The 70,908-nt window shown below is 40.2% G+C and overlaps 5 protein-coding genes across 14 annotated transcripts; 1 reads left to right on the top strand and 4 right to left on the bottom strand.

Moving 5' to 3' along the window:
- Positions 1–509: 509 nt before the first annotated feature.
- Positions 510–19,320, bottom strand: eftud2 (elongation factor Tu GTP binding domain containing 2). The gene is made up of 28 exons (XM_084743835.1): positions 19,167–19,320; positions 18,068–18,183; positions 17,812–17,974; positions 17,574–17,652; positions 16,720–16,795; positions 16,438–16,503; positions 16,309–16,344; positions 16,123–16,213; positions 15,303–15,385; positions 15,018–15,184; positions 13,902–14,026; positions 13,478–13,541; positions 13,281–13,371; positions 11,775–11,910; positions 11,466–11,593; positions 10,895–11,088; positions 10,221–10,332; positions 9,992–10,132; positions 9,700–9,801; positions 9,047–9,129; positions 8,680–8,766; positions 5,849–5,975; positions 5,407–5,494; positions 5,087–5,205; positions 4,682–4,776; positions 4,433–4,586; positions 1,623–1,730; positions 510–702 (listed from the first exon to the last, which is right to left on the bottom strand). The coding sequence occupies exons 2-28, from the start codon at positions 18,170–18,172 to the stop codon at positions 607–609; spliced, it is 2,916 nt and encodes a 971-aa protein (XP_084599961.1). The 5' UTR covers positions 18,173–18,183; positions 19,167–19,320; the 3' UTR covers positions 510–606.
- Positions 19,321–21,213: 1,893 nt separating this feature from the next.
- Positions 21,214–25,868, bottom strand: phospho1 (phosphoethanolamine/phosphocholine phosphatase 1). 7 transcript variants are annotated; one of them, XM_084744769.1, is made up of 4 exons: positions 25,693–25,868; positions 25,173–25,274; positions 24,137–24,309; positions 21,214–23,255 (listed from the first exon to the last, which is right to left on the bottom strand). In XM_084744769.1, exon 4 carries the CDS (start codon positions 23,155–23,157, stop codon positions 22,303–22,305), a length of 855 nt encoding a protein of 284 aa, XP_084600895.1. In that variant the 5' UTR covers positions 23,158–23,255; positions 24,137–24,309; positions 25,173–25,274; positions 25,693–25,868; the 3' UTR covers positions 21,214–22,302. The 7 variants fall into 7 exon arrangements, with proteins under 7 accessions (XP_084600895.1, XP_084600898.1, XP_084600896.1 ...); XM_084744772.1 differs by lacking the exon at positions 25,693–25,868 and adding an exon at positions 25,538–25,680; XM_084744770.1 differs by lacking the exon at positions 24,137–24,309 and having other exon boundaries at positions 21,214–23,251.
- A 6,304-nt stretch (positions 25,869–32,172) lies between these two features.
- znf652 (zinc finger protein 652) lies at positions 32,173–53,625 on the bottom strand. 2 transcript variants are annotated; one of them, XM_084745164.1, is made up of 6 exons: positions 53,294–53,625; positions 44,881–46,443; positions 41,586–41,733; positions 41,146–41,261; positions 36,533–36,677; positions 32,173–32,974 (listed from the first exon to the last, which is right to left on the bottom strand). In XM_084745164.1, exons 2-6 carry the CDS (start codon positions 45,925–45,927, stop codon positions 32,352–32,354), a joined length of 2,079 nt encoding a protein of 692 aa, XP_084601290.1. In that variant the 5' UTR covers positions 45,928–46,443; positions 53,294–53,625; the 3' UTR covers positions 32,173–32,351. The 2 variants fall into 2 exon arrangements, with proteins under 2 accessions (XP_084601290.1, XP_084601291.1); XM_084745165.1 differs by having other exon boundaries at positions 53,487–53,618.
- Positions 53,626–54,900: 1,275 nt separating this feature from the next.
- phb1 (prohibitin 1) lies at positions 54,901–60,237 on the bottom strand. Of its 2 annotated transcripts, none has more exons than XM_084744577.1 (7): positions 60,168–60,237; positions 59,531–59,624; positions 58,194–58,355; positions 57,736–57,878; positions 56,734–56,850; positions 56,546–56,641; positions 54,901–55,903 (listed from the first exon to the last, which is right to left on the bottom strand). In XM_084744577.1, exons 2-7 carry the CDS (start codon positions 59,613–59,615, stop codon positions 55,691–55,693), a joined length of 816 nt encoding a protein of 271 aa, XP_084600703.1. In that variant the 5' UTR covers positions 59,616–59,624; positions 60,168–60,237; the 3' UTR covers positions 54,901–55,690. The 2 variants fall into 2 exon arrangements, with proteins under 2 accessions (XP_084600703.1, XP_084600702.1); XM_084744576.1 differs by having other exon boundaries at positions 59,531–59,627; positions 60,168–60,233.
- A 1,295-nt stretch (positions 60,238–61,532) lies between these two features.
- Positions 61,533–69,918, top strand: LOC146309229 (uncharacterized). Of its 2 annotated transcripts, none has more exons than XM_084745049.1 (6): positions 61,533–61,650; positions 63,126–63,309; positions 63,656–63,759; positions 65,490–68,240; positions 69,251–69,459; positions 69,551–69,918. In XM_084745049.1, the coding sequence occupies exons 2-6, from the start codon at positions 63,126–63,128 to the stop codon at positions 69,642–69,644; spliced, it is 3,342 nt and encodes a 1,113-aa protein (XP_084601175.1). In that variant the 5' UTR covers positions 61,533–61,650; the 3' UTR covers positions 69,645–69,918. The 2 variants fall into 2 exon arrangements, with proteins under 2 accessions (XP_084601175.1, XP_084601176.1); XM_084745050.1 differs by lacking the exon at positions 61,533–61,650 and adding an exon at positions 61,712–62,057.
- The last annotated feature ends 990 nt before the right edge of the window (positions 69,919–70,908 follow it).

Below are 70,908 nucleotides of genomic sequence, written 5' to 3'. Positions count from 1 at the left end.
GACAGTGACACAGTAACTTCATTTACAGTTTATATCGAGTAAACAAACCCTCAACAGCAGCGTCGCTGTGAGGATGTGGTTTCTCTCACAGTCTGATAAAGTCCAGACAATCAAACATCTTTCTTTAAATCACAAAGACTTCTTTTATTCAGACTTACACCAGATCAAATTTCTTCTTTTAAAAAAAGACTTCCAAGTTTTCTTATTCTACAAAACAATGATAATTTGTACAAATAAAAAATAAAAATACATGAAGAAAGATGAGACACAACAAACTTCTGCAATCTTTGACAAATACAGTTGCTTTCCAAAAGGGAAGGGCAACAACTCTCTGGTGACAGCAAGAGCCAAGTATTTTCAGTTTCCATCAATCCTAATATATTCACCCTGGTCATCTCCCTTTAAAAACACTGTTGGTTGGAGGATCTCCATTAGGAAAGGGGAGACAAGCTAATAAAACAGCATTGGAGATTAACCAGTTTGTAACCTGAGGCTATGAACGTGTTGGATTATTGTGGTCAGATTGTGCCCCGAATATCCTTTAAAAAGCAGGATTTGTTGTTGAGTGACAGGTGGAGGTTTAGGCTGCAGTTAAAGTTCACAGTCTCACATCGGGTAGTTCAGCACCACGTCCTGTTTGGCCAACTCCAACAACATAGGATCGTCGAAGAACTTGCTGATACTCACATCCTCGCTCAGACCCTGCAGAACAACAAACACGGGACGTCAGTCACACACAAGAGGAAAATTAAGTCGACTTGGTGTTTGGCCAGGGAATGAAGACCAGGAATTACATTTTAAAAAAAGTGTTTTGGGAAACGTCCGACCTGTGATTAACACTCCTCTATGCTATGGTTTATCCATAATATATTACCTGACCTGGAATTTCATCATTTTAGGTTAAAGGCCACTTGGCTTTTGGTGTTGACAATTTTTTGAGGACACCAAGGCCAAATGCCAGGGCAGCAACGCCATCAAATAAAAAAATGAATTTAACTTCAGGGTTATAGATTATTTTATTTGAAATGGGTGGATGAAAGTCATTTTATTTTAAATAAACAACCTAAACAAGTTTTTACATATGTTTATGCCACCAAATAATTTATCATTATTTACAAATGACCAATATTTATACAAACTCCTGAGTCAAGTTCATACACACTGAGCCTGGACTGATAAGTCAAGATGTGATCAGTATTTACTGAGGTTTTCAATGGGCGGTAATCAAACAGTTATCACAGTAATTAATATTTAACACGGTAACACTAATCGTCAGGGATTTTATCAGTTCATTGTGAAACCGATTATCATTTCAGTCTAAGTACTAGTATATATGGATGTCTGCTGGTGTGTGTAATCTCATCTGTCGTCTTTTTCCCTTTTTATTTATTTTCAATCCTTTTATTATTTTTTCCTCCTTTCCAGTAGATTAAACTATACACCGACGAGTGCCTTTATCAAGCTGCAAAGGTTTTTTATTTTACACCTCTTCATTACATTTTGTGATGTTTATGTTTACATTAATTTGTATCTTTTGTATGTGTGTAACTAAACTTTACAACTGAATCAAAATGAAATCTACCAACAACTGTGAAAAACAAACGGCTACACATGAGGCTCACCTTGCGTCTTCGGGTCTTGATCATGAACTCTCTGGCCAGGTGGGGGGCAGGTTGAGGCTCCAGAGGTCTGATCACGATACTCTTGTCCAGAGGGTCACCGGGGACGATCTGAACAGAAACACAAAATCTAGTTAACCCAGAGAGAAAGAGCGAACAGCAGCTACGACTGGTCAACAGAAGCAATTTCCCCATTTGTATCCAGCCAAGCGCAATTTGAGAAACCGTGTGACAACATGAAACACACACATCACATTTTGAGCTTTTACAAACTGAGTGGACACTTCTAATTGTGGCTGCGACCTTTCACCAGATATCTGATTCAGTTGCAAATCTGTCTCATTGTTACTGAGTCAGGACTTCATCCATCATCGTGATGGAAACGCAGCGTGTCTGAGCCGTCACTCCTTCGGTTTGTGACCGACGCAGCATCAATGCAGCGTTAGCAGGTCGAGACGGAAGAAGCAAGTGTTCACAGGCTTTTAAAATGATTCACTAAACCCATTTTCTTAAGGAGCTTAAACAGCAGGACGACCTTCACAAAGTGATCCCATTGTCATGGATATATGACACATTCAGCCTAAATGCAAAGAGAGAAGGAAGATGTTGAATCTGAAATAATTTGGGCAGAGTGGAGGAAGCAAGACGTTCCCAGCCTCGGGGAAAGATTAAATAGGCAGGAAAGGGGAAAAAATAATCAATGGAGTGGCTGAAGCCCAATCAACAGATGGATGAGAGCTGCTAACAACAGTAACTCAACACTGTGCTGTTAGCATGCCAATACTGGCAGTACATAATCACACTAATGAGGGAAGCACAATATGTCCTCCTGAGTTTAATGGGGCTAACAGCACAGTTCAAGGACTTCTATGTTCTTCTTATTTTACAGGGCAGTTAGACAAGAATCATTTCGATTCAGTGTGTTGATTGTAAAAACTCTGTAGACAGACATTTTCCATTTCAAAACTCTCCACACTCAAATTTCTAGGCTTCTCTGTAGATTTTTCAGACCATATTTAACATCTGAGTATAAACTGCGGTGTGTTTGTTACATAAAAAGACTAAAATGGTTTTAAAATCTTACTGTTTTCTTATGTTACATTCTGAACAGACAGAATGACAGTAAACTGAATATCTTTGGGTTGTTGGGAAAACAGGACATTTGTTGTTTTTTTTTGCAATTTTCTGACATTTTATAGACCAATCACGATGGTCCACTGTCCAACATCTTTGCCCACATGCCATGAAAAACACTTAAGATCCATTTATTTTCAGAAATTCCTAATTTTTAAAAATATTTTCTCTACTTCTTTACACAGGCCTACTTCTATCTTTCCATACATATCCAGACTATAAATTATTCAAATCAAACTCAATGTGTTTCCATACTGAGTAGGAAATCAGTGGTCCAGGTGATTGGTATTGGACCCCAGGGGGTGTCCTGTGGGGAAAAGATACATTTTCTCTTTCAGGACTGGGCGATATGGACATAAATCATCACATGACTGGAGAGCATGATGATGACAGAAGTCCAAATAGAGCGGTCTATTTCAGCTGAATAATCCCCGGGGAAATCTAGTTTAGTAACTACATTGCTCACTATTCAGTGCTTGATATCTGGTTTACAAAGCAAATCGTGTGTCACGGTTTGAACTTTAAAAAAAAATCTCATGACACAATCACAGACAAAAAAATACATGAACCACACTACAGTAAAATATGTGGTAACAGCAGCTTGACAAATCTGTGGCTCTGCAAAATCAAAAGATGTCAACAACGGTTTTCATTTATTCTGTACGTTCCCAGAGGATCACTTTATAGCTACATCTTTTTCCAGTGTTTGGACAAGTGTGCAATAAATAATTCATGTTGGTTTCTTCTCTAACGCTTTAATTTCACCTCAAGTGGAATAACACATAAGTTAGGATGATAAAACATTAAATATTTACACTGAGGAAAACCTTTTTTTTTCTTCCAGACGAATGACTTTGTTGTAAACTATTAATTCTCCCTAAGTGGAGTTAATTTTCACTGACACAGCGCTGCAGAGTGCAGACACAAACACACGTCAGACATGGCAGGCAGGGACACGGACAGCCACATTATACTTAAAACTTAATGACTCAACACTCCACTCGACTCCACATCAAAAGCGATTTAGCCAAAGTGGCAGACATGTGCACGAGGCTGGTCACTCTGCTGCACAAGCTGCTGCATTTTTGTGTGCGTGAGAGTTGGTGCATGTGAGCAGATACACATGTGACAGTATTTGTGCACGTGAGTATGAGCGTGGTTGACTGACGGATAACAAAGACACAGATCAGATTTGCACTCTGAACAGAGAAAACAAGTGTGTAATATTTACTGTGGCATCTGTAAATAACTAATTTGACTAAACTAATTTGTTTGGGTGCCATAATAAACTATGTAATAAATATGTTGATCCCCAAAGCCCAAGATGATGTCCTCATATGTCTTGTATTGCCTACAACCCAAAAGACATTCAGTTTACCGTCATAAGGAGTACGAGAAGACGAAACCATAAGATTTTATATTTAAGAGGCTGGAATCAGTGAATTTCAACTCCTTTTTCTTAAAGAAGTACTCAAACCAATTAATCAGCTACTGAAATAGAGTAATTGTTGCAGCTCTAGAGGATAAAAATTGGGGGAAAAAACTTCAAAAAAGTTCACTCAAATTCTAATACATGATAGCTAATGAAAACACACATTTTCCCACTTTTTAAGACCTGAAAGTTGAGGTACATTAGGATGAAATCTGGCGAATATAAGACATAAAGCTGGTTCGTGTACCTGCCAGTGGTGGAACACAGACAGAGCGAAGGCCTGTCCCTGTGTGTGTGTGCGAAGGTCAGTCTCAAAGCCGAAGGAGTCGATGGCCGGGATGAAAGCCTTAATGGTGTACAGAGGTGAACCTGGGATAGGTGCGTCCTGGGTGACGTGACCTCTGTTAGACGACAAACACAGGACCACATTTTTTTTAAAACCTCAAGGGTGACGACTTCTCGTCAGTGCGTTAAATGTAAAGTAGAGTACACCAACCTTCTTCGAGCCAGCACTGTGTACACAGCGGATACACAATCGGCTGGAGCCTGAACCTCCACGAAGTAATATGGCTCCATCAACCTTGGAGTGGCCTGTGACAGGAGGGAGCCCACACATTAGAGGGAGGACAAAAGACACACAATATGGCCGAGACATGTTCAGCCGACCCATGGATTTATGATGAGAGCAGCGGAAGAGCCAAAAGGAGATGAGGAAAGAAGCCAAAACTGAGGAGGAGGAGGAACCTTATCGCACTACAATTAAAAAGAACGCACGTCAGCAAAATCCTGAAGCGTAATCACGGTAATGGAACATTAAAGAAAGTGAGGATGAAAAGAAGTCTGGAGAAGCTAATGGAAGACGCGAACAATAGGCTTAAAGGGGGGGAGGGGGTGATCTCACCATGAGGAAAGCGGAGTAGACCACTCTCCTGGCTGTAGGGATGACCTGGCCTCCTCCTCTGTGGAGAGGCTCCTGAGCGATGACGGCATCCAGGATCTTAAACTTGACATTCCTGATGGCTGAAGGCAGCAGAAACACTGAGTTATGGTAACACAACACTGACCAGAAAAACAAAACAAAACACATTTTCCTCGGGCGTAGCGCTTGACATTTTGGTGAAAAGGAAATTCCAGCACAGACGGCGGTACAGTGATCAGAGGTTTATTCCTAAAACCAACTGTATGTTTCATGGATTGAAACGGAAAGAGGAGAGAACTTACGCTCATCACACAGGGGCCCCTCCCTGGTGCCCCACTGGAAGCCCTGAACAATGCTGTCTTTGACTGAGCCGAGCAACGCCTTGTCCACCTACACGTGAAAATAAAGGAGTTCAGGAGTTAGGAACAAAAACAGCACTTTGATTCTTTTGATTCTTGGGATGTGCTAGTAAGTAAAACCTCATAGCCTTGACTAATCTTTATCCTGATTAAAAGGTCCACAGTGTAAGATTTAGGGGGATTTCAGGGATGCTTGATATTAGGGGGTGTCACGATTCTCTGAATCCACCATAATTAAACACAGTTATTATGATAATTAAAATTTGAAACGCTAATACTACTCATCAGGAACTGTGCTTTATATAACTTTACATAAAACTTTCTCCAGACAAACAGGAAGTCCTGTTTAGCTGTGATTCACCTGCCTGGCTGGTACAAAACTCACCTCAGAGGGCAGCGTGTCGTCTACGAGGATGTTTGGTCCTGTTGTGTCTGGTCCAAAGGCCCAGATAGACCTGGCAGCCAGCAGATCCCAGTCGTACTTGGTCTGGAAAAACTCTCCCAGCTTCTTCCTGCCATGAGGAAACAGAGCAGCCACTGGTTGAAAGTAGGTCTGCGTATTCTGTCAGCTGGAACATTAAGGAGATTGGTTGATCGGGGGGCAGAAGGGTTAATGGAGGAGGAGGAGTAGAGCGAAGGTTTAGTTTAATGGTGTGTAAAGTATGTCACTTCTCTGGCATTGCTAGTGCATGCTGGCACCGCTGGGTCCAGATGGCCTAACAGATGAGCTGAGTACTGACAGGAAGTCGCTCTCGAGTGGAACACACACGCGCACGCACAAGCTCTTGGTGTCGCAAGGATGGGAAAATTCATGCATGCTTTTAGTGCATGATTCAATTACTGTGAGTGAACTGATCAATATACCGAGGAGGGTTTTTTAAATGAGAACACACTTATCACAATCTACAGAGGGCCTTCACTTTAATATTCAAACACAAAATGTTATACTGTGGATGTATTTTTTAAAAGATACACCTCAGTGATGAACTTTGCTTTTACATTTAGCATTTCTTACACTCTGACTTTTTAATGACGCTCTCAAGCTGACAGGGTGAAGCAGAAATTACAATTACTGTTGTGAACAGGTCAACGTGGATCATCCAACCTGATTCTGAATCTTTTTGGGCCTCATGCATGAATGTCACCTTATTTTTACACACATATTTGTTCATAAACAAAGCAGCAAGAGCAAAGTAAGAAAACCCAGCGTGGGATTAATGAAACGTGCAGACAGTCAAATCTGTTCTTACCCACCGGAATATACTGATGACTCGCATTTGATTTTAAATTGGATGTGCATGGCAGAAGCTTTCAATTACCATATAGAAACACCTCAATAATTCATATAAGGGCAGCAGACTTAAGTGCCGTGCAAACCAACAAGCCACTGACATTTAACAGGTGCCTTAGAAACTAAAACAAAAGAAAGGAAAAGGGAAGGTAAAACCATACAAGCAAAAAAACAAACTATTTTCACAGATGTGAACGAGCGCATTAGAGTATCGGTGGAGAGGTTTCTCTCTTGCAACCGGCCCGCTGCATTTAAGACTCAATGCATCACATATCACTTGGACGTGGATTTAATGGATTTTTGCCGTTTGAAGAAGGCCAACTGATGCGGAGATGGTGCCTTGATGTTCACATGAGTGCGGTGGATTTATCTGGTCTGCTGAGCAAAGGTATGTAAACTGAACGAACTGTGGCGTTAACTGGAAAAGTTTAGGGAGTGCGCGGCATTTCTGCAGCTGTTTGTGTATGCGTCCATAATCCAGCTTTAATACCAGTTAAACAGTGGACTGGGATGTGTCAAACCTAAATGTCTTTGGAAGGCGAGGGAAGCGATAGTGATGAGAACTTACAGATGAGATGGATAAGATTGTTTTGCCTCTGATCTAAACTGAGGCTCCAGCACACATCACTCAGGTTTTTAAGAATCTGTCTCAGTAACCTAATAATCTAAAAGTGCAAACATTTAAAACTATTAACAGGTCAGGAACATTACTGACGTTGATTTTTTTTCTTATTGACAGTATTTCATCATTTGGGCAGCTTAACTGTTAGAGTACGAATTATGGACAATGAGCTACAAAGTAAAAGCACGCTATTTTCTACATTTCTTTTGTTTTTTCCGCTGTGCCAAAAACACGTAAAACTGTGACCCTAAAACCAACGTACGTACCATGAATTCTGTGTACTGTTACTCCCCTACAAACTAGGATTAACTTTTTGTATCTTCGTATGACTCGGCCAACCATTCAAGTTGCAGATGCTGTCCAGACTCATAATACATATAGTGAGGACTTTGAGGGAATTTAATAAAATGTGTATTATTTGGCAAAATCAAAGTAATCACTATATTGACATGCATGATTCCAGTGAACAATTTCTTTAATTAGGCTGTTTTCACAGAGGAGAAAGTTTAAATCCTGTGAAATGAAGTTCATTGTTAACCTTTTGGATATAACATGTCATCTTTTCATTTCATCCTATTAGATATTAATGCTAAATTTAGTCATAATTAGTGTACGGATTCTTCTGCACAGTGACCGTCAACCTCCAAATTCTAATCAGTTCGTCTTTGTGTCACAGACATTCGAAAAAAAAATCCTTCAAGGCATTCTTGAAATATCATGTTCACGAGAATAGGACAGACGAACAGACAACCCCAAAAATATAATTCCTCTGGCGCAAAGGCAGAAAAAAAATGAAACCTTAATGAAATAAAAAATTAATGAAAAGACACATCAGACTAATTTAAAGCTCTGTTATCAAAATGCAACAAAATGAAATGGATGGCAGGCACATCGGACAGTCTTGGTTTACGGATGATAACTCGGAGAAAATTGGGTTGCACACCTATGGAGTTAACAGACACCCTCAAATCCAAAACCTGCACTTTTTAAAAAATGAATATTTCAGCCCCAGGCATTTCTATACCTCTCTACCTCCTTCAATGACAGCATTTAATTAAAGAAGCAATCATCATTCCTACATGCCTGCTCATTCATCTCTGCAAACTGAAGGGATAATGAGAATGAATGATCGTTCAGGAGCTCTGAAATATTGAGAAATTAATAAGGCTACTACCAGATCAGATTGAAAAGGAGAAAATCCACAGAAACGTCTAACATGAAAGGCACATTATATTATTTCAACTAATTAAGAGGTCATTTAAAATCTAGCTCGTGTGTGACCGTAATATTTTCTACATCATACCTGTTCCATGTGATCTGCACCACTTCGTTCTCGATGTCCTCAGCCAGACCTTTCTCCAAGGGCTCAGCAATCATGGTGATCTTATTCCTGTCAATCACATCACACAGCTGTCAATCACTCATCGCGGGTTTGGGAGACACTCGGCCCGAGGTAAGGACCGACTCTGACAGTGACTCCTAACACCGCACAAATTTAACTCCCCAACAAGAAACACAACATCTAACAGTCTTAACACTCTGCTCTGGAAATATGAAGCTTTAAGAAAAATAAATATATTACAGAACAGTTTGTTAATCATTTAGCAAAGTAAGCTTTCTTGTTCTTGCACTCGTGGATGCGGTTGAAAAACATCATATTTGATACACACTTTTTGTTGGGCGTTTCAGCAAAGCACTTGAGTGATGAGGTCTCCACAACTGTTTCACAGAAAGTCACAACAGGGTCAGCAACCTGCAGACAAAGTATATTGTTTATAATTAGACAAAGAAACCAAAGGCTGAAGTGAGTGTTTTCCCTCCACCTCCTCCTCCTCAGACTCAAGGAAGCTGAGGCAGGCTGCAGGAACACTGCAGGAGCACAAGACGAGTGCAACACTAATTTCAGAATTACAGGAGTCCTCCACAGTAAGTTGATCGGCTGTTTATAACGGTTGTTGTCTGTTAATGTAAAGTTCAGCCTGTTATCCTGAAAACAAAAGTTCACTGTTCTGAAAATACACCATGCTCCCTTATTCTTTCATGACACATAATAGTCATTTTATGATTTATTACAGTAAAAATATTGCTGATTTTTCCTTTGATTAACTGCACTGTCCTGATATAATCATATAATGCTATTGTTGTACACATTTCTGGCAAACTGCACTTCAAAACTAACAAAATTATTGGATCAGTTTGAGTTCAAGAGCACCTTGCATTTTCCTGGAGTTCACTATTTTAAAAACATCAGCACAAAGAAACAGTTCAAAGTTTTCTTTAACTGCATGAAGAGAAGCCAAAGGTGTGGAGGGAGAGAAATTACTTTAATGTCGATCTCGGAGTACATCTTTCGCAGGTCGTGCATGACACAGTCCAGGTAGAGCTCTCCTGTTCCTAAGATAACGTGCTCCCCAGACTCCTCCACCTGAAACACAAAAATACACACACATGCACATACTTTTCATATTTGTCTTTCATATTGTGCTTCAGAATTCATCCAAGAGGCTCCTAATCTGTGCAACCTAAATTATGTTAAATGTAATCTCAGTTATTACTCAGTTTACAAGTACTGTAGATTTAATAGACCCACAGCTGTACTTAGTGCGGTGACGTACCTTCGTGGTGAGAGATGGGTAGCTCTTGTTGACCTTTCTCAGTCCATCCAACATTTTTGGCAGCTCTGACGGGTTCACAGGCTCCACTGCGATCTTAATAACTGATGCTGTGTTGAACTTCAGTGGCCTGAAAATCTGAGCCTGTAAGAGAAAATAAAAAAACGTAAACTATGCCGTTTCTCAGGAGTTGTTTTTAAGATGTCAGTGTTATTTCTCTCTTGTGATTCACCTCCTCATTCCCTCTGGGCTCTGTGATTGTGGCGGTCTTGACAATCGGCTGGTCACAACCTTCGATGAGAACCCAGTTGCCAGCAGGCACTCTGTTCACTTCAATTTGGTATCTGAAAATATGGGTGAAAAAGGAAGATTTAATAAAAACAGTGTTTGACTTCTGACTCTACAAACTAATTGCACTATACAATTTATTTTTCTATTCTTGAAAGGGAGCATCTGTAACCTGAACAACTTCCCCCCAGGGATCAATAAAGTATTTCTGATTCTGAAAGGTTATTACCAATGCACAGTTGTCTGATTATGCATAAAAGGAATAAATGCACTTCTTCTTGTTGTCACATTTTTGATGCACTGTGTTATTAATTGTGGCTGCAAGTTCAGTGCTTAAGTCTTTCACACCTTTGCATGAGAAAGATTTTTTGTCACTGCCTTGTGGTCAACTGCAATCGACTTTTGTTGAATATTCTTTGTTCAAATTCAATAAAGAACTGCATTTATATCGAACACACTGTGTGCTATATTGGTTTTTATCGTAAAACAGGAGAATTTCTTTAAGAAGAAACTTTAAATTCATGAAATTTCCTTGGCACCACGCATATTGAGGCAGCCCCCTTTAGCACGGGGACAGAAAAAACCCTGAAGCCGGCCATTCTCGGGATGGTGGCGTACCTGGCAACTGAGATCCAGAGACGGCCCACGGTGCAGACCTGGGAGTCCTCCTCATCTTCAAGGGTGTAGTTCTCTCCTAAAACCTTGACGGGTTGACCCGCCTGAATGGTGCCGCTCAGCACTCTGCCAAACGCATGGAACTGAACCCCGTCCTCTGTGCTGTACATCTTAGTGGTGTGACACATCAAAGGACCCTGAGGGTGAGAGACACGAGGTGAGAAGGAAAGAGGGATAAGACAGAGACAGAAAATGGGGCAGGAAAGTCTTAACACTGAAATGTAACATTTCTTCCTACAGAAACAAAAGAGGGCTTGTTCAAAAAGCAGCAAGTGTAACTCGGAAAACTGTGATCAATGTCCGACATTGTCTTAAATTGGCTTATTTAACAGCCCGATTGTTTCGAGCCAATTAAAACAGCCTGCTGGCCTAATTTGTAAGAGCAGCTGGAAAGACACTATTGACTTCTCTTACTTGACTGGGAACAGATTGTAGCTATTTGCGGGTAACTGGCGTATCTGCTTCACACCAGCCAATAAACAGGAGACTCCTGCTCTGCCTCCATTATACTCACATCAGGGTCACACTCTGCCATGGCCTCCCCGAGGTCTGAGTCCAGACCTCCTGTGTACGTGTGCTCTATCTTGTTCCGAGCGCCCTCTTGTGGTGAAGGGATGTGTTGCACACACATGTCCACAAAGCCTGCAAGGAGGAGGAGATTCATGCTCGACTTTACACGTTTACCAAAACTTGACCAGATTAACAGTCAAGAGCAGATACATGGGGGAAAGCACTAAGACAGCGCTCCATGTCCAATAACAGAACGATAACTAAAACAGTCACACAAACAAAAATAAACAGATAAAAACAAATTAAACCATACCAGTGAACTCTCCGAAGAAGCGGTTACAGACAAGCCTCAGCAGAGGTCTGATGTTCAGCTTCAGCTCCTCTTTAGTCAGGTGGATCCCGAGCTCATCCAGGACTCGGGGGAGAGATGTATCCACATCCCCGACCACCTAGACACAAAGAGGATTTAGGTGAGGATTTAACACTGAGGTCTGCAACTCAGCCAGAGCCTGATGGGGCCTGAAGGCACTGAGCGAGCGGTGTTGCCTTGTTAGATATATTTGGCACCTTATACACAACCTGTTCAAGGCTCTAAAGATGTGGTGTTATTTGACCTTGCTGTTCTGTGGTCGGGATGCACCGCTACCACCTTTTACAGACTGTTGCCAACAAGAGAAACAGACAGAACCTTTTTTTACCCTGACAGTTCATGTTGGACAGCATTTTATAGCATGTCACTGCAGTCATTAGTGGATGTCAATGAGGTTAAGTCCTTCGCTGATAATGACAGCACAACCAAGAAAAGAGGGTAAGAATTAGCCAACTCCTTAAACTATTGGAGTAGTTTGATGTGTATGAATACATGAGCATAGCATCAGTACATCCCTATTCACAAACACGGAGTACAGGGGCATTTAAGCCAGTAGCCGAGGAAGTAACAGAGCTGAAGGGCTGCAGAGTTTATCACAATCACAATAAAATTGCAATTTGGTCAAGTGCAGTATCCAAATCGAAATTGAAGCCCAAGTACTTATTCCACATACTTGTCAGTTACAGAAAGAGTCAGAGACAAAAAGGGAGAGAGACTAGGAGACGCATGCACAGTAGGAGAGAAACCCCTCTGCACAGATCATCACATAAGGCTATGATCCTCATAACTCCATTGTTGCAGAAGAAGCGACAACCCGTTTAGGAGTACATAGGAAGCTTTACTTTAAAAATTCATGAGGTTATATCAGACCGGTGCAGAGAAATGCACCTCTGTTGTGAACAGCCAGGCTACTGCTTGTGCAAGAAGTAACATATCACCATGCTTTGTAGCTCTCTGAATCAGGCATCACGCCTCTTTTGTTTCTCGAACGCCAGCATGCTATTAAAATCACACACTGAGGCAGCATTATGTTGGCATTATTTGCTTCAGCTTAAAAAAGCATTCTATGCATTGGTCATGTTTTCTCTCATTGTGGGTACTCACTGCTCTTTCACTGAGCCTACAGGCTGATAGTTTGCTTCTTGTGTTCATCAGCAAGCAAATATGAACTCTAATCTAATAAAGCCAGTTCTTACTTGGGAATTGTGATGTAACAAAAAGACGATGTGCAAAGCAATGAAACAAGGACAGATGCTAGTAACAGTGCATCAGCTAGCATCTTTGCTCTAGTGGACACACAAAAGAGTCCAAATGCAAATTATATTTTAATAAACCTGTGAAAGGACTGCCTTTTTGGATGGACAGGTCTTTGTGGCAGCAGTATTGCAGGATCTCTGTATAAAAAGTGCTTTTGAAAAAAAAAATATATATATGCATGACATGTCCAACCTGTGAGAGGATCTTGTAGAGAGGCTCCAGGACAAACTCCACAAAGCTGCGCTGAGAGTTACTGCTGGGAGCTTTCTTTGTGAACTTGCGGCTGAACAGGAGAAAAGAAAACGAGATGGAATAAGAATGTGTTCAAAGAGGATGGTGGCTTAGCGTGAAACATCAGCATTTTGCTGAAATCCAAATTAATTACTCACGTTTTAGGGTTGAAATAAATGTCTCCCCAAAGCCTCTTGGCAAACTCATTATAGTTGATGTCTCCTGCAAACACAAAGAGGGGAGTAAGATATGATTATCCTTTATTAGTCCCATGATGGGGTAATTTGCAGTGTTACAGCAGCACAGTGGAGAGCAAAAGCTAAACATGCAATATAAACATGTGGAAATATAAAAAAAATAGGAAACAACATATAGAATAAAAACAAGAAACAGACAAATTTCACATGAGAAATATTAATAATGCACAGTTGAAAAGACATGAAATTACATCTGACTGAATATTCCTGTTTCTATCAGTATACATTAATAGTGCAGTAATTCCTTACTAAATGCATTAGGCATGAGATAAGAAAAAGATGTGTCAGTTCAGTGTTTATGAAAGCGTGTGAAAAGTCGTCTCACCGTAGGTGTCTGAGTAGATCTTTGCAAAAGACCCCAGAGTGAAACAGATACTGTACTGAGAGCTGGCGAAACACACGTTCCCAAGGAGAGGAGACACCACCAAGTTCTCATCTGTGGAGTAAGTGCTGAGAAGGAAGAGAAACGACCACAGATGAAGTGTCTGATTTTGGCACTAAAGACAAACGACAGTGTGGCTCCGTAAAAAAGAATATTCCTCCTATTTTAAAAATTATTTCCGGGTACCTCCAGGGTTCTCCAAGTTAAATTTAAGACTTTTCAAGACCTTTTTAATACCCATTCAAATGAAACTAAATGACAAGATCATGACCATACCGACAAAAGTTTTAAAGATACAATAGAAAATCAGTGTGGATTTTAAGCCTTAGAAAAGAATAGACTGGTCGCACAGCAGACATTTTGACTGAACACAAGTGGACTTAATAACAGTAATTAAGGATCAGTTCCAGGTGTCCCAGTAACAGTGACAGTGAGCCTGCATGCACAATAAAGAGACCTCCCCTAAGTGGAGCAGCATGATAATGCTCACATTCATGTTGCCTGGAATAGACTGAACCTGCTGGTATTTTGGATTCTGCTGCCACTTAGAAAACAAGACTTTTAAGTTCTTTTTCATTACTAAATGTCTGCTTTTTAAAAAAAAAAAAAAAAATCTTTTCAAAAATAATCAATTCAAAACCGAATTTGTATTAAATATCATATAAGCAGCAAAAGTGATGTTTACAACATCAAAGTCACAATATAAACTCAAAAATATCTCACTCATCTCTCGTAATACTGAGTGAAGTTTATAAATAATGAACACAGACACCAGTCACAGACTCCATCTGTCCTCTGCAGAGAGGAGGGGCTGCTTTTTCTCGGCCACCAGCAAAATTTTACAGGAATTTGCCAAATTTTAAGATTTGTTGCAAACTTAGCTAAACAGTAAGACACAATTCAAACAGCTTTCATTTTAGCTTGTTGTCTGTCACCATGGATGCCCTGCTATTTGTAAGTCAGCAATGCTCTTTATGAAACAGAAACCCATCAATGTCACACTGCACAAAGTTTTTCATCTCCTCAGACACTGTGAACATTATGGTTTTGAAATGTTACCTGAGCAAACCATTGACCTCATCCACAATGTGGCGAAGTTTATAATAGGCGTCTGTGGGAGGCAGTTTGAGCTCCACAATGAGGCGGTCCACCTTGTTGATGCAGATGGTGATGGCCATGCGCTCCTGAACTGCATGCTTGATCAGACGCTCTGTGTTCAGCATCACCTGGGCAGAGAAGCACAGAGGTCTGGGTTTTATGGAAGGCTGGAGAACATTATGTGCAGAGAGAGAGCAGGAGAGGGAAAAGACTGAAAGGAAGGAAAAAAAAAACTAAGTGACTCACTCCCTCTGCTGCGTCTATGAAGAGGACGACACCGTCTGAGATTCGGATGCTGGATGTGACCTCATCAGAGAAATTCACGTGACCTTCGGGGGAGACACAAGACATCAAGACATCACTTTCTGCAATGATACAACAACACCTAAAGATACACACAGCGTGGCTCCAGACTAACAACGTCCTGCGGGTGGCAGAAATTATGTTTGGATGAACGGATATCTTCTCTGGGATGCTTCTGGAACTAAAGGGATTTTTGTATTATGTATGTATGCTCCTTCAAACTTCACTACTATTTTCCCTTAATCTGTTATTTCTCAGCTTTACTGCTGAATCACAGATTGCCTGTGGCAGAAATACTGGAAAAAGCAGCATGAGGTTTGAATTAATGAGCAGTGAACCATGTTTCTCAATGGTTGGGTTTCTCTTTGTCAAACTACAGCCTTGTTATGTTTATCTTTTTAAAAAATCTAAAATTTATGCTGTGTCAAGTTTTCCCTGTGGTATCAAATATTTCCGAGGTATCATATCAAAGTTAGAAGTATTGTGACAACACAAGTAACTGAGGTACTAGGTAAAAAGTGTATGTAGCTCTTGATTACAATGTGCTTTATATAAACTAGATATAAAACATTAAGAAACTCATGCCACTAAAAACAAACAAATATAGATGATAATGAAGTAAAAAAAAATCCACATTCTGATTTGGGGGAGGTGTGCATTCACTTTGGGATGGTTAAAAATGTTTTATGGGACGGTTCAGGACAGTGGTGAAGAACGTTAGTGCAGAACCCTGCACTCGGGAAACAAAGCATCCAGACGATACCTGGTGTATCCATGATGTTGAAAAGGTAGGATTTCCCCCTGGAATCTGGCAGGACCATTGTGACAGGCGTACTCTTGATACCAACTCCTCTCTGTGGGAAAAGCACAAGGACACAAGTGGTCATGTGATGTATTTTAGGATGCAGTTAAGTGTTATAATTATGCCACAGGTCAAAACATAACTCACCTCCTGTTCTGTGAAGAGGATGTCTGTGTATCGGAGCTGAAAAAGTCAAAAGCCATGTTACTTTCTGCTTTCATTTACAGAAGTGTAATAAACTGCAAAGGTGTGATTACTATTACAGTCGACACTCACATCCACATCATCTCTCTTCCTGATTTCTGGGTGTGTTTGTTCAATCAGGCAGTCCACAAAACAGGTCTGAAGGAGTTAAACAAATTCATTAGATCCCCATGTGCCAGAGATTAGTCTAAAATGCAGCCACGTTATTAGCATATGCTCCAAAACATTCCTAAAATTTTCATCTTAGGAAGGAACATATGTCCTCTTTGGCTAAATGCCACAGTAGAGCAACGACTAAGAAATTGCAGCTAAAAGAGAAACTGAGGCAGAAGCAGCCCTGAGACAGTTTCTAACCTTGCCGTGGTGAAGGTGACCACACAGCGTAACGTTACGGATAAGCTCAGGACCGTCCATCAAATCTGCAAGGAATCTGTCAAGAGAGATGAGGAACATCACAGCTTAAAAGATGAACTGCAAACACATGGAAATTAAATATATTTACAGGGAAATACACCAAACTTAGTGAAGTGCTGTTGTACTCAAGGATGCAAACACATGTATGGTGAAAGAGAGCTACCCAAAGTTGAAAAAATGAAGCAGTTTTCATATAAACGTGTGACAGAAACCTGTGCTATACACTTAAAAACTATTAATTTTTAAAGAGGTAGTTCGATCCCTTTAATATACTCGGATCAATCAAAGACAGATGTTAAGCACTAAAAAAATGTGTTATTTTCTGAATTACAAAAGTAACATAACTGCAGTGTTGGGAAGAAGTGAACTACATGTGGTGCAAGAAACAGACAGATTAAGAGAGGCACTGCACTGCTAATGTTAGGTTAGCAAGAAAGACAGACAACCATGAGAGACTGCAGGCTATGCATCAACTTAAAACTTACTAAACTGTTTGCATTAAACTAGTAGAGCAGAGAGCACACTTTCATCTGACTGATTTTCTTGCAATTCAGTCTCATGGTGTTTTCATGAGCAGAGTGATAGTTTTGCTTCATCTTCCCATCTCAACTAAGTTGTAAATATTGACTCTTTGGATCTGGAAAATTCACACAAATCAATCAAGCACAATTTGACAAAAAGCAAGTTGTTTGCATCCCAAGTGTACCAGTTAAAATCTGGATGAACACGTGCATTTCCTGACTTTTTAAACACAAAAACAGGCCATCATGAATATACTCGTGCAGTTGACTTACTCCATATCATAAACAGTGGCAGGTAATTCCTGCTCCATAAGGGTGAACTGCTTGTTCTTCACAGGTTTGATGATGGGCTCTGGAGGGAGGAGAGAACAATGGAGGTTGTGTCTTTATCTTAACAGAATATGACTCGTTAGCATCCTACAAACCACTTCAAGTATGTGAAAACGTGGATTAAGCAAATAATCTACTGTCCAATCTGAGAATATATGTTACAGTCTTCTTTGTATCTGACCTGTGAGAGGTTGTGTGTCTTCCTCTTGGACAATCGTTTCCACTTCAGGCCCATAAACCTCCTCTGCTGTAGGATAGTACTTCTTGTCCTCATGCAGGACCACCTCCATACCCGGGACATCATCATCAGCATCAGCAGGCTCGTCATCATCATCTTCATCACCCTGCACAAAGAGAGAGTTATTACCATGACATGAATGCTCATAATGCATCACTACCGCATGATAATAACTGTTTAGACTGATTTTGAAGAATACCTCATCAACATCTCTGTCCTCGGCATCAAGATCATCTTCATCATCGTCAGAGTCCAGCTCTGGACCGATGTAGTTTCCAAACTCATCATACAGATCAGCCTCCATCTTGTAGAGAACTGAAAGAGGGGTAATGCATTAATAAATATTCAAATTTTAGTGGGTTTCATTTACTGGTAAAACCAATATATGAATAGAATCCAATCACAGAGGAAAATATTTCAACATTTTGGCTGGCCGATAAATAGAGATTAAATAGTGAATGTCATACAATCTATCACTTAAGAGGGGATACTATATTAACCATTTCCATTTCAACCAGTTTTTGGCTTTGCTGGTTTTTCAACATTTAGCCAGTAAATAAGTTTTTGATTAATTATTTTGCAAACCACTCCATTATATTCTGAATTTATTTTATTATTAAACCTTCAGCAACTATTACTTATTTTCACAAACTACTTCATTTCCAAAAATAATTGTATTGGCCTATCATATTCCAGTCACAAGCTAGGCCAATTATTGCTCAATTTATGCTTTTTATTATCAATTTCATATTTTCTATTACTTGGATTTATATATATATATTTATTATTGTATATTATTTAAAATAATCAGAATCCGCATTTCATATATGTAAGAGTGAAACACAACTCTCTTGATATATGCATGTTGTGGGTACTCTGTGTTGGCATGGTGCAAATATTTTTTTTAATATAAATCATGTTATTATTTCAATCAACATGGGATTATCATGTCCTCTCTCAAATTACCACTACAGCCGATGCTAACTATGCATGCAGGCTAGCATAACACGCACCACCACAGTTTACTTTAGCCAGCTCTTTAACCAGCAAACAGATGCTTTTCGTCGGCGATCAAATCGGACTAAAATTTGGCTCTAGTGAGAAGGTTTCGATGTCTATAAATTGCTCTTTTCTTGTATTACTTATGTGTTAGTGAGCCAAAAACTAGCATGCTAGTAAGCTAACAAGTAAAGAAATGAATGACTTCGTAGCAACGTTTCAGTTACGTTGTTTAGAGACGTAGAAAAAGATAGCTTACGGCGATAGAATATAACTTGCATGCAGCAAACCTCACTTACCTGTAGTCTGTTATAATGCAGTCAGCAAAAATTATTTCCAAATCAAGATAAAAGTTTGGTATGTGTTCAGAGGATAAATAATTTCCCAAATACCGCCATGCGCACGAGATACTACTTCCGCCTTTCTTCTTCGATGGACGTAAAAGGAGGTGAACATCTGACGTTTGACTCACTATCGCCCCCAGTGCTAGAGATGTTAACTGTGAGTTGGCTGGTAGGTTTTTGTCTGTTTTTTGTTTTTAATGTTCTTCTTACAGTAGAAAGCAAAAAGACACATATCATATTCAAGATAATAGGTAATATAGCTCAGAACAAGACAAAAATAAAAAGTAAAAATATATTAATAAAATAAACTGATTTTAAAAAAGGTGGTCATTCAATAGTTAAGGCACATATTCATAAAGATAAAGGGCTTTTTCAAATTTTGCACCATCCTACATGTTTTGTATGCAGCATTATCTCACTTAAATATGCAGCAAATATGGGAACAGTTTTTAAGAAATGCCTGAAAAACCTCCTAAAGGGTCCTAGTTAATGTATTTATAAAGAAAATCTACAGGAGAAAAACAAATGTTATAGATGTTACAGTTTCAGTGTTGGAATCAAATCTAAATCAGACATTTAATGTAAGGGGTAATTACAACGGTAAATAATAATAAAAAAAAGAAGTATTATTGCATTTTTTAAATCTACAAAGCTACACCCCTGTTTAACTAAAAGGGGCTCCTGTGGAATAACCACAGAATATGTCAGTATGGCTTTGATTAATGGAATAATTGTATTGTCAGACTGCCTTAATTACTGCCATATTCCCTGTAAAAAAAAAAAAAAAAAAAAAAGTCTATCTAACAAGTATAAGTATATAATCGATCTCCATCCAGTCCGAATCCAAACCAAACCTCTTAATCAATATGCTTCAATTATTCCAAATGGGGGGACCATGTGTGGGTGAAAAGTTATGATATAATTTGTTGATGAAAAGCTTGAAAGGTAATTTGGAAACTTCAGTCACACGTTAAAATAGACAGAGCTGTAGTTACAGACCGTGACCATTAGGGGGCGGTAGACATTCACTCATGATGAAACACCGATTGATGACCTCTAACGACTCCAGTTGGTCATATAAATAAATCTGAACATAATGGTCTGTGCGTGTGTTTATGTGTTTAGGCTTCAGGGAACAAGACAGAAAATAAATAAATAAATAAATAAATAACAAGTGTCTACCCAGACTAATTTAGACCCATGTAATACATTTAAAATGAGCATTTTTAACTATTTACATTAGTTCAGTTAAGTGAACCTTGTATACTCTAGAACAACTTCCCAAAATGAAATTCTTTTTTTTTTTTTTTTTTTTATTGATTTAAGCAAAATGAACCATATATAAATATCAGAATGTTAAATAAATTAAATAATTGGGCCAGTGCAGGGTCAATATCACTCCAGTGCAACACTGGGTTAACTTGACCCAGTGTCTGTGTGTGTGTGTGTGTGTGTGTGTCTTCCCGATTATTATTATTATTGGGTTACTGGATCAAAACATCCCCACTGTTGGGTAACCCTGTGGTACTATGTTGACCACCACCAAAGGGTAAATTTTATCCCACTGTTTTTTTCTGTGTGTGCTAAAAAGATAAATTTAATACTCAGAAAACTACACGACCCCACTGTAGGGAAAACCTATATTTTTATGAACATTATTTATCTTAGATTGCTAAGATAATCTTGCTTTAGCTAGATTGCTAGTTTTTTTTTTTTTGTTTTTTTTTTTCAAAAGCTGGTTTAAGTTTTGTGGTTTTCATGCGCTTTCACTGTTGCAACCTCTGCAGGATTTATATATAGATATGGAGATATGGTATGCATGACTGGACAATATTTGCCTTCAGCAAAGCACAGTGTTTGAAAAAAGGATTGATGTTCACATATAAATATAATAAATGAAAATATAGTAATATATATATATTAATATGTTATCAATGAGATGGTTTAAGTATTCCATGTGGATGCTGATGAGGTTTGATGATAAATTCAGACAGAGGCGTAGTTTCAGTTGATGGCTTTATTCCTGCTGGTGTTAATACTTTCTTCAGTAGGCCTGGCCTACACAGTAAAGACACAAAAGACTGATATACAAGTCAAACAAACAAACAAACACACTCTTAAAACACAGTTATACATTTCTCAATTAAACACACTGTCTGATATGCCTGTTGATTTAAAAAAAAAACTGTTGGAATGCCCCTCGCCACCACCAGGTCGCAGTGTTACTCTGATTTCATTTATTGAGACTATGATTTAATATTTCATATTTTTTAAAAAGTGCAGTTTCTAAGAAAAACACATCATTATAGTTATTGGAGGGCAACCAGTCACCAGTCACTTTTAAATATTGCTATTAAAAAAAACCACTTTAACATTAAAAAGCAACACATTGAAGAATACTTATAATGCCAATGCCCTCAAACCTTAAAGCTGCAAGGAGCTTTCATATTGTGTTGATTTTGGAGCCCCCTGTGGACAAAGGCCGTCGCGTTTCTAGCATAATAAACACAAAATATGTCAAAAATAGAATTATCTAAATAAAAATCTCCCCCTGCTTCTTTTTAACCGATAACATTGCCTGCATGGAAGAGCACCGGTTCACTTCATCTGATTTCACTGAGAATCAGACCTGGAGGCAGCCATTAAGAATGAGTATATATGATTTTGTTTGTTTATCTAGGTCATATAGAGGCATCAGTACTAAACGAGACTGTTTCATAAACAGTTATAAACTCCTTGTAGTAGCTTTGAAGTTACATCCTCACTTTAAATATTTTGTTTTAAACAAAGCATTGAATCTGTCATTGATTTCCTCTGTTTGGGTGATAGTGGCAGGTCTCCATAATCATTAACCTGCTGATGTTAAACCGGGCCTCTGCTCTGAGAGTGACCTCTGGAACAAAACGTGAGGAGCTGGACTGAGGCACGTGTAGGCTGGACGCCAGATAAGACACATTTGCTGTATTTTTACTGACAGTACAAACGATTTTATTGCCTTAAACTTTAGTTTCTGGGACTACTTTACCTGAGAATATGACTAAAAGTGTCAACTGGCCTCTTATTCATCCACTTCCCTTCCCTCTCTCTGTCTCTACTCTGCCACCAGCTTCCTCAGCTTCTGCACCACCTCCTCCGCGCTCACCCACGGGACCGTGACCGCCTTGAACTCCCCGGGCATGGCTTCATGGGTCTCAATGATGAGCCGGTGCATGGGGAAGTCTCGCCGAGGGAAAGCCACGTCCCGGGGTCCGAGGGACACCGCTGGACAGAAGTCGTTGGCTCCATCCCCTACGTAGAAGACCCTCTGGTACGGACGACCCCTCTCCTGCGTCCTGCGGGCCACATAGTCCCTGACGATCACCTGCTTGCACATGTTGTCGGGGCACCGCGGGCAGTCGTGGGAGTGAAAGGGCCTCATCACCAGCCGGCCGTCTTTGTTAAAGGTGGCCGGGTTGGTGAAGACCCTGTGGAAGAGCTGGCGGGCTCCCGCACGCCGTAGCCAGGACTCGATGAAGAAGGTGTTGGCGTCGGACACCAGCACCACCTCGAAGTCCCACTGCGGCCGGGTGCGGAGGAACTGAAAGAGGCTGGTCATGCCGGGCGTGGCAGGGATCTTCTCCATGATGCTGCGGATGTCGCTCTCGGTGACGCCCTGCTCCGCCAGGTAGGCCAGGACCCGCTGCATGTACTCGTTGTAGCGACCCGGCTGGTAGGTGTCCTTCAGCCAGCCTGGGAGGTGCTGACCTGGGGCGGCCTGCACCACCATGTCGTCGCTGGTTTCGTCGACGATGGTCTCATCGAAGTCGAAGAAGATGAGGAAACGCTTGTCGTTGGAAACGTGAGCTGACTGGGAGGCCATGATCTCTGAGCGTCTGGACCTGGCCGGCTCCCCCTCGCCTGGGGGATGAGGTGGGACATAACAGCAGTTGAAGATTGAATCCCCCATGATTGACTAACTGTTGCCAAGTGGCATCAAATCTCCACTCCCGCTCTCCCACTCTCCAGCATCCCACGCAAGGCAGGCCACAGTAAGGTGGAGGCTTTCTGGGAAACATCAATGCATACATAAACGAAGGATAGAAACAGAATCAAACTTAGATGTAAGGTACAGACAGAATCATTTGGGTACCACTAACAATAAGACTACCCTTCTAAAAGGTTTATAATTAGGTTGTAAACATGTTCTAAGCTGTTATAACACATTAGATAAATGAGCTCACATTTATTTGCCCTGTTAAGCCTTTTTCACTTTGTCTTCTCCATGAAAAGCATTTAAACCTGTCAGCTTCATCACATAGTTACCAACATTTAACCATAATCAACATAGCTTAATAATTAAAGGGCCAGTTCACCACAAAATTAAAAATTTTCCTCTGGCTTGTAGTGCTTCTGTCAAATATAATGGGGCAAAATGGCACTTGGCTTGTGGAAAAAATCACCACCAGTAGTTTCTACATGAAACTGCTCACGACAAGGTCTGTGGATTATCTTGAGGAACTTGGTCATGATTTCTGGTAACAGACGTTGCTGCTGAGTTTTTCAGATGTATTTTTTTGGCACTTTGAGCACCACAAGCCATGTGCCATCTCGTTCTATTACATCTTATATTATATAAAATGCTTATATTATAGTTATGCACCTATATGAAAACTGTTTTTTAACAGAACATATTGTGGATTGTTTTCATTTGTTAGTTTTGTAGGCAGCATTTTATGTTTATTTGATAGTGCAGAACAGATCCACATCAATGAATGAAAACTGTTATATCTTGTTTACACTTGTTGTTTAATGCTTTATAGAGTGTTTACAACCAAATTAGTAACCTAATTATAAACATTTAACAACCTATTTCTCAGAGAAGTCTTACTGTAAAGTGGTACCATACTTTAAATATCATTTCAATAAAAAAAATGTATAAAAAAGACCTATACAGAGAGCAAAGCAGCCCAGCCAGCAGCCCTTTCAAACCAGAAGAGGCACCATCCACCAACTCAGGCTCTCTGCAAAAAAAGTGGAGGATGTTTCTACAAAGGTGAGGAGTGAAGAAGCGGAGGGGGTGGATGGGTGGATGGTCGTCCAGCTGCAGCAGAGGTGAACACTGGGGGGTGAGTATGATTATATTTGGATCTGAGTGAAAACATGAGGCCATGTAGCCTGCATGGTGCAGATCCTGCAAGCAAGCAAGCAGAACTGATCAACTGCACATCACATGAAGAAGCCAGCAGAGCTGCAATGATTAATCAATTATTAATCGCCTATTAAATTAATTGCCAGAGTTCTGTGCAGCTTTTAAATGTATCTGGGTGTATAAAGATGTTACCAAATGAGCCCTGAAAATTCATAATTTTGAATTTAAATTTGCAAGTTGAGCTTCAACGGTTGTTTATTAATAGATTATTAAATGAATCGTCTATTATTATTATTATTATTATTATAATCGATTACTGCTTTTGAGGAATTTTTAAATTAGAAATGTTCAAATTCTCTGATTCCACCTTTTCAAAAGTTGAAATATTTCTGATTTCTTTACTCCACTATGACAGTAAAGTGAATATCTTTGGGTTGTGGAACAAACAAAGACATCTGAGGACATTAGCGCTACAATGATTAATCGATTAGTAATCAACTAATAAATTAACCGTCAACCCATCTGATAATCGAATAATCATTTTGAGTCTTTTTTAAATTAAAAAAATGTCCAAATTTTCAGATTTCAGCTCCTCAGACGTGAATATCTTCTGTTTTTTGGGCCTCTTTGACATGAAACTCATATCTTTGTGCTGTGGACAAAAACAAGACATTTTAGGACATCACTTTAGACTTTTTAACTATTTATACACCAAACGACTCATTGATTAATCCAGAAAAAAAACTGACAGATTAATCAACAGTGAAAATCTTGTTAGTTGCAGCTGTGCAAGCCGGACAGCTCCAGTGTGAATAAAGAAGCTGCCTGCATACCTGTGTCTGTTGAAGGTGTCGTCAGCAGCTGATGTCCGCTCCTCTCATGTGTCTCCTGATCTCTGCAGGCGTCTTCAAGCTGTGGCTTCAGGCTGCTTCTGTCTGCATGTGGGAATAAACACACAGTGAATGCTGAGTTGCATCAGACAGCTGTGCGTGACAGCATCCGACAGACCTGCACTTTAAAAATCAAGATCAACTGAGAGCCCTTATAATAAGTTTATAACTGAATCCTGCACAAGAAAGATGCAGAAAATTGCAGAAATATTATAAAGACATTCATGATGTGAGAAGTTGTTTATTATTTTAAGAAAGAACACAAGTCAAAAGCTTCACTATTAATAACACTGATGAGCAGCTTAAACCTGTTTGATGGGAAAAAACTTGTCAGCCTGCCAACTTTATCTGCTGAACTAACCGACTTTCTCACAACAACAACAGCAGCAGAGCCCGCGTGCATCAGATCAACTTTAAACCCTTTCAAATTAAAATTAATTCTTGCAAAAATAAAAGCATTTACTGTGGCGCCGCCGCTGGTTCCGATCCCTCCGGTGTCGGTGTCGGTCAGGTCCCGTCCGGTCTCACAGAAAGCAGAGACAAAGTGGGAGCCACACTTTTATGTGACAGTCAAAACCGCCGGAGCCGCCGCGGACGTGACCGCGCCTACAGGTCCGCCTCTTTAATAGCAGCCTACAGAGCGCGTTCACGACACTTTGAAGAGAAGAGAGGGAGCAGTGTGGGAGGAAAGGGAGGAAGAAAGAACGACAGACTGTAAATATTCTGTTTCCTGAATATATCAGCAGGACTCTGTTTGTCAGTCGAGTCAGTGTGTCAGTACTGCAGGCTGTTCTCGCCTTACTTTTACAAGTTAAAGTAACAGCTCACCTCGAAGGCAAGAATACAGATTTTCCCTCTTACCTGTTTATCCATCTAGATCAGAGGTTTTCAAAGTCTGAGACTCCAGGCAAAGCTTGGAAAATGGCACCACCCCCTTTAGTCCACTTGCTCAGTTCCACTCAATTCCTAGATGTCTGTGTGATCATGACTGTTATTTATCATACAGGTCTAAAAAAAATTGAATACAAAGAAAACATAAACTCATTCTGAATTTGCTGCCTACAACTTGTTCCAAAAAAGTTGTCACCAAGTCAGGTTTACCACTGTGATGCATCACTTTTATTTATATCTTAACTTTTAACACTCAGTAAGTGAAATTCTTTCTCATTCTTGCTTAATATACAATTTCAGGTGCTCAGCAGTGGAGGGACTCTGTTGTATAATGCACCACACATTTCAGGTCTGTCTAGTACCTGAACTCTTTTACTAAAAAGCCACGCTGTTGGAGCACCTGCACAGTGTGCCTTGGGATTGTCTTGCTGAAATAAGCAGGGACGTCCCTGAAAAAAAAAAAAAAAAGTCATATGAGTGGCAGCATACGTTGCTCCAAAACCTGTACGTACCTGTCCGCGTTAATGAGGCCACAGCACACTTTCCCACTTTGCATCAGGAACTATTTTCTTCCTACCAAACTACACCCATCAGGCGCATCATCACGCAGAAGGAAGTGTGCAATCTACGAAAGTGACGAGAGGCTCGTGCTTGTCACAGTATGAACTAAGATTTAACTTTTAGAACTTAGCCCCCTTTCACACACATTGTTAGCCCAGGGTTAAGCTAAGCCCAGGGATACATGATTCACGCTGCACTTCTCCGAGCCCCGGCTGAAATTAACCATTTACAATGTTCTGTGATTATGCCTTAATATTTTTGTTAAAGTTTTTAACGATCTGTGTCTCAAGGCAGGTTATATACTGTACTGTGTCACCCACTTTCAAGTGAAACATTTGCAAAGGTGAAAGACTGGTTAGAATAAACACTGATTATAACAGCCCAGAAAAGACCAATGTACAGCCTGTGTTGGGGAAAACAGTGCCTGGCAGTAAACAACAGGAACAGATTTGAATAATCCCAACTAATACAATACTGTTCAGTTGTTGCCAGAGATTTCCTGCTACTCCAAACTAATTAAAGACTGTAAAAAAAATCACATACAGTTTTAAGTGCTAATTACTCTAAAAAAAAAAAAACTAAAGGTTAAAAACAGCCCCCATCAACAGGATGATAAGGATTTGGGTCAGTGTGACAGGACAGTGGAAAAACTAGTTCTGCTCTGAAGCTGAACTTGACCTCTGACCTTTATTGTCAGACACAGGAAATGGGGATAAAGCTGTGTCACATCTAAGAGGCTGATTGCAGTGAAATGAATGAAGCATAACAGAAGTGAAATCTGAAACAATGTGGCATTTCCATTTATTAACTACAGTGAGAAACATTATCATCGCAGCAAGGGAGGTGATGTCGGCTGCTTGTTTCTGCCACAAGACAGTAGTCTAGATAAAGCCCTGCAAATACACAGTGATTAATGAACCACACAACAACGTGCAGAGCAGCGAACGCTCGCCTGCAAAACACGGCGTGAGGCCCTCCTCTCCTTATCTGCCTGCTGACAGACGCCTCCCTCCCCTCCACCACAAGGCGTAATGACTAACAGCTGGGGTGGCTGACTATTTTCAAACCCAAATGGGAACGGAGATGTACAGACGGTGTGTTATTATCTCCTCTGCTCGTGAAGTGAGCCTCGGTACCTGACCACCCACTCACCATCAGTGAGTCACTCACACTTTTCTCCATCATCGGCCTGCTCAGCAACCTTATAGGACTGTGTGACTCATTGCTGCGCCACTTTAAACCACCTATGGTGATAGAGGGCACACTGCATTTTAGGAGGTATTCTAGCAACAGTAAATGTCTTAATGTGTCCTTAGAGAAAGAGCACGCAATTAAAGCTGCTACAAGGAACTTTCATATTGTGTAGATTTTGGAGGCACCTGTGGACAAAAGAGGTGGTGTTTCCTCTGTTACAAAAACAAAATATGTCACAATTATCTAATTAAAACTCTTATTCCTTGTAAGAATGTAAACACTGGCTAGTCTCATTTGATTTCAAGGAGAACCTGACCCAGTGGCAGACATTCATACATAAATTTCCAACCTCCTGCTAGAGAAAATACAATGGCACGATACTCAAAGTCAGAGTTCCTATTTGTGAACTCCATCAATCCTCATCCTCTTACCTCATGTATCATTTTTCCTGCAATGCTGAGGGTTTAATTGTGTGTCCACTTGCCGAGGAAACTCATTGATTTGTCACAGGCACATCTAAACACAGTTTTGCAGTTTCCTTGACTGAAAGCAGCCATGTTGCAGGAAGTTTTGCCACTCAGTCCAACTGAGGGCGAGTATTCCAGTGGGAATGAGAGATCAGTGCATGCTTTCTACAGAAACAGACAATTTTCTTGCGAATGGTCTCGTTCGCTTATGTAGCCTCCTCAGTGTGGAGGCATCAGTATTAAACTGTTTGATAACCATTTAAAGGCTCCTTGTAGTAGCTTTAATGGATGAATAAGGTTTGATGAGTTGGAGACCATGAATCTGTTTTTTTAACTCTTCGGTCTTACTTAAGTAGTATAAGCTGTTAATGACACTTATCCCATATGCAACAGCTCATCTAAAGTCATGATATGGATTTACACAAGAGAACTGAAGCTGTACATTATCTAACTGGAGACTCCCTGAGGGTCAAAGTCTGCCAAGTCAATACAATGAAACCCTCTGCAAGGCTTTCACAGGTCATCTGCAGAAACAACCATAAAAAGACTTCCAAAAAAAAAGTTTCTGCACATAAAAATGGGTCACATAAAAAGAAAAGGAAGTGGTGACAAAGAAGAGGACCTAAAATTTCCCTCGAGAAATAAAAGCTTTGCAAAACAAAGAGGTCAGCTGCTTCACCTCCAGTATGACATGTAGCCAGCAGACATTGTTTGGTTACAGGCGTTATGCCAAGAACCCAGTGACCCTAAAATAGTAAAATAATAGCACTCAAGCTTGTCTGTGCAGTTGCAGCAGTCAGCTGGACTTTTCAGCTTTTCAGCAAAGCTTGGCGTGAAAGATGAAACTGAACCCTGTGACCTGCTATCAGGAGCATGTTGTCCTTATTTTTCTACATTACATGTGTAATCACTTGTCTCGGTTTAGGTAACCAGCTGCTCAGTGAAGTCAGCGTTTAAAGATAAAAAGAGGCACACAAATATGTGATAATCATGGCTACTTGTTTTTACTTCTCAAAGTTAGCAGTCAGTTAAATGTACATTATCAAAAAAGGCCCAACTTTTTCACTTCTCCCCCAAATCTCCAGATAACATACAAAAAAAGGACAAACCAGGACATTATAAAGCTGCACATTTTGTACCAGATACAATAATAAAATACGCAATGCTACATTAAGTGGTTAAAAATACAAAGGGGAAAAAGTATATTGATTTTTTAAAACATCTTTAAAGAACATACAATGTTATTTTTCTTAACTAGCCAAGAATTTTAGTAGAAAGTGCATTCTATATAACAAAGAAAGGAGGAGGAGAATCATTCAGCAAACTTAAAGACAGGACAGGACATACCGGAGAGAAAAAACTCCATGAACAAATATAACAGAAGAATGTATTTCAGACATAGCTTGGAGGGGCTAGTGGAAAGTCGCCAAAGCCGGAGGAACATTGCTTTCACTTTGAGGGGAGGTCCATATTGGAGCAAAAAGTGTATTTCTTTGAAAAAAAAAGCAAAAAAAAAAGCAAAAGCAAATTAAATTTATGCACATATGAAAAGAAACGTCCTTCGTTTGCTATGGTCCCTTCCACACTACCCGCCTCCACCCGGGATTCTCCTCCTTTCCTTGCCTAAAAACATCCACTCAGAGTAATCACCTCCACCCTTTCCCATGCAGCCGTAACTGCACTCTGTTCCACAATGCATTGTCAGTCCCTCCCTTCCCTGCGCCTCACCCACGCAGCAGTAAAGTGCAGAGAATACACACAAATGAAAAAGGCTTTAAAAAAAAAAACAAAAAAAAACAAAGACAAAGATCCATACTGCAAATGCTGAAGCACAGCAGTGAACCCGAGGGGGCTGGATGATAAGCACATAATGCAGCGGTATTAAGACCCACAGAAATGGCAGGATAATTGCAGGTCTCAAATCAAAAAAGGGGCATCCTAAACTACCGAGCTTAACCACTTCAGACCTAATCTGTTTGAGCGGTAGAAAGAGGATCGTGTTAAATTTACTGCTATTGTCCATCTCAGGTATCCCCAAATGCACGTATATTGGGGCACACTGTGTAAAAGCAGCTTTTGGTACAAGAGCACTGGGGACTGGTAGAGACTAATGCATGCACACATACGCTCTTCTCTCTCTCTCACACACACTCACACACACACACAGCTCACATGTTGCTCCTAAACACACTCAGTCATCAGACTGGGTGAAAAGCTAACAACCAGGCAATCCAAAGTCATGCTTCTTCTAAACCAATAACATTCACACCATCGGCTCTTACATTAATAAATGTAATTTCTTGCACTGACCTGCTCACATATATGCTTATCTATACAAGAATTCCAAGTATTAGAAGTTGTACGACCACTGCTCTTTATCCTGACATTTCCTATCATGTGCTAACAACAGTTTATCTACACTGCAGAACAATTCATTAGCTTAAAACTGAGCAAATAATCAGAGAACATAAAAAAAAACAAAAAAAAAACATTTGAATGACTCATCAGCCATCATTCTGCGTAGGCAACATTCAACAGGTTTAGACACGCGTTTGCCTGTGTGGATCAAAGTATGTCAGTACGGTGAAAAGTCAAAAAAAAAAACAAAAAAAAAAAAACAACTCTACATTACAACATCGCCCCACACCAAACCGTGGAATATAGGCTGAGAGGAATATGCATAATTGCCTGTTAAGAACTGTGATGAAAAAGGTCCCAGGTGTGTATACTGTGTGTGTCGAATGACCTTTAACATGGTAACCCGTATCATTTAGACAGCAGCGAAGGAAGGTGGGGTAAATCCTGATGGGGCCATGTGTGTGGCCCCTCACAGTGGCAGTATTTGACAGTCATGTGTTATCTAAAAGCATCTGTTGACCAACAGTACTGAAAGCTGAGGTTGCACTGATCACAGTAAGTAAATCAGTGACCATATGGTCTTTTGTGTGTGTGCTTGAGTAAGTGTGAGGGTGTCTCTGGCATGTCCTGCATAACTTGAGTTTCTTCATCACAAAATATCTAGTCAAATCTCAGATCCATTGTAGAAAAGCTAGTCTGGCAAGACATGTCGTGTATGACACAATACATAATTCTTTTGTAATATTACACTTCTGAAAATCAAATGGAAAATCAAAATTAAGAGATTTTTTTATGTACTGGAATGGAAAGCACCATTTAACCATGATGTGAATCTAGACAGTCTAGATTCAACTAACCATTTACAAAACCATTTTCCAAAGTCCTTTAAAAAAATTCCTCCCCGCCTTCTTACTGTAACCTATGGCACTGCGTCTTGCACTACTGCTGTTGCCCCTCTGACAGACCGCCTCAGGCTTAGGACAAAAAAAAAGGCTCACATAGAACCTGGTACAACATTCTTTTAACATTTCTGTGGGTGCTGAGGCTATGCAGTACGTTTAGGAGGACAGGTTGAGTATTGCTGTGGGGAGGACCTGCACAGAAAGCAACAGTCCTGACCAATGTGTAACCATAAGTCAACCTGACATGAAGTTCAGTGACACTGATTGTTTATGATCCATGAAGCCCAGGTAATACATATGTTGACTTCCATCAGCAGCTTTTGATGAGAAGGAGATACTTTACACCCATCAATGTACAGATATAGAACAAACACAGATCATTTTGTGTAGATTTCCTATGAAAATGTTCAAGAAAAAAATTCTAGAGGTTGTAAAATCTTTGTATGGGTACTGTAGGGATCTTACTTAAATAACATGTGCACTGAGGGTGTATCAGTCTGATCACACACGCGCGCACACACACACACACACACACACACACACGCACGCACGCACGCACGCACGCACGCACGCACGCACGCACGCACGCACACACACACAGGTGTGCATGTTTAGCTTGACTTATTTAAATCTGTTTGAGCGGAGCCCCCTTATGTCAGGGGCCTAGCGACTGAGAGACTGAGGCAGGACTACGAGAAGAGGAGGAACAAGGCGCGGTTTGGTGTGGGCCTGCAGAGCTGGAGCACAGTTCAGTGGTGCTGGGGGGCTCCGGGGCCCTTGTCCGGGGGAGCCATGTGGTGCAGGTAGCTGCTGTCTTCGTGCCCGCAGTGGTTCAAGGGCTCGCTCTTGAAAAGGGCCGGGGGCGGGGGCAGGTGGGAGACCGGGGGCACGGCCAGGTGGTGGTGGGGGTGAGGCGGGGCGTGCTGGGGTGCGTTTGAGAGGTGTTGCTGGGTCGTCGGGGGGTGGGGATGATGGTGGGAGGGAGTTGAGTGGAGCTGCATGTGGGAGAATGTGTGTCCCACGGGGCCTCTTGGAGGCATGGGCCCTCCGGTCGGGCTCAGGCCCAGGGGTGCTGAGGTGGTGGCCGGGGTGGCAGCTGAGGGGCCGGGACCGGACGAGGAGGAAGAAGAGGAGAAGGTGTTGGCAAAAATTCGGACAGGCACGGGTGGGCCGCTGGTCTGCAGGACCACTGGGCTGGTGACCCGGAAACACTTCTCTTTGTGTGCTTTGAGCATGTTGGAGAAGCGGAAGCGCTGGCCGCATACCTCGCAGGGGTAGGGCTTCTCCCCGGTGTGCGTGCGGCGGTGGCGCTTCATGTTGGGCCGGCTGGTGAAGCTCTTCCCACAAATCTCACAAATGAAAGGCTTCTCTCCTGCACAGATAGAGAAAATAAAAAGACTGATGTGAGAGGAAGAAATTAATCTGTATCAAATAAAGGGGCAGTTCACAGATCAGGGGTGTCAAACATAAGTGTGAAAATTGCAGAGAAGTCATAAATTCCAATTTTGCAATAAAATTCATTGTTATTCCTGATTAATATTGCTGAAATTGCTCTTATTTTTCTTAAGACATCTAAGACTGTTCATCATCTTTTTTGTAAACCCTAAACCTGCTAAAGTTTTCAGAATGCTTTACTTTTTTACACTGATAAAACAGGAAAAATCTGGAAGTATTGTTTAGAGCTCCGACAATTAGTTGATTAATCAATTAGTTGTCAACTATTAAATTAGTCACCAACTATTTTGATAATCGCTTAGTCGTTTTGAGTAAATTTTTCAGGCTAAAATATCCATATTGCCCGATTAAAGCTTGTCAAATGTCAATGTATGATAAGTAGCACTAAAGTGTGTAGTTTTGATTTTGTGGTGAACTGTCCCATTAACAACAAAGACTGCAGCATAGACAAAATAAAATGATGTGTCAGAATCAAATCCTTTGCTGTCAAACTTGATGTTTAGAAAATTAAAAATAATCAATTAATTTAAGTTCTCCAAATGACAAAGTTAACTTTGTTCCCTTTAATCATTTCTCTCTGCAGAGAGCAACAGTTCTCTTTTAAAAATGCTAATAACTTGCCATCTTGAATTGAGGGTCTTTGCTGTCAACCCACCCACTCCGCAGGAAGCTATTACAATTCACACTTTGAGGAGAGGAGATGTGAAAGTGAACAACAGCAGCTCCGTTGGAATGCCGCTCTCATTAACCTCCCTCCATGGAGCCACTGAATATGCCTGCTACCACCCACACAGCCATCTATTAACAGGCTGCTGAAGGGCTCGGTAAATGCCTTATTCTGGCATGGTACGTGTGAAGCTCCTCCAAACTGAATATCAAAAGGTGATGGCTAATGTGCTCGTCTTCCGTAACTGTTGCATTACACTCACAAAAAATCCTGAAAAATCTGTGAACAGTGAACCAAACTTTGGGAGTTCGTCTTGAACATGTGCGCTGCCTATTACAGGGCACGACTGGGTGTGTCTCCTCCTGCAGGAGGCTAAATTGGTTGCTAGCGGCAGGGAGAGGAGAGGGTAGCGTAATTACACATCACAAATAGAACCGTGAGCGCCAACCTAGAGCAGCGCGTCCACCCACGGCAGGCACGGCTGGAGAAAAAACAGTGAAGGACGTGCAGGCTGCACTGCTCAGTTTGGTCTTAGAAATAGCAATGCAGCAGGGACAGAAAATCAGAGGGATGTAATACAGCATGTGTCTGGGTAGTCATTATAAGCCGCAATATATGCACGTCTCTTCTTTGATGTAGAATGGCCCTTTCATTACAAAAACTGGGCAAAGTCTTCCTGCTTACCACTATAATGTTCATCTTGGAAACATCCCATGTCTTTCCTTTTTTAGGGAGTGTATGGTGACTGGCTGGCTGAGCCCAGAAACATGGTGGTTAGGCAAAGTTTTCATCTCAAAACATTTCTGAATTTTTAAGTATCTGTGTTTTGATTTGTGACAAGCAGAATAAAAACATGGCATCTGAACTTGGATGGCCTTTTCTGATGAAATAATTTGAGGTATTTAACTCAGGATTTAAAGGTAAAATCAGCTGGATTTGTCCGAGCTGTTTGTAAATGCACAAGAAAAATATCATGACATCAAATACCAACGTTTTGGGTTGGTAAAGCGCAATGAAGACAGCAAAATAATGAGAAAAATGAGTAAATATAGGCAGAGAGCAGAGTCTCTGCAGATACAGCCACCATACACTTAAAAATATAATCCCTTTCATTTATCACTCATGACCAAATTTAAGTCTGCACATTGCTTTGAAGAAAATGTTGCATTTTATATCTCCAATTTAATAACAAGAAGTCCTTACATAAGGTAAAAAATAACCTCTTTATATGAAAGAGTTTTTGGATGCCATGCCACAACCACAGAGCCATCTTCTTGTTCTGTGTAATTTACCGTTGGACAACTTTGTGATATTTAAATACTGTAGATGCTGGAAAGGAAATGTGCAGAAATGGAAGGGAAGACTGCTGCCAGAGTGGCGAGACGCCTGTCCCCAACATAGCAAGGCTCTACTGAGTGCTGTCTAGTATACAACTCAAACATGTGAATCACTTTCTTCCACCCTCACTTTCTGTTATCCTGCTCTTTTTTTAGACTGGAAAGTTGGCTGTGTAACTTTAAATGTCAATAAAATTACAATTCCAAGTCCTTATATCTATACTAGTCACCACCGGGACTTGCTTGTACTCTAAATAAATTCTGCATTGTATCAGTCATGAGGTTGTGCTGTATTGATGTTATTTACTTGAGACTGTTCCTGGACCATTGTAATATAAATGTCTCTGGAACAGGAACGTCTTAGTGGGCAGGAACAAAAGACTGGGAACTAAATTTAAACCTAGTTGTTAGTACTTCTTCCAGTCACTACAGGGGTCAAGTTCATAGTTTCTCACAAAGCTTTCCAGTTTCTGCTGCCACAAAGGGCTTTAAAACTAGAGGTAGGTTTCAAAGGCAAGTTCCTCACTTTCTACAAAGGTTCCCAAAGAAGTTTCTGGTAGGTTTGCTGTTGTGGGTCAGTGTTACGCAGTGTTCAGGCATACACTTGCCCAATGTCCCAACTGTCGTTTTGCTTTTTTAAAAACAAAAATAAAACCCATTTATTTCATTTTTGCATATCAGTGCCCATGTTTATCAAATGAAAAAATACTAAGCAAGTTGTTAATACTTGTGATGTAATCTACCTTTAAAAGGGAGTAATCACAGCATGACATGATTTTGACAACTAGATATGGTTGTTCAATTTAAAAAAAATGCTGGAAGGGCAATTATGCAGACCCCCAACATCGCATAACAGTTTGTGGGCAGACATAAAACTGTGTATTCTGTTCAATACACAGCCATAAAGGCATTAGTGTAGTGTACGGTGTCGTAAATAAAGCTTTTGAGAAACATCAGTTGGAGAGTAGTAAGACTATCATTCAGCCAGGGATGCTACAATTAGCTGGTGCTATTTTGTATAAACCAAGGCTAACTTGGCTAAACAAAGCTAGCTTTGAGAAGGAGCTCAAATTACAACCAGTATGTATTTCATGTCAACACTACCACTTTTCTTTGGACATCAGCTGCAGTTGGGGGATATTTGACAGATGTTGCAACCTGAAACTTAATATCGAACCAACCATTAAGCATTTGTTTTATGGAAAATGAGGGGAAGGTCTAAAGATGTACAATTAAAGATCAAATTAAGTGCTCCAACATTACAGATATTGAGCGTCATCTCTCCTATCTTTTCTTGGAAATTGTCCAGTGTAATTAGTAACATCAGTGTTGTCCTGAGTTCATTAACTGGTGGGGACATTTCCTCAGTGCTGCATCCATAATTCATGGGACAGACCCTATGAACACTGGCACAACTGGTCCGTTTGCAACACAGTTTGTGCAGTTAAAAGCCAAAAATGCTGTTTCTCACCTGTGTGTGTTTTCATGTGCTCATCAAAATACTGTTTCATGTTGAAGTCTTTGCCACACCATTGGCACATGAACTGCTTGTGTCCGATGTGAATGCTCATGTGGGAGCGCAGCTGGTACTTGTATTGGAACCGCTCGTCACAGTTCTGCAGTTCAAAAGAGACAACAGAGGCATTCAGATAACAGGCACACACCGAGTCAATATGCACACACAAAAACACTTACACATATGTGCAAACACACAGAAAACTCTGAAACGTTCACATACTCCACTTTCTATACTTGCTAAAACATTCAAGCTTAAAAACATTCAAGACAAGTAACAGATTGACTCTCAATATTATTTATATCACTGTTATATTGCCTAACAAGTTATACAAGAACAGATTATGTGATCTTATGCGTTTTTATTTATATATTTTTTTATGAAACCTGCTAAAACCTGCTAAGATTACCCTTTTTCCACCACTGCAGAGTCATTTGACCCAGGAGTGAACTGTACCCTCCCACACTGAAAACAAAAGCCAGATGTTAGTGCGTGTTTTTTGTCCATTGTAAAAGGGGCTTTACATGGACACAAGAAACCACTGGCCATGCAGTTGCTGGCTTGGCTCAACTGTGCAGCCCAGTGCAGTAGGGATTTCTTTATTACAACAGTTATACCTGCTTAAAAGGTTAGTCTATAACTGATGACACACTTGTCTTGAATCAATGACTTTTAAAAGCAGCACCATCTTTGGCACTGATTACGATTGCGGTTTTTGGTAGCCGGCTACTTATAATCACAGATTTTCAGTCTGATATTGCTTGACATCTACTGCTTACTACATGAAGACAAAGATGGGATGATAAAACAGGTCTAGAAGAGGAAGTACCTCAGTGATGACACAGTGGGAGTTGTGGTGTCTTCAAGCTGTGAAATCTTGTCACTGTCACAGCTGAAACTGTTGTATCGTGCATATGTTCTGCATTTTTATACCACAGTGTTACGTTTTTTTGGAAGACATATCATTCTCTATTTCCTGACCAGGGACTCCAGATGAAAATTCACTTTTAGCTAACTTTAAACAAGTAAAAATAAAATAAAAATAAGTAAAAAATGATGAAAGCCATCTAATGTTGCAGCAACCTGCTTGGAGGCACTTTGGCCCGACTCCAGGGATGGTTCATCTCAGGTGTGACTCACCACAACTTGCTGCGTTTAAACTGTAATGGAAATGCAAATCAATGTTTGGTTGGATTTGGCATGGTTGCAAGTGCCAGTGGACAAGCCCTACAGGTTACTGAGACGAATACGGTTTTGACAGGAAAGTGAACAATGTTTTTCTTTGAGTGATTAATTTTATTTATGAGGGAGCCCAGCCCAAGATAATTATATACATGGCAAAGAAATCTGGTTTGATTGTTAGTCTCACTGTGTCAACAACATTTCTCGTAATTCCTCATCCTGATAAGAAAAGCAGATTTTTCATTTACATGTACATGATGTTTAAGAAGTAAGGTTATTGCAGCAAGCAAACAATAACCTGATTATATTTAGGTGCATGTAGCCACACTGTATGTTTGCATTATGAGGCTTTCTTGGTCAGGTATTTTCCTACAGGGAGATATTTATAATCTCAATGGCCCCACCTGGCTAAATAAATATCTATGAGAAAAAAAGAGTCTGGGAGTTTCCATATGGCTCTCCAGAGTAAGGCCGCTGAGGGTAGAGGCCTATACATTGCATACACCCTTAATAAGCATGTAATCACATGTTATAGAGTAGGAGGACTTCAAACATTTAATTAGAGCAGCTCCACCCATACACACATGTTCCTAGTGGGGTTCAAGTAGCTGGACACTGAAATGCTTTGGGTGGGCCTAAAGCTGTCAAATTCCTCTGAATTAGTCAGGACACGGATATGATGATCAACTGTAACAAACCATGTTATTTAAATGAGCTCAAAAATCTAACATACAACGTGACGAAAAGCATCCTGTCGGTTAAAGCCTCAAAACACTGAACATTTCTAAATTTATCTCTGGTGAACACTGTTATGTGTGGTTTGCTAATATTTGTCGCGGTCTGACTTTAGCTTCTGTGTGTTGCTCACATGATTTAACTGTCCAATGAATATTCAAAATACAGGAGGATATCCCCCTCCTCCCCTGAAAGACTGAATATAAGTAACTATTTTGGGTTGCTGCTCACAAACCACACGGCACAGATGCTCCTCTGCTCAAACTAATGACTGAAAACCACCTCCAGGCTTTTTCTGAGGGCCAATTCATCAAAACTGTAACCGTCAGTCCCTCCACTCTTTCTGTACTGAAGTCAGCGCAAAATAAAAACATTACAAAGAAAATCCCTGTTAGTTGTGTGTGTTTATGACTAACAATATTTAGGCTAATGCACACCATCACTCTGGTGTGTCAACACGGGTCCTGACATATTTGTTCAAGGCTGTCTAAAGCAGAACAGAAAATAAACAACGCAACTGCTGTGAGGAAAACTCGTCGATCAACTGTGGAATTTAAGCTGCTTAGAAAATGTCCGGTTGGGAACTGTTATAGTGAGAAGGCTCACCCTTATATCTTCTATGTTAGGTGAATGACCTTTCACATGGTGACACATTTCAACAGCAGCAGTGGGTGGAAAGGTGATGGGAAAAAATGTCAGAGGATAAGACAAGCAAGCTCTATTCAGCTCCAAAATTCTTCTTAGTCCACTAAATACAAGTGTACCTGCATTACACTAGAATTACTGCCTCCAACTAGTCAGGTTGCAGTTTTAAGTTCAACCTGTTTGTCATTTCCACATCCAGGGCAAACAACGAAATGTTGTTTCTCACAACCAAAAGTTCAAACACAGAAATACAATTAATATACAGACATCACACACACACTAAAATTACAACTACAGACGACATCAGAACTAAGAGAGCTTTGGTATTTAAAGTGCGGTATGCACACTGAGTAGCAAATATTTTGAAATTATGGGAAAATAGTTCAGAAAAATATGAACAAATTAAAAAACACTACAAGAATACTAACAGTGTGACAGTTATTTGAATAGTATTATATGCAAATGAAATATGATACTGTACACATGTATTTTAGACCCAAAGAATCTATGCAGTATAATAGCTGAACACAGATTTTTAAAAAATGTAAATAATACTGTACAGGTTAATATTATAATGTGCAATATAACAGTTATTATTAATAGAAAATGTATGTAGATAAAAAAAATATATTTTCTAAATATTGGTGTATTTTTATCTATGGAAGTTATTACTATATTGAAATATATGGTTTCAGAATAATGTTCAGTGAGAAACATGCTGTCTTCACTTAAGCCCCTTTTACAAAACACCCGCCAACATCTGGCTTTTGTCTTCAATGATAAAGGGTACAATTCATTCATGCCTGGGTCACATGAGTCTGCAGGGGTCACGGGTATTGATCGACAGCAATGGATTTTGAATGAAATTTTGAGACTCTAACCAAGTCCTAACTAGGCTGAGTTGCTCTCAGGAGTCCATCATCAAGTCCGTCGTTAGTTTCATTGTACTCCAGATTCCAGTGAAAAAGTGCGCTATTTTACTGAGTGAGGAGAAATGTTACAAACTTTCTGAAATGTTGTCTATAACAAATTCTTTGGGCTGTTATAATTTAAGTAGGTTATATATAGTTATAGGTCTTTCATTGTGTAAAAAACATTGTGTCTGTTTGTCTCGGTGGACCACCAGCTAAAAACAGTACATTTTGCAAATGTTTTAATTTGCATATAGAGCAGGGAAGCACAACGGCAAAATCTTAATCAGGTATGCTTTATTGTAAATTTGACATTAAATACTGAGTTGTTTCATTCCTCGTAAAAACAAACTGTATTGTTGCAGACAGGAGGGAAGCTCTGTGGTGCACCAGAAGCCACTTTTTCTCTCACTCTGTCATTACATAAGATTTTCACACAGTCAGAAAATGAAAAATGTGCATTGTTCCGATCATAGTTCAGTTATAAAATCCCCTCTGACCACAGAGCGTGTCTCCTGCAGGGTTGCTGACAGCGCAGGTAAAAATATAAGGCTCATTGTGGGCTGATAGAGGAGTTTTATGTGGTGCTGAACTTAAAAAAGGAAAGGAACATATATACCGCCAAATGGACAGTAATGGTCTTTTAACTGACAAAACAGCCCTCGTGTTTATTATATGCTCACTGGAGACGCATTGTAATACCAAGTCATGTACTCAGAGCTGTCCACTTGTGATCGGATCACCACGGACACATTTGAATAGCAGGTCTGAACAGGCCCATTGAAGGACAGTTTGCATATAGCACAACAAACCTCCTTGACATTGTTGTAGCCGTTTTGTCTTGGGAGTTTTTTAGGCCATGTCCCAGGTGAAGCAATCCTGTTCTCTAGCTTAACGGCTGAGTATAATCATCTATTTTTTCTGTGTAGCACTGCCCTCAGTTTGATTAGACAAAATAAGCAAAAAGCCAGAATGTGATCCTGAGTGGTCACTCTGTACGCACGTCAGACTCATTATAATACTAGACCCAACCACGACTTCTCAGTACACAGGAGGATATCATGTCTGCACGTGGACACGGTGCGTGAATCTTACCTCACAACGGAAGGGCTTCTCTCCAGAATGCTGGAGCGAGTGAACTTTTAAAGACATGCTGCGTTTAAACGACTTCCCACATGTCTCACAGGTAAATGGCATGTCCTTAGTGTGAGCTGGGTGTGGGGGAGAATAAGAAGGAAAGAGAGAAAGGAAAACAATGCTGAGATGATCAGGTAGTATCAAGGTTTCAGGTAGGACAGCTGTGTATGAATAATGACAACACAACCAGATATAACACTAGTAATACTAATTAAGACTGTGTTTTGAATGTAAAATTAAAGAAAATATACCCGATTATCCTAAAAAAAAGCCATATATGCTCAGTCTTGTGGCTCAGTCTCATTGAATTCAGAGCCATGTGGTGGCTCACAACCCCAGAATTGGATATCAGTGATGCAGGACAAAACAAACTGTGGAAAAAAAAGGTTCCCACTTACCAACCATGTGCTTACGGACGTGAGCCATAGTGTAGAACTTCTTCTCACAGATTTCACATGAGAACTTCTTTTCTGCATAGCCGTGCACAATCTTAATGTGCTCGTGCAGTGACCACAGCTTCTTAAAAGACTTATTGCAGGAAACACACTAAAAAACACATAAAAGTAAGAAATAAAACAAGATTAAGCTTGTTGTTGCTTATAAATATCATGAGTAACAAAACCTGAAAGCCATGTGACGGTTCTGATTTGTCAAATTTGTTTCATTATACTCCAGCTCCCTCTGCTGGGGAGAAATCACAGTGGGTCTAATTTCCTGAATTCCCACTAAATATCTTCTGATGACAGTCAACAGACAAAAAAAAGCTTAGATACAATTAGAAAAAAAACAAAACAAATTTCATCAACAGTAATTCAAGTGGTTGTGAGTGATTTCTGATTAAATCATATAATTACAACACTAGTGTGAAGTATTCAACTTTCTTGGACCAATTAGGCTTCTTGTGCGTTTTAGCAAACACAGTCTGTAAATAGCTATTAATGTTTAAACTGTAATTGAGAATCAATAAAACATGATTTGGGGCATCTGACAGTAGTTTTGCATAATTGGTCAATTGGCAAAATACAAAAGTTATAGGATATTTTAAGATTATTATTTTTGCTTTTTAGTCTTTAGACATGCAGCAAAGGCCCACATGCAGGGCCTGGCAAGGACTGACTTTGTCCACACATGGGCCGCACGCTGCACCACCGGAGCACCCCGTTTTAGGACTTTTAAATTGTAAAATTACAGTGCGAGGCTGAGGCAGAGCCTACATTTTCCTCATATAACACAGGCCTGTTACTTTGACAACAATTTCTGTGCTGGCTGTCTGTACATGAAAAACACTGCCTTTATGAGCAGCTTATTTTAAGAATTTCTGAATTTTATATTTTAGTAAACTAGCAGGGACAATAGTCTGGAAACAACAAATTTTCCAGACATGGAAATTAGGCCTACTCAAATCAAATTCCATAATTTTCCATACTGTGTAGGAGCCCTGAAAACAACTGATGGCACAAGTATTCAAATTGATATACAGTGCAGGCACCTTTGTTACCAGTTACATGTGTAGATCTATCAGTTTCAGCTTTGCAAATTTCGATACCATGATTTTGCTCAATTTTTTTTTGCAAAACTGCAAAATTCTTCACTAGGTTGAAGTTTAGACTGGCTGCACTGCAAGGCATCAGCACTGTTGATCTTAAGACATTTTAGTCCGCGTTTGGGTTGTTGTCTTGCTGCAAACAAATCGGGCTGCATTGGCGGTTCTCTTGCAGACTGCAGGGCCTACAGCAGAGAAGCGTACCCACAGCATCATGCTACCACCAACATACTAAAAAAAACAAAACCAAAGCATTTAATATGATGGCCAGAAAGCCCAATTATGGCCTCATCATATCAAAGACACTTCCACTTTGTTTTATGTCCCCCACATGCTTTCTTGCAAATGCTAGCCAAACTATCATGTGAGTGTTTTTTCCCCAGCAGTGTCTCTCTCTTTTCTACTACCATAAAACTGGTGAAGCACCAGGGAAACAGTTGTGTGCACACACACTCATCTCCGCCACAAACCCTGGAGCTCTGTCAGAGCTGCCACGGGCCTGTTGGTAACCTCACTACTTTATTAATTTACACAGTGCCATTTATATTTTTTAAATAACCTCACTTTTGCACTCCCTGATTGCTTCTTTTCTTATTTGTTTTGATATGATCTTTAGTCTTCATGATATTGTTTTGACCAGGAAATTGACTAATTCACACTATGGCTTATCTCTAATCAACTTGCTATGTAGAGTCTAAATAAAACACTTCAGCAAAAGAGGGTGCAAACTTATTTTGTGTCATATCTGTGCTTAATTTTGGTCAATTTCATGATCTTTTTCTGCTGATCAGAGTAAAAAAAAAAGAGTCTTGTCACAGCCACTGTAATTAATTGCTATTAAGATAACATGAAATGTCTAAGATGATTGATTTTTTTGGACACTATTAATAAAACACTTGCAAGGCACACTATCTCAATAGCAGATGTCAAAAGGAGAAAACGCATTCCTCCACAAACTAACTACAGATGCAAATCACGTTCAGCAGAACAGAGGCTAAATTAAGCCATTTAAAACAGCCATATGACCCTTGGGGATTAATACGCTGAATCACATTTTTCAGTTTTAGAGAAGTAAAACCAAATTGAACCCACTTCTGATAACATCAAAGACAGCAGATAACAATGTTTTCTTTTGAGATGAAAGGTCTGTGTGAGACATACTACTGTCTGCTTACACTTTTCAGTTTTTACTATACTATCAGTAATTCACAACTGGAAAACATAAAACATCATTAATAATAATTTTATTAGTATTTTGGCTACAGACAATGTAACTTAGGGAGAACCCAAATTACTTTGTCAAGAAATGAAACTTACTTGTCGCTTTACCTCACACACAACAATCTTACTATAATTTGTTTATGAACCAAGTACAACAGGAAATACAGCAGCTATATGTTTCACATGTTGACTGTACTCAGCAGAGGTGTCACTAGTTCCCAAATCTGTGATTCGATTTGACTTTCACTATTAAATGTCCCAATTCTTAACCCTTTTTCCAGCACTCACAGATGTTGTTAGACTGTAAAGTCCTAACTTGTAAAGATCAACAGATCCTGAGCTCTGAAAACTGTCACTTACATGTACAAATTCTTGTTTTGAAAGAATGGATGATATCAAGTTTTTTTCAGGGTTTCTGCACATTTCAGCAAGTTAAATCTGACTTTTTAAAGATCATTATCAATGCATTTAGATGTTTTCATGCCGATTCTGACAAAAAAGAAGTATAAAGTGTCAGTCAGGGAGCGCAGTTTGAAATAGCTCACCTATGTCTTCAAGGCTCAGAGGGTAAAGGAGGTAACTTTGTTGGTGCAGTGAGTTCATGTTACATGCATTTTGTATTTTTCACAGCGTGATCAATACACATTTTTCCCCAATCACACATTTAAAAGTAAGCCTGAATTCAATAAAACTTTGTAAATGTTAAGTTAAATTCACAATCCAATCAGTCAAGACTGGTCAAATTCATGTTTTGGTGTGAGCTGCTCAGTTTTGCATATATCAGCTGCAGAGATGTGTGCCTTCTCGTCAATATAATGGGACTAAATGGCACTCGATTTGTGGTGCTCAAAGCAACAAAACAAAAACCTCTGCAAAACTCAACAGTAATTAAAACAGATATGACATGAGACAGGAGAGGTTTACTTTACCTGGATGTTCTTCTCACAGTCAGTCTGCTGGTGTAAGGCCAGCTCACTCTCCAGGACAAACTTTTTGCCACACTTGTCGCAAATCTGCATCCGCCTGTGTGTGACATTCATGTGCTTCTCCAGGTACCAGCGTGTGTTAAACACCCGGGGGCACTTTTCACACGCCAGCATCTCCTTCTCCTCCACCTCTGCTTTACCTCCTGTCGTCGTGGAGCCGGCAGACGACGGGGCTGACCTGGCTGACCTGCGCTTGCTCTTTGGAGTCTCCATGCACTTCCGCCGGCCCCTCGTGGTCATTCCAGCGGTGGCGGCGCTCAGAGCCGTTCTGAGACTTTTCCTCCGCGGCTGGCTTGGAGCTGCTGTGCTACTGGCACCCCGACGGGCCCTCTTTGACCTTGTTCTTCGACTGTCAAGCTCATCATCCTCATCATCTTCGTCCTCCTCTTCATCGGGGCTGTCCTCCTCTTCCTCCTCCTCCTCCTCTTCTTCCTCGTCCTCGTCTTCATCCTCATCACTGCCAGCTCTCTCAGAGTCATCAGCTGCTGTTCCAGTTTTGTTTTCACCCTTGGATACATGAAGTGTCTGGTTGTTCAGGTTGACCTCGACGATAATTTGCTCACGCTTGAAACCCTCCTCCTCCCCGTCCTCCTCCTCATCCTCGCCCTCTTCTTCCTCGTCGTCGTCATCGTCCTCAGTGTCGTCAGAGGTGCCGTCGTTGCCAGCCTGGGACCCCTGTGTCCCCACGTCCTGCCCTGTTCCTCCCTCTCTGAAATACTGCTGATGTTGTTGTGGAGTCACATGCTGAGTGGGCAACTGACCAATGTTCTGATCTCCCATGGGTGTCTTGGCAGCCATTTTATTGTCCACTAACACAGAATAAGGCTTACCACCAACCTCCCTCTTGTAAAGCTTGCCTGTCAGGTCCAGATCTGGGTTAGGGGAGTGAAAATAAGACTGGGACACCGGCGCCCTGCGTCCTTCCTCCTGTGACATCCCGCCAAGGCTTGGAATGGAAACCTCTTCCTTGAGGCTCTTGCAGGATTTCATGAAGAGGGAGCAGGAACGGAGGGGTGGAGTTGGTGGGAGCAATGGCAATGGAAAAGAGTCACTGCTATGGCGCCTGGGTAGACTAACCTTCTCTACAAGGAGGGGCAGGGGATGCCACACCAATCCCCCACCCTCCTTCTACTGAAGAGACAGGAAGGAGGGGATGCGGGGACAGATAGTCAACCTGATTCAAAAAGAGCATCCATTCTGTCCAAGGCAGGAAATGCAGTTGGAGAGACATACAATCGGTTCCGAGTGTTGTTCCATATGCTTAAAAATCAGACTGCAAAATCAAAGGTTCAGTGTCTTTGATGCTGAACATTTGAAGCTAAACTGCTCTCGAGTTAGTATGGGAGGTGTAGGCAGCTGCCAAATTCAGTTTCTCTGAAGGCTGCTGCCCTGCAGGGGGCCAGTGTCTTCAAACTGCAGAGCAGGTAAAGACGAGCTGAATACCAGACATGGAGCTGCTGCGAGGATTTCTGTGTACTGCTTGAAGAGCCATTTACAGTGCATTACCTGTGAGATCAGACAGAAAAGAAACGAGAGAGAAATACAGATGAGATTAGAAAGGGCGCTCTTCTGCTGCTGTGTGTCACTAGAAAATCTGAAGTGAAACTACAGCCATGTTGTCAAGTTTTCAACAGTGAGCGGCACATTTGCCCACAAATGTTTCAGTGTTGTGTGTAGGAGTCAAAACCACAACCTTCACAAGTGAGTGTGAGTTCAATTTCAAAAGCTGAGCATTTTAAATATTTCCAGGCCACAAGTGAAACACCTCACCCATTGTAGTGAGTCAGTCACTCCAGAAATCAAACCGTATCTGCATAATATAAAATATTACGCAGAGATGGAGTGACAAACCAAAATACATCTTGTTAATTTATGAGCACATTCACAACAATGAAGATACAACAAAATAATAATAATATTCCCCACTGAGGAGCATTATACATACAGAGTTCCTACATCTTTTCCAAACTCAAATTCAAGCACTTCAAGCATCATCAATGTTCATCTGAAACAATATTGTAAGTCAGGCTGTATCTTATGCCTGAACCAACTAGATGAGGAAACTTAATGGTGTTCAATTCTAAACTAAGCTTCTTCTTGAGTCTTGGTGAAGATGGGTGAGCATGGGCAACCGCAGATGGATACAGACCTAATCCCATCAGCAACCCCTGGTTTAAAAGCCTAAAATTTAGATGCATCAACATCCACTGATAATCGCATTGTAGCCCTGAATTATTAGGTGCCAAGAGACTGCTAAACCAATAAACCACATATTTATCTGGCTACATATTAGCTCTGTAAGTAAATATTGATAAACTTCATTGATACAATTATCATGATATTATGTTTTGTGATACATGTAAAGTTCTGAGTGTTCTTCTGCATAAAAAAGTAAACTTCAACTCCGATTTTATGCATATGGTGGTGGCCAAAACATAGCCCTAATACATATATAAATAATCAGATATCGCAGTGCTATACATAAGCAAAATCATGTTCATAATAGTGACAACTTACAGGAAATATTTCCAAAATATCTGTAAAGTGGAGCCACCTCATTTAGCTGCTAGTTTAAAGGTAAAGTTAGCTGTTACATTGCATATTCCATATATTAAGATGTTGTAATTGACAAATGAGTTCTACTACCATATTGTTTTATCCTCAGTCCCTCCCAAAAATTTACTGCAATTTAGCCTGGGAATTTTCAAACTCATACCAAACTTTAGCATAACATGAGCTTAGTTGAAAATTCCCCAGTTTCAAGCTCTTCATTCAAAACCAAGGCACTTTTCAAACCTTTAAAAACACCACATTAAAATGAAAGTGTTTTCAAGGATTTCCAGCGCTTGTACAAACCCTGTACATAAAAATGGTGCAAAGTATCTTCTTAAACATAGTCAGATTAAACTTTTTATGTTAGTGTTCGAGCAAAAAAACCTTGATACGCTTCTTGATAGCTCAAGCCATGTATTGCAATAGGACTAGTCAACATAGATGCAATCATGTTACATCACCTACAATCTGAATCTTATGTTTCATAAAATGTCTTTGTAAAAACACAACTCTCTAAACATGATGGTGAACATAAGATTGTGCACTTTTTCAAGTAACACACACCAGCTTGCACACACACCACCCATTGACTGTTAGAGAGTGTAGTGTAACCACAGCTGAGGAGCTTGTATTGCAAATATAACCACAGGAAACTGTATTTCAGCTTTTCATTGAAGCCTATGCACAGCACAATTTGGAACCGACAGTAAGATAATCATGTTTATGCAAGTTAAAGATAAAAAAGCAACCAATCTATTTTCTCGTTGTTTTTATAGGGTCTGCATGTTCTTGACTTTTGTGTACATCTATGCAGGGATGTCCCTGGCTGACAGTTGGTTGACCTGGAACAACCTTACACCCTACTCGCCATAATGAGTGTGCACTAGGGCGGTTTGTTCACTTGAAAACCTCCCTGAGCGAAAAACAAAAAACACATTTCCTTTCTTGGAGACAGCAAACATCCTCTCTTCTGTGTCTTCACAAATGTCTTAAGCTTTATTTCTTTGAACATGCAGCGCTGCACCGTCCACAAAGAAAACATAAACACCTTAAGAGGTACTTTCATATTCAAACATCCCCTCACCCGACCCATGAAGGCTACTTTGTTCTAGTCTTTAATTTACAGTCACACTTATTATGGAGGGTTTACAAGAGTACCAGAAAAAGGAGCAAGACAGTGCGTAAAGGAGAAGATCATAAGTGACATGATGAGTGTCGAGCTTTTTTCCCCTTCTACTTTTTCTTTTTATTTATTTGTCACCTAAGAAGTGTTGTTTTCATTTATGGTGTCTTACTTTTCCTTCAAGCCTCATAATTACTCACTACAAACTCTAATTCAAACTGAGCAGAAGCTGCTTGAAGTCACCAGTAATAAAAATGTTTTCTTCAAGACTTACAAGTTAATTTATTTTTTGTATAATGAGATGCTACTCATACTTCCCTTTATCCTAGTCACAAAAACAAAAATCATACACAGTAAAGGATTTTACTCTTATGCTTTATTCACAGATTTATTTATTTTTTTGTGAAACTCAGTACTCAATCTGAAGATCAATTTGAAGATATCAGCATGATGAGGTCTGTCATCTCTGGCATATAATGGGACTAAATGGCACTTAGCTTGTGGTTCTAGTTTCTTTCTCATAGAAAGAACATTTTCCAGTAGATTCGAAAGTAGTTCCTGCATGACAATGCTCACAACAAGGTCTGTGGATTATCTTGAGGAACTGGGTCATGATTTTTGGAAAGAGACTCTGGTTCATAATTTTCCAAATGTATTTTTAGTGTTTTGAGCACCACAAGCAGAGTGCCATTTACTCCTATTATATTGGAGCAAAGGCTATCCCCCCAAATTTATATGGATAAATAGCACTACAGACCAATAGAAAAATAGTTTTGATTTTAGGGTGAACTGCCCCTTTAAGTCATTTTATGGCCTGAAATTCAGATGATTGGATTTTAGACTTTTTGAGGACCTCTGGTAAGGCTGTTTTTTCTTTGTGAGAATTGCAGTTTCTGGCTTTGATTTAGATCACTGAAACTGAAAGCCCATTTCGATCACTGTCATATTGATATTATGACACCACCCTTTTGGGGTGAACAGTGCCTTGAAGTTATTGTCAAACTGGTTTCCTAATTAATTGCATAAAGCTCTTTTGGTAAACCATAACCTGATTTTTCTATGCTTCCCATCACTCCATCTTGCTGGACTAATAAAAAGCAAGAACAGATATAAATAGAGGCAAAGTAATGTTTGCTAGATTTTTACTTAAGTCAAACACATCGATATATGTTCTACAAGTTCTGCAAGCGCAAGTGAAAACCATTCAAGCAGAATTTGACTATCTGCACATACAGTATAGACACACCTGTCTTCCTGTGCATGCTGACTCTGATCCTTTCTGAGAATTGGACAGCAGCTCTCAGAGCATTAAGACCACAGGGGGAGGGCAAGCTCTGCACTGTCAGAGCAACTCAACTCACATGGCAGTCTTAGACACAAAGCCTAATAGATTATCCTGCGTCTAGATGACAGAGGAATATAAATTGCATGAGAAACCGCTGCATGAGCTTGAGTTAACATGCAATCAGTGGATTGCATTCTTTTTTAAGGATATGCATGTTTAAATTAAATGTTTATGAGGCTGACAGAATAAACATCTAACTTAAAGAATATATTTAATTTGCCATTCAAAACTAATCAAAAGTGCTAATTTCGCTGCTGAAATCTGTCAAAAAAAGGTCATGTGCAAATAAACAGAGTGTAGTTATGTAACCCATATTGAGTAAAATCCTTCGACGCGCTTATCATTATCAATGATGAGTCATTTCAGAGTTTCACTTGCTGTGAAATAATGCAGCCCTTTGATGTGGGAATCAAGTAGAGCGCAGACTTCTCAATATCACTGCTAATTAGTCTACACAATCACCTTGTTAGATAGGGAGGTCAAACCTATTGGAATGATGATCACTTGTGACTGCCTTTTTTAGTTTGGACAGCTTTCAAAGATGAACTTTGCACCCTGACACAAAAAAAGAGAAGAGCGCATACATGAATGTCTCTCTGACAGCTATTTAAGAAATCCAAAGCATTACTAATGCTCAGCAAAACTTGCCAAGAAATCAAAGTTTGTTCAACAATAACCAATTTATAGCCTTCCTCAATCGTGCTACAGAGACATGATGAGAAATCAAAACTCCTTTTGTATACGGTAAGCCACAAAGCCAGTCATATACCGGATAGATGCTACTGTGGTTTACAATTTGAATGATACAGGATGGGAGCTTTACTGCAAAAGCACAATAAACCAACAGCATTAAATGGGGCAAGTGTTCGTGCAAGTGTTGCTTGGATTGAAACATTAATGAAGATGAGACCTGTGAAGCGGTCAAAATGCGTCACGTTTACCTCCTATTATACAGCAGTGTTACTCAAATCCACGCTCCCTCTCAAGTCTAGACTTTAATGAGCTTTCCCTTTCGCAGCTTGTAGAGGACTGTGTGAGGGTTCACATTCCTCACTCTGTCCAAACTCATAAGACCTTAACCAGCTCACTGTGTGGTGCACTGCGGGGGTGCTCCATGCCTCTGTAGGCATTTGGCCCTAAAGCCCATAATCGGGTCATAGAGCAGTACCTAGTGTTTTTGGTCTGGTATAAATCATCTGAGGTATCACAGAGAAGTGGGAGAGAATTATCTCAGCCCAGAGATCTCCCATACCAAGTTTCTTTATCATCACTGCACACAGAGAGAGACACTGTCAAGATGGACAGCAGTCTACTGATGTTCACTACAGGTATAGCACTATATTCTAAATAAGAAAAAGAACATGGGAGTAAAAATCTGATTTTTAACTCTTAAAAGAAACACACACATACAGACATGATTGAATTACTGGACTGGGTGCAACAAGCTTACTATTTCTGGCAAACATGGTGCAAAACAGGGCTGGTATTGTTCAAAAATATTCAATATTGGTGCTGGTACAAATACACTGGTTCCTGAATGATACTTTTTATGATGCCAAATACATTTTAACAAAAAGAAAATGACATTACATATTATGGTGCAATTACTCACTTTAAAATGAAAAAGCTGTTCAAAGACCCGAGAGCATCTGGAGAAACTCTTTTTACTCTGAGCACTTTGAGAACCTGGATACTCAGACCAAAATGAAAAAAAATGATTGGATATCTGTACAGTATTGGACTTTACAAAAATTAGATATAAATCAAAACTTGGAATCAAATGACATGATATTTTTTGATACTTGATAGCAGTGAAGCTTTTCAGTTGGTTCCATAAAAGTATCAAAGTTTGGTTCCCAGCCCTGGTGCAAAACCAACATTATACATAATTTTGGAAAGTATGATGAGTATGGTGCAGCAGCTACTTTCTGGTTCTATAAAGCTACAGATTGGTGACAAAATGAAGGAAAAACCAACATGAAGTGTCTCAGTATGGAGTCAGGCCATCACAAGACTCCAGAATAGCTTTAGTGCTCTTTGCCAAGTCTGTGGAAGTTAGCATATTGGAAGGATGAACACCATTCCTCCACGAGATATTCCCCCTCTTTATTCAATCAAGTAATCTCTGAATACATTCAGAGAAGAACATTTACATTAGGGCTGCACGATTTGGAAAAAAAAGTCATACTGCAAATATTTTGGCCGAAACTGCAATATGCAATATGATTAGTGCAAATGATCAGTTTTAGCCCAGGTCATTAAAATGCTGTTTTCTCATACATTATTCCTTTTTCAAAAAATAGGATTTTGCACCTGGCCATATTGCAATTAAATTGTGCAGCTCTAGTTTATAGTATATTTAGTCTTACTCAATGATCCAAACTCTTCCTTAGGTGTTCACTTGGGTTGAGATATGGTGATTGCAAAGGCCTCAGCGTTTTATACATATCATTTTCATACTCAAACAATTCAGTCAGCCCTGGTGCACAGAAGCAACTGCACTTTATATGCGTCTCCACTCTTTTATACGGGTTTTTCCTTTAATTTGTTCCCGTCTATACATCTTGACGAGGGCAACATTTTCAGCTACATGATTTAGAGTTAAGGTGTCAGTGTGTACGAAGCAGAGAAAGAGTTAAACAAAAAGGCAACATTACACACCTAACAGCGGTAACACTGTGCAGGCCTGGCCAACTTGGGCTACTTAGCAAGCTAGCAATACTCCATAGGTACTAACCTACATACACATGACAAGCTAACTTGGCTACATTAGCTCAAGGTGCAGCCATTGGATATTTTAGTGCAGTTAAGGTTCCTCAGCCTCAATAACAATCGTATTACCCTGCACAAGCTAAACCATCTGAAGGCTAGTGTGCCCTGACATGCATTAGCTAACAACAGATAGAGGACTTTCACTTTTTTAACCCAAAACCGCCCAGATTGGGGCTAGTTAGCTTACAGCTAGCACCAACGTCAGATATTTAGCATTAACGTTACAGTTAATTTCGATACTGCACTTAGAAGGGGAAAGTGTGACAGCCCTCAGACCCACATGAAGCCAGATGAAAAGCCGATGTCATGCTTTGTTATCGGTCTATCTTTCTTGTCGTGCAAGATGAAAAGCGCCGCTTTCCTAACAAAACCCCGACAAACCCACTCAACTCGACTCTGTCACAAAGTCACTGCTAGCTCCGCTCACCGACATTTCTCACAGCGGCTCCCGGACACCGGCGACCCGCGGCGGCTTCTCCCAGCTGCTGCCACGCTTGTCATACACGTAAGTGCATAAAATTAAGTTATAAAGCAACATTTAGTTGTCAGTTTGCGGTGCTTACCTCCGTCGACAGCGACCTCCCTCCTGCGCTCGTGCAATCAGAGTTGCACAGATTCGGGGTTGCACGCGCACTTCTCTCGCTCACTCTCTCTCCACAGTCGCGGATGTGCATTTAGAAAAGACACTGTCGAGGATCTTTGTGTGCAAAATGTGCGAGACTATGTGTTGATGTGCGTTATGGGCTGCGGAGATACCTGCGCACCGGTGTCCTCAGCCCCGCTACGTGGCCCGGCCAAGCTCTCGCGCGTACCACCGCCGTCCCGCGCTCATCCCGAGCATTCAGGCCGCTGTCTGTCTGGGCAGGCGCGCGGCAAGGCGGCGCTGGGAGATGCGATGCGGCAGCGTGTCTGGGGTCTCCAAACCAGACGGGGCACAGCGCGGCGCGGCGCTACGACGCGGTGCGGCGCGGCAGCGTGTCTGGATCTCAAGACCAGACAGGGCATTGTGCGCGCACACGCGCCCCGCTCAAATCCTTGATTGATGAAATAATGATGAGACCCGGAGGAGTGTTTTATCCTCTCAAAGGCTTTATCAGGAGCTTTTACTCATGACTTATTCAATTATATGAGTCTGATTTGAGTTTTTTAACAGTAAGTTTTTGTTGGTCTGGACACACAACGTGTCCCAGTGAATTTGTTTGCATATTTTTTAATTTTTCTGTAGAGACTTCCAGGAAAGTTCCACAAGGACCAAATTCCATATTGTTGGGACTTTTTTTTCTAAAGGATAAATCACATTTGTGACAATGCATAGGATAAAGGTTTAAAAACGAATCATAACTCATAAATCATATATAAAATCAGGGTTTGGTCAGATTACTTTGAAATGTGCTCAGTTACCAAATGCAAAATAGATGGCAGGTTTTGTAATTAGTCAGTCTATTGGTTTACAAAAATGCAACCTAAAACGAATGCATTTGAATTCTTTCAAAATCGAATATTGAACCTTATACTAAAACACTGAACGCAGCAACACTGAGTTCTACAAATTCTTTCTTTTAAAACCTGAAACCTGTATACCCTGTGTTTTACGACTAATACATCATTCATCATAAAAAAAGTGTAATAATTTTAAAGATGTAATCAAAAATGATCATAATTCTTGACAATGTAACTATAATCTAATTGTACATTTTTCAAATTTAATCTGGTCTGATTATAGTTATTTTGTAATCTTAATGCAATCCCAATTACATGTAATCCATTACTACCCAACCCTGTATAAAATGCAGTCATCACCTGTCTTTCTCCACTCTTAATTTAAATTAAATTATGACATAATTTCATCTGGTACTGTATAGAAAAAAATATTTTTAGAAACAATTTTTGCATTGTCATAGATGTTTTAATTCCTTGCGAAATAGGTTTAAAAAAAAAAAAAAAAAAAAAAAAAATCTCTTAACTTTCACTCAGTTGTGACAGATACCAATCAAAGTTAAACTATTTTATCAATTTGAACCATCATAATTTAAGGAAGCAAGAATAAACAGTGCAACTGACTGGTGTTTTTTCAAAAAGGAATTATGATGCACCCTCCTGTGGTGACTATTATTATTACATTTGATAGAAAATACTGTACAGTCACCTCGCAAACAACAAGCCTGACCACTGGGAGGTAGAAAGACAATTTTATTGTTTAGTTGAGCGACTTTTGAAACAAGGGGCTTACACTTTCTCCACGCAAAACTAAACACACAGCGACCACTGTAAAGACTGAAGGATTATCCTCTGACAGGCACGTTCCAATTGATTCAGGGTGCCGATATTATTCATGAAGAAATAATTTGCTAGAAGGCAGACACTGTATATTCCAGACATTTAATCCCTGTGGCAAGTTCAAGACACAAGAGAATTTACGTCACATGAATAAATCATCTCTAGTCATTTATGTCAGTGAATCCAAAGGAGAGCATTTCTTGACAGATCTGAATATATGTAGCTACACAATTTGATGAAACTTTCCAGCACAATAACAGACCAATAGCATTAATCATTGTGTCTTTTAAAAGGAACCACAAACTATCACCCTGTGATGTTAAAATCACTGTTTCTTTCCACACATGCAGTGCTGTGAATCACAATGTAGCAAAGACAAATCTTTGAAGAATTTACTGCATTGTCAATTCTTTTCAAAACAAAGTACTATATATAGGTTACCCTCCACTTCCTCACACATGGGTGGACTTCATCATAAATGTATCCATCGCAGACCTCTCACTTTGTCTCCCACCATGCTGCAATCAGCAGAGCCCAGTCCAGAGTTGGTTAGAGAAAAAGTGGGAGGAATGTGTGTGTGAAGTTGGGAGTCCTTTACTGAATCCTCCAACCACCCCCTTCCATGAACCTTGTTAACAGCTGGTGACAGCAGGAGTGGGCTGGATGCTTGGCGAGAGATATTATCACTGGGGCAACTGGAGCAACGTGCCCTGGCCTGAGGGCAGGTAAGTGACGTTGCGGGAGCGGGAAAGCTGGAAAGCGATGTCCTCAGCTGCCTCCAGCTTACGTAGCTCTACCAGGCCATCGCCGGCCTCCATCAGGGAGTTGGCAATGAGCAAAGCAGCTTGGGAGTCTCCCTCTGCGGAGATGATGGCTGCCTGTTTCTGTTGCTCTGCCTAAAAGGATAAAAAGAAGTTTTCATGCGCTGCCTTAATTGACAACCTTACACTTTTTCTCCCATGTAGAATTAGGGCTGGGACGATACAATTCTCTCCATTTGATACTATCACAATACTTCAATATGTACTGCAATTTAATATTACAATTTGGTTGCTTTTTTTAACATTAGACCATGGGGAAAAGTTGAATCATGCACTTGAAGATACTGTATATAATGAGTCATATTTATGAAAATGATGCGTCAGTCTTTGAGTTTCATTTCTGTGTCATCATTGCTATACTGCATATAAGAGTAGTGAATACAATATATATATATATATATTTTTTTTTTTTTAAAGTGAACTTTAACTGTTCCTGCTCATCAAGCTGGTGCTATAAGAATGAATAAACTACAATGATAGCCCAATATGAATGTAGCCTCTGCAAAATTGCACAAAGAGCATTTAAAAAACATCTTTCACATATGAAATTGAACTTTGAAGCTGTCAATTTTTGACCCTTTGAAGTTGCTGTTGAACTAGCATTGAACTAAAAACCAAGTTATTTTTATTTATTTATATATATTTGAATTATTCAGGAATCTTTGAATGCACAAGTAGCACAGGAATGCCAAGGATAACCTGCATGTTTTAAAATACCTTTTCTACAATGAAACGAGCCCTCTCAGCCTCCTGCTGAGCCACCTGCTTCATCTCAACAGCCTCTGTGAATTCCTTGCCGAAGGTCAAGTGTGTCTGAAAGAACGCAATGGAAATTTCTCTCCAAGTTAAAAACTGACTGATAAGACGACACAGACATTGCTGCAAAATTTTCAGCAGTTTCATACCAGTGAAACGTCATCCAAGATGAGGCCGAAGGTGGAGGCTCTTTCCGTGAGGTCCTCACTAACCTGCCGAGACACAAGCTCTCTCTGGGTGATGAGCTCTCCAGCATCAAACCGAGCCTGTGGGGGGGGAAAGGATTTACTTCACAAAAACCTGACACAGACAACACTCACTGCAATACTCACAATGCAAAATGCAAAGCTGGTAAAGGTAATGAGTCTAACCAAACTAGGGCTGCACAATTAATTGCAAAATAATCAAAATCACAATATGGCCAAGTGCAATATTAAAATCAATAAAAAGTTCATCTATACATGAAATGCATTCTCTTAAAGCTACTACAAGGACGTTTTAACTAATTATGAATTATCTCAATTTAATACTGATGCCTGTATATGATTTACATGAGTTAACAAGACCATCAGTGAGAAGATTTGCTGTTTCTATATAGTTCTTCTCAATGCCTGCCACTAAGTCAGATTCTCCTTCAAATCAGAAGATACAAGCCTGTGTTTTCATTTTCCCAGGCAAAGTTACAGAGAGTAAAATGTAAGCCAGTTAAAAGAAAGCAGAGGAAAATTTTTATTTAGATAATTGTATTTTTTATGTTATATTTTGTCATTATTAAGGTGGAAATGCAACCTCTCTCGTCCGCGGGGGCCTCTAAAATCAACCAAACATGACAGTTCCTTGCAGTAGCTTTCACAGGGAAATATTGCAGCATGCAAGCAGAGTTGTGGCAACGACGACAACAACAACATAACAGGAAGGAAATCATTTGAGGGTGTAGGGACGGGTTATTTCATGTGGTGTATCAAGTGAGTAACAAAATGTTTGAAATGGATAATATTGAAATTTAGACATTTAGACTGTTTTACAACTGAAATTACATTTTGTTATCACAGAGAGAGTAGGGTTAAGAAAAAAGTACAGTTGGGTACTGTATTGGTTCAAATGTTAATGGTACACAACCCTAGTAATGAATCTACATGACTGATACTCACCACTACAGCCTTTAAGACCTCTGTGGTGATGGATGGCAGAACCCTCTCATCATAGTCCTCACCAATACTGGTAAAGATACGCGGCAGCTGGGTGGTCACCGGCCGGAAGAGGATACGCAATGTGATGTTTACATTCTGCAGATCTGTGGGGAGGGAATGCTTAAAATGAAACCGGCTGCACAGTAGTCTACAAGTGAAAGGGAACTTTTGTTTTTCATAGATCAAAACCAGAAGTTACATTCTTAGGTAATGATTTCAGTATGTCAACACAATATTAACATAAATAGCATTGTTACATTAAGATGTTAGACATGCCAGCTTAATTTTCTCCCATAAAAGCAAGAGACTAGTTGTATCCTCACACAGCCCATACAGCAAACTGACTTTTATTAGACACATAATGTGTATGAACAAGAGTGAGGACAGCATTACAGCAGTTCAGGAGATGACTGATGTACCTTTGCTGCCTGTGATCACAGGCACGTTGCGTGGACGGGAACGGCAATCAAAGATGATAGGTTTCTGAACCCAGGGAATGAGGAAGTGGGTCCCTTCACCAACGACAGCATCTTGCACTCCTCTGAACCGGTCAAATATCACAGCCCGGTGTCCTGCATCAACTGTAGCAGAGAGGAGAGTTAGTCTCTCTGTCACACAGGTTTTTATACAGTAGTTTACAGCTCTACAACTATTAAATGACAAGGTTTTTTTTTAATCCATGGCAGTATTCTCCTGATTGGTTCAAATCACATGAATTACAGACAGAGGAGCTTCAGATTTAGACATATTTTAGGTAAAAAAAAAGAAAAAAAAAGAGAAACACTGCAGATCATACACAACAATGAAACTGAGTTACAACACAGGTTTCCAAGATTCACCACACCAAAACACTCTAGATAAATAGACTATGTTGAACATGCTAGTAATTAGTAAGAGGCTCATTCATTATCTGCAACAGCTTATCCTTGAAAGGTTGTGGGGGGCTGGAACACATCCCAGCTGACACTGGGCGAGAGTCAGGGTACACACTGGATAAGTCATTAGTTCATCACAGGGCTGACACAGAGACAAACAACCACTCCCACCTTTGGGCAGTTTAGAGTTACCAGATAGCCTATTAACCTGCATGTCTTTGGACTGTGGGAGGAAGCTGGAGTACGCAGAGAGAATCCATGCAGTTTATCTCGTATAACCCTAATCATACAGTCAGTCTTAAAAGTGAAATAAACATTTCAAACATCAGGTGATGTTCAAGCACCTGTCCTTTTGGCTTTTGAATTTTTTGCAAGATATGTTTTTTCCACAATTTCTTTTTTTTCCAGTTAGTTAGTTTTAGCTGCCCAACAGCTGCGTTTGAGTTATAATTCTGCAAGACCACACAGACCATTGCTCCTTCATCTTCAATGTCCCCTGTCAAGGTCACCACAGGGAACACATGCAAATTTTATATACATTATGAGAATGGTGCCTTCTTTATTTACTGGGGCTTTATCTATATGCATGTGTTTGATTAGGCTGCAGTGCACTGAGCTCTCTCCAACATGGACATCTGAAGATGCTGCAGTTGAGTGTAATGAGTTTAACATCTCAAAACAGGTCCAGTAACATAAAGCACTCAATGAATCAGTTAGTGGTCTTATTTAACACTGCATGCTTATGCTGTAATGTTCATATCAATGACAAATGAACCACTTGTAAGTAAGGTAAAAAAAAAAGAAAAAAAAAACAAAACACGATTTTAAATTACCACCACTGCAATTATGTGTTTATAGGCATCCAGCTGACCAGCACCCACCATTGAAAAGCGCAGAGTTCACAACGCCTCCACCGATGGCGAGGGCCAGCCCCAACTTCCCAATGGACTCAAACAGCTTGGCCATGACAGCAATCTACTGGCAGTAAACATAAGACAAGAGGTTAAGACAATTAGCACACATCACCAACATTAGCCCCACACAATGTAAACCATGTGAGTGTTTGTGACGGCTTTTGGAAAAACAGTCTAAATCCTTTCCCTCCAGTGACAGTTGGCCATGGCCTTGGACTGAGAGATGCCAAGGCTGTGGGTGTTAGCTAACTAGCGTTAGCATTAGCTTATCAGCTAGCCGAGACACCTGGCATGCTAAGTAGATGTAACCGGGAACTGCAGCTTTGAGTTTATGACAAATAAAATGCTACATGAGTGGCCAACGCCACTTGAGATACATTAACACGACAATTAATTCAGGAAAGTCCAGATATCACGCCGGGTGGCTGTACGCATGTTATCTCTGGCTGATGCAAAGTGGTCGCTCTTGTTCGCAACACCTGTGATATTAACATCATTTATAGATAACAAATAAAGAAATCTCCACTTTGCAGTTTAAAATAGACACGTCTATTTATATAATTAAGTATTTTAGTATCATAAAACACTACATGTTATAACTCACCTCAGTTCTTCACAGATGTCTATGACCTCCACCACCGGACACGACGTATAACACATGAAATATCTGCACCACTGCGCCTGCGCACTGCACGTAGCAACGTGGCCTCTGATTGGACCAAAGGCGGACCTCTTCTTCTCTGGTTCGTGTCAGAGTGATTGGCATTTAATGGAATGATGCATTACTGCCACCTACTTTTTTTAAGAGACGATTTTTAGACTTTCCTCTAATACTGTATATTCTTTTTTGTGTGAAACGTTGCATCATAGTTTTACGTCTTTAGGACACATTTAGTGGGGAAATGTCTCTCTCAACAACTTAGACATCTTGGCCCCTCACGATCCATTAAAAACTGTTTTTATAATATCAATAACAATAACAATACTACCACCACCACTCTACTACTACTACTACTACTACTACTACTACTACTACTAATAATAATAATAAATCATTAATAATTACCATCATTCAATTCTGCATACTCAGGTATACACTGTCATCAATACTGTATACCTTTCAACTAATACTCTTTTTTATAATAGTCTGGCATTTAAACACACTTATATGTTGCAATGTAAATATCTTTACATATTTCTTCTTTCTGTAAGAAATATGTTATTACATATTGTAGTATATTGCACGTTTTTACATACGTCTCATTTATAATTACTATTTTTCTTATATTTTCGTTTTGCTTTATTCTGTCTTTGCATGGGAGCAATTGTAACGTAACCCAATTTCCCCCAGAGATCAATGAAATATTTCTGATCAATTCAGATAAGACTTTTGTCTAATCTTTGCTTTTTTTTGTAAAATATTGCATCACAGTTTTACTTCTTTGAGCTTGAACAGTTATTTATGAGACCATCTGAGACGTTTGTCAACTCAAAGACATCTGAAATATGACAACATTTTGCTTGCGACTCCTTCTTCTTTGTAATAATAATAATAATAATAATAATAATAATAATAATAATAATAATAATAATATACACAAACACAATACTACATGTACACATAACTAATACTCTGATTTGTTCGTTTATGCACACTGTCATATAAGGTCGTACACATTTTTTTTTTAAAACATATTCTTTATTTTCTATGTTTTATAGTTACATTGTGTAGTATAATGCTGTGTTTACATCGTTTTATTTATTTTTCTTTTTTCCTCATATTTTCTCACTGCTTAACATACTCTAATTCTTGAATTTGAGCAACTCTAATGTTCCTCTAGAGGATCAATAAAATATTTCTGATTTATTTAGTTTGTGAAATGTTGCATTGTATTTCTTTGCACGGTTTTACTCAAAGATACCTGAAACATACATCATACGTACAGTACGTCATGGTGAGACGGCACTTGGTCGCCCCCTGGCGCGGACTTGACAGATTAGTTAGTTAGTTTCACTTTTCTTCCAGGATTTGAAAAGTGTGACGGGTTGTGAAAGATATCGATAATCTGCCGTGAAACCTGTGTAAGGTCAGTAATCACCACGCGTCTTAAATGTATTCAGATATCCGGTGACAGATATTTAGCAACAGCGTCGGACGCAAACAGGAGATCCGTCGATAGTGCGTTATAAGGCGGATTATCAGTTAAGATTTATCTGGTTGTTTTCACTTCCTTGACTCTGAGCTCCGCAGTGTGCCTTTCCTCCTCGCTTCTACATGCAGCTGTTGACATCCTGTCGCAGTAAACACTCAACATGTTGCGCTTAACTTCCAGGAAACGCTGCAGATTAATGCAGTAGAGTTTATAATCCACCATGATAGAAGCGCTACAATCATTATGCACATCTATTGTGTTTGTGAAATCATCTAGTTGATAAAGAAGTGCTGGTTTTGCTGCAGTTTATTTTTCGCCAACTCGTTAGCAGCAAACTGAAGGTAAGGAGGAAGAAGGGGCGGTAACTTCAACATCTGTCACAATCTGCACATTTTATTTACTCTTTATCTGTGATGTACGAGGGGATATGAACTGAAGCAAGAGAGAAATCCCAACATTTACGACCTTAAGAGAGTTAAATTGATGTATGCATGTCTTCTTGTCTGCTGTCCGCAATCAACCAGAGACTGTCATACAGGAGACACAGCTGGATGCAGTACAGTGCACGTGCAGAAGGAAATACGCGACCCTTAGATGCATAAGTGGATCAAAATTACCTTTGTTTTTTTGTTCTTTCTGCAATATGTTTGTAGTGAAATGTTTTTATCATTTAATATTCCTTAAGAAAACATTGAGGTGCCAATTTGGCAGTCATGGATATGATGAAACTAAAACAAAAGTGCTGTTTTCAAGGATATTTATGTAATTTTGCTTTAATTTATGTTAACCTATGCCAACATTTCTATGGATTAGTGCCAACTTAATTTGCCTTTTATTCAAATGTACTAACAGGGTGATGTTGAACCACTACTTGGATCTCTGAGGGTTTTTTTTAATGTTATAAAGGATGCACTAGAGAAGGCATTTTTGATAGGATCATATAGACTTTTTTTCTCTCGTTCAGAACATGTTGAGGACAGTATGTCAGATCTGCTGAAGTTGCAGTTTGTGTGAGGCGTACCCAGACCTTTGGGTAAAATGTCAGGACTATTAATACATTTGAGATTCACACTTAATTAAAAAAAAAAAAAGTCTCATTGGTGACAGCACCTGAAATGGAAGTTTTTGAGTTTTGTTGATGTAATGTCCTAGTAACCCCCAATAGAGGGTGTTGTGTTATCAAATATGTCTCCCATCTTATTTAAGGGTGGGGTCTTTGAATGCCTGATAAAGGAGCATTAACAGCTTCATGAGGAGATGTTGTGTTTTAGCTTTTTTTCATCATCCTGCCGATGTTCATTAATGCTCACCGTTTGTGCAGAATCAGGTCATTTTTATGTCGCTGTCTTGCAGTTACTCCTTTGAATTTTGTCCTTCCCAGCAGTGATTGTGTTTCTTTCTCCCAGCAGATGGCAGAGGCGGGCAGGACTGTGCGGGTGAGCGGTCTGCCCACAGACATTGAGGATAACAGGCTGAAAGACAAGCTCCTTATCCACTTCCTGAGATCCAGGAATGGAGGAGGAGAAATAGACTCTGTCACCATCGACAAGGCACCGCCTGTCTCTGCCCTCATCACCTTTGAGGACAGTAGAGGTCAGTGGGGGTCGGGACGTGTGCGTGTCTGTGCATTTGAAATGTAGGGGAGGGGGATTTTTCTGAATACTTATTAGATTCTATTACAGAGATGTGTTTATTAACTATGTCATCACAATACCATGCAGGTTTCACAATTAACAGCAAATGCTTCATAAATTTTAACTCAAAAATGTAGCAGCAATAATTTGCAGTAAGTATCAGCGATGTATTTCACTGTCGACCGTCGCCACTGCTGAGTGGAATGTTGGCATGCAAGTCAATGAAGTAGCCAATAGTAAAAGAGCTTAGTCAGGATGCTTCACTGACGGAGATTGATTTCCCTGTGGTGACCCCTCTCACACAGTGGCACAGAGAGTTATTCAACTCAGCCGACACACTCTGGACGTGGACGGGAGGAAGTATAAAGTCACTGTCACTGAGCACCGTGAAAGCCTGGACCCAGACAAGGTATGTATGTTTATGTACTTTAGACCTGTCGTGATAATTAACATTATTACGTGGACATGACCTCAATCATTTTGAGGTCCTAAAACGGTCTAAAAGTTAAAAAAAAATTAAGGCCTTAAAATGTCTTAAATACAAATATAAATATTAAAATTATATTGTCCACAACTTGAAAATTGCTTTGAGTTTCACCATTAAATATGTCCTAAAAATACAATATGCAATCATACAGCAGTACATCATCTGCACGTACACAGTCATAAAAAATACGATTGATGAAATAACAACACACATCATCTCAGCACACTCATTCATAGAAATTCAACTCACAATACAGGAGTCCACAGTATACACCGTATCACATTAATCTACAGCGGCAGAGTAATGAGCACCACCCTGTATCCTAGTCGACCACATCCGAATTTCATTTATTACCTTGACAGCACTCGAGGAGAAGGATATCTTGTAGATATTTCTATTTGCCACTGATAACCTGTAACGTCTTCCTGAGGGTAAAAGTTCAAATTCACTGTGTGATGGATGAGAAGAATCATTAATAACCATATCAGCTATATCAGCTTTTTGTCTTGAGAGTTCATCATACATACTGCTGTTTTTGTGAGTCATGTTCACTATTTTCTGTAACTTGTTCCTCCTCTCAGAGTTCAGATTACAAATCACTCGATTATGTTAAAAGATTATACACAATTTCCATTGGGGATCATGAAGTTAATTTTTCATTAACTACAGCCTTGCTCTTAAATGTGTTTTTGGGAAAAATTTGTATTGATCACAATGCAGCAATTACAAAACTGAAACCAACATGGAAACGTAAAACATAATCACTAATGCAAACTATGCAGCCAGTCAGAATTTATCAGAGCCCACCTGGTTTGCTCCATGCTGTGTGGAAAGTGCGGAAAGGATAAGGTTTACTTAAATTTGGATTGTCAGATTTCATTAAGAGATTAATTAATATCAATTAACTGATAAGAGATGAATTAACTTAGTTTTATGCCCGCATAGACATGAAATAGGTCTTAAATTATGTTAATAATGCCCTTAAAAAGGTTTTAAAAAGACTTAAATTTAACTTTTTGAAGCCTGCAGAAACCCTATTTTGGCTGACCTCAGTATTGCCAGTTGTGTTTATATATGTGTGCTTGTATACATAAGAATGTCACCAACATTTTACCCAACACGATGCCAGAATAAACAGCAGGGTTTTCCTTACCATTATTAGCCATAGGTGCGGCACCTGAGCATGTTTTCACAGTGCCTGAGCCGAAGCACTGCACCTGTCCTCTTGTCATCTGCTCTCGGCCTTTGAGTTTCACTGTGGGCAGGGCTTAGGCAACTCCAGCACCCACCCACCCACATACACATACACAGACACAGACACACACACACACACACACACACACACACACACACACACGCACTCCACCCAACCAGGTGAAGTAAAGATTACATTACAGTACCAACAAAGAATGGTAATACAACCACCCTGTGACTACAAACAACTGTGCCAAATTATTATTTAATTAAGAGCAATGTTTTTGCTTAATATAACAATAACAATCATACTGTTTATTGCAATTATTTCTGGGACAATTTATCCTCCAAGAAAAGTAGTTATCATGACAGGCCTATGTACAGTGTTTGGAAATATATCAACAAATACTGAATATACTATAAAATACATAAATGTCTTTCCTCTTCCATCCTAATAGGTCATCCTAAGTTTATCAGCAACAATCGACTGCAGACAGCTTCCTGGGGGAGTAATGACATTGGAGGGCCTTCATGAGAACCACCCTGATATCCAGATACACTACGATGCTACTGTGGAATTGTACACATTGCGTGGTGCCTACTCCAAAGTCCAGGCTGCCTTGGCACAACTGCTTGGCCATCCTGGAGGCTCACAGTCAGCCGAGAACAAAGACTCGGGTCAATCTGCCTCCAGTGGCTCCACATCTGTTCAGGTAGCAGAGAAGCCTCATCTGCAAGAGTCAGAGGATCAGAGCAGGAAACCTAAGAAGCAAAAAGAACAAAGAGAGAAGGCTGATGTTGTCAGGCCCTCTGATGAGCACAACGCAGGCTCACACAGAGACCAGACACCTGGTGATTCTGGCAGGGAAGAAACTGGCCAGGTAGAGGGTACAGCTCTGCAGCTTCCTGACCATACTACCACACCAGAGGAGGACTTCCCCCTAATTGTGGATGCAGACATGTACCAGTATCTGCAGAAACACGGCAGAAAGGAATACCAGCGTATCATTAGTCAGTATGGTGTTGAAGTTGTGGACATGACAAGTCAGGGGCTTACTAGTCTGTTTCTGCAGCTTTCAAAAAGAGTGGGGGATGATGGTCAAGATCAGGAATGCTTGAAGTTGGCAAGAAAAGCATTAAGTAGATTTTTTCAAGAGAATGAGACCAAAATCCGTCGAGGTCAAGTCCCTAAGAGCATTCTGTCCCCAAGAGGGGGACTGCAAAGGACGAAGGAGAACTTAAGTGTCAGATTTCCCAAGGTTCTCCTGGATGAAGATGACAAAAACATTTACATTATCGGGAGCAGTAGTGACGTCTCTGAGGCCAAGCTGTTTCTCCTTGACTACAGGGAAGTTAGGGGGGAAAAAGAGGATGTAGCCAGTCTTCTTAGATTTCCCTCATACGATTCAGGTTCATCAGCACATGCTGATGAGCAGAGATCCCCCCTCACCATCGCTGGTTCTCTGGGTGATCAGCTGCTCAGGACAGAGGAGGATGAGAGGAGAGCTGAAGGGGCCAGAAGGTATAAACTAGCTGCTCGGTTTAAGGACATAGGTCTGGGTGCATTAGGCAGTCGGCCAATTGACTTTAGCTCACGAGGAGGGCTCTCATCTCCCAGTAGGCAAACACGCCTTGGGCCGATGTTAGGGCATGATGTATTGTCAGAACCAGCAGAGGTTGCTGGTGAAAGACTCTCCAGAGCCCAAAACACTGGAGGGGACATTTTGTTTAAGAGTCGAGATGGTTTGCTTTCAACTGCTTCTATGCAGAATAAAACCTCCTTGAACTCAGATTTAACTGATACTCGACCCAAGAGTTTAACATCCCCCCTCAGCACAGCTCAGTCCAGTTTGTCTGGAGGTACTCCACTTCCTCCTCCTGGGTCGGGATCTGCCTTGAAGCGAGCCAGTAGTTTCTCAGGAACGCCTCAGCAGAAAGCCCAAGTTACGGGTCAGAAGAGTCAAGACGACTCTACCAAGCCTGCAGTCAGAACCAGAGTCAGGTCCTCGAGTTTCAGTAACCAGCCAGGGAGGGAAAAACGAGAAGTCTATACTGCAGAGATTACAATTTCCTCGGTGCTATGGAAGCACATAAAAGAAGCTTTCAGCACCCGAGTGGACGACATGACCTCTGATGTCCTGGTGAAAGAGAGCCGCTCTGCGGGTAGCGCTGATCTGATTGTCACCTTAAGAGGAGCAAACTCATCCAAAGTGAATTCATGCCAGCAAAATTTACAGAAACTGGTTGATTCGGTTAATGCAGACTTCTCTGTACATGAATTGCGCTTGTCGGAGCTGGGTATCACTGACACAGCAGATGAAAACTTGCGGGCTTGTTGTGCTGAGGTGCGTAGCCGCTTCAAGAAGGTTACCATCCAGATTCTAAAGACAAGTTTATTTCTTCTCGGTCCGAAGCAGTTGTGTTCTCAGGTAGGTGCTACACTGCGAGAGGTATTTTCTGGAGATTTAGCCCAATTCCCTGAACAACAGGACTTCTCTGACCCCTCTACCTCCAACTGGAATCCATCCACAGTTTTACAAACTAATGAAGACCAAAGTTGGTACAAAAATCCTCAGGTGATGCAGGAGAGCCGAACAAGCCAAGGTGATGGGACTGGTAGTAGTCAGGAAAGGAGAACAAAACATAGAAGTGACCTCCAAGAGACAGGGCTTGTGAATGGATCTATTAGCCAACCATTAGTGAGGAAAGACCCTGTTATTAAGGAGAAAGTGAAAATTGTAGGGACAGTGGAGATGGATGGACAGCAGACTGAGACGCTGGCCAATCACTCTAAGACGGGAAATGAAAAAAGTGCAAGACACGTGAACGGTGTTGGGTCTGATAAAGACATGGCACTTCATAAAAAAGAGAGAACCACACATTCTACCCAAAAGGACAGTCCACAGCAAGGCCACAGTGAGATCCAGGACAGCCCAGAGGAATCCAGGTCAGGTCTTGGCGGCCCGGGGTGCATGTGTGTGTGTGGGCAGAGTGAGAATTTGACAAGAACTAAGTGCGGGGCTACCTTGTGCTCAAAGTGCCTGGATGCTGTACATGTTCACTGCAAAGTTTGCCACAAGACAGAGCAAACGCCACGGGGCATCCGAGGCAAAATAAGCTACTCTGTAATACACAACATCAGCGTGCCAGGTCAAAGGAGCAACTCTGCTATAAAGATCACCTACTGCATTCCTGATGGTATCCAAGAGGTGAGGGGCTTATCTTAAACATGTTCTCTTTGATAACTGTTGCTTCTGATAGAAGTTTTTCACTGAATATACTCAAGCATCTGTTAATCTCTCATCCTGGAAGAGGCAATAAGTTATATGGGCAAAACAATGGCTACTTAATTCACCCTTCGAAACCCCGCACCTTTGTGCTCTGTCCTTCAATAACAATTGGGAAAGCTTGTTACCTCAGTCAACTTTCTCCTTTCCCTGTAAAAATTACATAAGTCACATTAAAGTTAACTAATGTTAGCAAAATGCTACCGAACTAGCTAATGTTTGCAAAATTATGTACATAATGATGGATGTAGATTAACTAGATAACTAACTAACTTTATTTTCAACAGAGACGAGCCTAGCACATAACATATCTGAATACAGGAAACAGCAAAGCAAAAAGCTGACCAAGGTACCAAGCTTGCTTAACTATTGCTTGGAGACAGAGCGAAAATGGGTGGGAGTCAGGATTGATCATTTTACTGGTATTTGTACACCAATTTCAGTGGATCATCAATGTTTCTCAAATGTTTTACTTGATATTACTTAATAGAAAATGGTATTATTCCATGTAAGGCATTTATTACAGAGAATTTATTTATAGGTACAATTTTCCAAGTTGTAGCAGACTCTCACCCAATGTCAACAGACATTTAGCCCAAAAGTTCACCCCAGAATCAAAAATACATATTTCTCCTCTTACCAGTAGTGCTGTTTATCCAGCTAGATTGTTTTGGTGTGAGTTGCTGAATTTTGGAGATAACAGCTATAGAGATGTGTGCCTCAAAGAACCAAAAAAAGATTGAAAAACTAAACTCCCATAAATCATTAAAGGTAAAGGTAAATGTTAATGTGACATATACAACCAGACAAGTACAGGTAAGAGGAAAAACATGTATTTTGGATTATGGAGTGAACTGTCTATTTAATAACAACATTTAGCTTTTAGCTTTTGAGACTTTGTGTACGACTGTGTCTTTGATTTGTCTCAAAAGGAGGGACACCCTTCTCCAGGAAAACCATTTCAAGGGGGAACGTTTGAAGCCTTCCTCCCTGACAATGAGACGGCCAGGAAGCTGCTGCCAAGGCTGGAGAGAGCCTTCCATAAGGGACTCACCTTCACAGTGACGGGCAAAGACACAGTGGGCAGAGTCACCTGGGACTGTATCCCACACAAGACCAGCCTACAAGGAGGCAGAACAGGGTGAGTGGGAGCGTCTCAACAGAGCTATAGAACTGAAGGCCACGCTGCTCTGTGTAACTGAGATGAATGGTCTTGTTTTTGTCTCCCTCAGGAATGGGTACCCAGATTCCACTTATCTCAGTCGCTTGTCAAGCATCTTGACCTCCCACGGGATCATGGAGCCACCAGTCAAGTCTAAAGAATAAAATCAATATGAGGAGTTCGTCTGTAGTTTTACGTTTTTAAAAATCTTTGTGGTTAGACTCATTTGCACTATATTTGTATTATGATTAGTTCCAGGTTTTATTGCTGCTGTATGTTTGAGCAAATTATATATGATGATGTATATAGAAATTTGAATTTTTTAACTTTAATTTTAATTCCAAACCAGCCACACTGTTGCTTTTTTTTTTTTTTTTAAAGAAAAGATAGATTCAAACTGTATATATTACAAATTTAACCAACCACCATTGTCTTTTTAATTATAATCTCAATTCCAAAAAAGTTGGGAAGATAACATAAATAAAACCAGAATACAAAGATTTGCAAAAACTTTTTTACTTTTTGTTTAGTGTCTGAATTCTTTTACCACAAAGACACACTGTTGTTTTCTGAAATAAGCAGGAATGTCCCTGAAAAAGACGTTGTCTGGATGGCAACATACGGTGCTTCATACCCTGTACGTACCTTTCAGCATGAATGGGGCCTTCACAGATGTGACAGTTACCCATGATGCCATTGGTACTGAAACACTCCCATACCTTGACAGATGCTGGCTTTTGAAGTTATTGCTGGTAAGAATCTGGATGGTCCTTTTCCTCTTTAGCATCCATGATTTCTGAAATGTGGACTTGTCAGATCACAACATACTGTTCCACTTTCTGTAGTCCGTTTCAGATTTGTGTGATGTGTTGATACGTGCCTTTCAGTTTGAATGGTAGAGTCTTACCTTGCATATGTAGATGCAATGACAAACTGTTTACTGTCAAACGCCTTCCAAAGTGTCCCTGAGCCAATGTAGTGTCCTTAATACAAATATGTTTTTTTTTTTTTAATGCAGACCCCAAGGGGTCAAAGGTCACAGTCATTCAGTGTCGGTTTTCGGCCTTGCTCCTTACATGCAGAGATTCGTCTGGATTCTCAGAATTTTTTTATGATATTATGGATTGTAGATCCCTAAATTCCTTGCAGTTTTGTGTTAAGAAATGTTCACTTGTTTACCTGCTGAATGTTTCAAGCTTTCCCAGTTGTTTGCTGCCCCTGTCCCAACTTTTCTGAAATGTGTTGCAGGCATCAAATTCATTCCAATCTGTTGTTAATAAACACGACATCCCAACTTTTCGCAAATTGGGGTTGTATATTAATTAGCATTCTTGAACATTTTCTGTTTCAGCTTCATTTTGTAAAAAACGGCAGCTATTCTGTGTATACTTGTATGTATAGTACTACATAGATATGAATTTTGTACCA

Source organism: Lutjanus erythropterus, chromosome 19, assembly GCF_056507025.1.
Source record: "Lutjanus erythropterus isolate fLutEry1 chromosome 19, fLutEry1.hap2, whole genome shotgun sequence".
NCBI classification, from domain to species: Eukaryota; Metazoa; Chordata; class Actinopteri; order Lutjaniformes; family Lutjanidae; genus Lutjanus; species Lutjanus erythropterus.
The sequence above is the reverse complement of the archived record's forward strand: the minus strand, read 5'-3'. Positions and strand labels throughout refer to the sequence as shown.

Bases quoted from the DNA above. Each gene is read 5' to 3' on its own strand.
- eftud2 (XM_084743835.1), bottom strand. From the start codon at position 18,172: ATGGAGGCTGATCTGTATGATGAGTTTGGAAACTACATCGGTCCAGAG. The intron at 17,653-17,811 runs GTCAGATACAAA...TCCTCCCTCCAG, and splicing joins AGACACACAACCTCTCACAG to AGCCCATCATCAAACCTGTG. The intron at 16,796-17,573 runs GTAAGTCAACTG...CTCTCTTGACAG, and splicing joins GCCACTGTTTATGATATGGA to ATTCCTTGCAGATTTGATGG.
- phospho1 (XM_084744769.1), bottom strand. From the start codon at position 23,157: ATGGGGGATTCAATCTTCAACTGCTGTTATGTCCCACCTCATCCCCCA.
- znf652 (XM_084745164.1), bottom strand. From the start codon at position 45,927: ATGAAATCCTGCAAGAGCCTCAAGGAAGAGGTTTCCATTCCAAGCCTT. The intron at 41,734-44,880 runs GTAAAGTAAACC...TGTGTTTTTTAG, and splicing joins ACTGTGAGAAGAACATCCAG to TGTGTTTCCTGCAATAAGTC. The intron at 41,262-41,585 runs GTAAGTGGGAAC...CCCCACACCCAG, and splicing joins CGTCCGTAAGCACATGGTTG to CTCACACTAAGGACATGCCA.
- phb1 (XM_084744577.1), bottom strand. From the start codon at position 59,615: ATGGCCAAGCTGTTTGAGTCCATTGGGAAGTTGGGGCTGGCCCTCGCC. The intron at 58,356-59,530 runs GTGGGTGCTGGT...TCTCTGCTACAG, and splicing joins GAACTCTGCGCTTTTCAATG to TTGATGCAGGACACCGGGCT. The intron at 56,851-57,735 runs GTGAGTATCAGT...CCCCCCCCACAG, and splicing joins AGGTCTTAAAGGCTGTAGTG to GCTCGGTTTGATGCTGGAGA.
- LOC146309229 (XM_084745049.1), top strand. From the start codon at position 63,126: ATGGCAGAGGCGGGCAGGACTGTGCGGGTGAGCGGTCTGCCCACAGAC. The intron at 63,310-63,655 runs GTCAGTGGGGGT...CCTCTCACACAG, and splicing joins CACCTTTGAGGACAGTAGAG to TGGCACAGAGAGTTATTCAA. The intron at 63,760-65,489 runs GTATGTATGTTT...CCATCCTAATAG, and splicing joins AAAGCCTGGACCCAGACAAG to GTCATCCTAAGTTTATCAGC.